Source organism: Tauraco erythrolophus, chromosome W (genome assembly GCF_009769465.1).
Source record: "Tauraco erythrolophus isolate bTauEry1 chromosome W, bTauEry1.pri, whole genome shotgun sequence".
Lineage (NCBI taxonomy): Eukaryota > Metazoa > Chordata > Aves > Musophagiformes > Musophagidae > Tauraco > Tauraco erythrolophus.
In genome coordinates this window covers 12,520,844-12,592,932 of record NC_141497.1, presented here as the reverse complement: position 1 = coordinate 12,592,932, position 72,089 = coordinate 12,520,844, and the positions used below count along the sequence as shown (strand labels likewise).

The following is a 72,089-nucleotide window of genomic DNA, read 5'->3' as shown; positions in this document are numbered from 1 at the left end:
ATCACTGACCAGTTGGTGGAGCTGTATCTTGCCCGAGTATTAGGTCACTTTGTTTTGTAAATACAAGCGTTTTACAGGAAGATGAAGGGAGAAAAAGAAAAGGGGAAAAAAAAAAAAGCAAAACTCAAACCCTGATTCCCACCTGATTGCGATAATGTACTTTCCCAAAAGATCGATAATTGAAGAAAAAAATGTTAGTGGTCTTGTTACTGATACCTAGAATTTTAGTAATTAGAATTTAATCAATAGTTTGTGATTAATATAGGTTGCAATTGATTTTAATAATATAAAGCTATAAGAAATATTTCAATGAAAAGTATGCTCGTACAGTAACCAGATGCTGCTATGAAAGCCTTTGTATAATCCTGTACCAAGACCAAAGGGATAAGTTAGAATCATGTAGAAAGTAGATAACGAGTACAAGTTGACCTACCAATTGATTTATGATACTTACATAGAACTAGAAGAATGCATGTAGCTATCAAGGTTTGGGTTAATGAGAATGAAGAAGGCCAGCCTTAACGAGTTATGGGTACTTGCCAAGAAACCATGAGGTAATTACCAGAAACTGTGAACTTAAGCAAAATGTAATTCCGGCAGGGGGAGATCGCGACCACCGACTCATAGACCACCTACCCATATTATACCCCAGACTCATTTCCAGATGATTCTAAATTTTATTGCGCAGAATCGGAAATAGGAGAAGAATATGCTAATGATTTTCGGGAAATACTTTGTTTATGCATGTGTAAGCTCTATATAAGAAGTTTAATTTTGGTGCAAGGCGCGCACGCTAGGAGGAGATATCCCCCGTGCACCCGGCGCCGCAATAAAGAAGTGTCTGCTTATCTACATCCCATTGGTGTTGATAAGTTTCTTATTCCGGATTTTCGGTAACAGTCTCAGCTTGTATTTTTTTACTAACAGTAAGCACTAACATGGGAAAAAGCCCATGCAGCCTTGCAGGCCTCGTTATGTTTGTTATAGACTAGGGCCTATAAAGGTCTGACATCTCTTTAGAATTTGAAATGTAATTAATCACTGGAATCCTGTCATCCACTCAGGTACACTTACAGGAACTGTTTTCAGCTATTTTATCGAATAGTTGCATTCTTACTATATATTCCCCATATATCCTGGAAATACTGGGAGACTATATCAGGCTTTTTGCTGGATCAAATAGTTGCAGATGGTCTCAGCTATCACTTGGTTCAAACACATCCTACTGAGCAGCATTAAACTCTGAACTGAACTTTTGTTTTTATTTACATGCTTAGTTTTGTATTTCTATGGCTTCTATCAATGGTTCTTGGTTCTGTCTTGTGTGGTTTCTTCAAGGACACCACTGGAGGTTTCTCATATGTGAATCTACTAACCGGCCTTCTACAGAAAACATTTTCAATTAAACAATATCTGGCCCTGATGCTTACTATTTTTCTGCTGTGGGATATGGTAGGCAGAGTGTTGGTGGATTAAAATATGCCACAAAGAAAGAAGTTGGTGAGTTTATGTTAGTCAATGTCAAATACCTTTTAATGTTAGCATTTTTAAAGCTAAGGCCTCATTTTATTTTAGAAATTAAATTTACGTGATTTAAAAGCCATGTTTGTGGAAGCTAATAGATCTGAACTTGTTCTATTTTTCCTTAAAAATAGGGAATGCTGTTTACATTTAAGCAGAACTGTAGGAAATCACATGGATACAGATAGGTACTGTTGTGATTTAACCCCAGACGGCAACTAAGCACCACACAGCCACTCGCTCACTCCTCCTTCGGTGGGATGGGGGAGAGAATCAGAAGGATAAAAGTGAGAAAACTTGTGAGTTGAGATAAAGACAGTTTAATAGGTAAAGCAAAAGCCACACACACAAGCAAAGCAAAACAAGGAATTCATTCACTACTTCCCATCGGCAGGCAGGTGTTCAGCCATCTCCAGGAAAGCAGAGCTCTATCACACATAGTGGTTACTTGGGAAGACAAATGCCATCACTCCAAATGTCCCCTCTTCCTCCTTCTTCCCCCAGCTTTATATTGCTGAGCATGATGTCATATGGTATGGAATATCCCTTTGGTCAGCTGGGGTCAGCTGTCCCAGCTGTGTCCCCTCCCAACTTCTTATGCACTCCCAGCCTACTCGCTGGTGGGGTGGTGTGAGAAGCAGAAAAGGCCTTGACTCTGTGTAAGCACTGCTCAGCAATAATGAAAACATCCCTGTATTATCAACACTGTTTCCAGCACAAATCCAAAACATAGCCCCATACTAGCTACTGTGAAGAAAATTAACTCTATCCCAGCCAAAACCACCACAGGTACAAAGTCTGATGCTTGCACATTTCCCCCCCATGCTCTTTCTTTACGTATGCCAAGGCTCTGTTAGGAACCAATGGGTCCAGCAGCAGAAGACAGGAAGTTCTGCTACAGAGCTCAAATCTAGATAAAGAGAATTTGCCAGATTTCTATACTCTTTATTCTTCTTCTCCAATTAAAAGAACAAAAAAATTGCATGATGACATGATTCTCAAGTCTATTGATGCTGAGCATCAGTTGTGATACAAATTAGAATTTCTGTGGGAATACTTCTCTTTAGATGATGTCCAGAAAGGGCGTAACTAACATATCTGAATTCAGAAGTAAGGAAGTGAAAAATCTGACACCTTTACACATTAATGCAGGCTTACTGAAGAACAATAGTATCTGCTTTTCCTGCACTAGATGCAATCTTTTAATATTAATTTATTATGTTTATATTGAAGCTTTATACTGGTCAATTAGTGCAGGCTGAAAGCTTCTCACATTTTCTGCTCAAAGATGATCCTCATGAAAATGTTTGAAATTAAAATTCTAAATTACTCAAATAAAAATAAAGTATTAGTTTTATTTTCCTTGTTTTTACTATTTTACCATTTACAATATTATTTTATTTCATGTCATGCAAATTTTAACAGGGTAGATATTATGAGTAGTCCCTACATTGCTTACCAGACTATGTTTTGGCACCAGCTGAACAAATTACTTGGTTTTATAAATGTTTTTTAAAAAAGAATTCTTTATATTTCCTATGAAATCTTTCAGATTTTTTCTTCTGTAGTAATGAACAGATGGGTTTTAATTTTTTATCCCATTAGATTAGAGGGATGTTTTAAAATATAAAGATTTTCCAGGGACCAGAATTTCTGTTTTCCAACTTTATGTTAAATTCATTATTGCAACATAAGTAATACTGAATGTTCTCTGAATCAGATTTAGGATCATTACTAGAAAAATAATGATTTTTAACTTCCTGATGTCTGCACATTTAAAAATCTTTATAGTGTTTCTGTAATGTATTTATCTTTCTGCAAACACATTCAGGGGCCGTGCTTACGATAGGCAAGAGAAAGCATTTTAGTTTATATCATTCGCTTAGTCTGGAGAACTAGGGAAAAGAGGGGAAGGGATGGGAGTTGCCAGTAACCTTCCTCTTGAGATGATGATCTCTCCATGCAAAAATATCCATCCAATTGTCACTCTTTCTCCAGTTTCATCTATTTCTTTGAAGGCAGAGTTGGAAAGTGATTAAAAAATAAACCAGTTATAGTCAACAATAAAATAATATGGCCTTTGGTATATAGAAAGCACACAATACATGAACGGAAGGAAGGATACTGCCCTAAATGCAATGTGAATGAATGAGTTGGCAAGACAAACTGTAGGACAGGTTATCTGGTCAAGGTAGTAGGAGTTAAGAGGGTCCTACTTCTCTTTGTATTCCCACAATAGGGTCTGGATTTGGATCTAGGTAGAGGAATGGAGAAGGGGGAGAAGAACTAACAGATTTAATTTACAAGGTTGATTGGAAATACAGAGACTTGACACATCTGTTTTTTGTGAGTGGCTATGTTTTCTGTCATAGGATCCCGATACTCATTTTTTAGTAGGACTGGTCTTCTGGCAGCTTATGCTCCTGAATTACCTTACTGAAGGATCAGACTGATGTTTGCTTATGTCAGAGCAAGGCAGGGAGGCAGAAACATGGCTTCACCAGCTTGCTTCATCTTAAACTGTCATAGACCTTTCTTCACCGCTGAGCATGGGTGTTTTGGAAATAGTATGCTCACTGTGCTTGGATGCCACTCCTCACGTGATGTGGCAAAATGGGTTTGCTGGCCATCGGTCCTCTCAGCATCGCTGGCAGAGCTGTTACTGATACTTAGAATTTTAGTAATTAGAATTTAATCAATAGTTTGTAATTAATATAGGTTGCAATTGATTTTAATAATATAAAGCTATAAGAAATATTTCAATGAAAAGTATGCTCGTACAGTAACCAGATGCTGCTATGAAAGTCTTTGTATAATCCTGTACCAAGACCAAAGGGATAAGTTAGAATCATGTAGAAATTAGATAACAAGTACAAGTTGACCTACCCATTGATTTATGATACTTACATAGAACTAGAAGAATGCATGTAGCTATCAAGGTTTGGGTTAATGAGAATGAAGAAGGCCAGCCTTAACGAGTTATGGGTACTTGCCAAGAAACCATGAGGTAATTACCAGAAACTGTGAACTTAAGCAAAATGTAATTCCGGCAGGGGGAGATCGCGACCACCGACTCATAGACCACCTACCCATATTATACCCCAGACTCATTTCCAGATGATTCTAAATTTTATTGCGCAGAATCGGAAATAGGGGAAAAATATGCTAATGATTTTCGGGAAATAATTTGTTTATGCATGTGTAAGCTCTATATAAGAAGTTTAATTTTGGTGCAAGGTGCGCACGCTAGGAGGAGATATCCCCCGTGCACCCGGTGCCGCAATAAAGAAGTGTCTGCTTATCTACATCCCATTGGTGTTGATAAGTTTCTTATTCCGGATTTTCGGTAACAGTTTTGGCAACCCAGATGGGACCTCACTGAAGGAGACCGGAGGAGTCGGGGACCTGATTGGTTCCAGCCGGCACCGAGGATTTCTCGGGGACACCCATCGATCCCCGATCTGTAAGGTTCTTCGTGACGTCCTCTGGATTTTGGGTAAGGCACTTCTTTTGTTTTAAACGAGTGGGTTCGAGTCCCACCGTTGTGAGTGGGTTCGAGTCCCCTCGCTGTTGCCTGCCTGTCAGTCGTGGCGAAAGCTGCGCAGGGTTGGGCAGAGGATCCTCGTGGAGTGGAAGCCTGGGCGTCTGCCCGTAAGCCATAAGCGAAAGCTATTGCAGGGTTGGACATAGCGGAGACTTGGAACCTATATGCTGGCTATAGTGTTCTATAAGTTGTGCCTCTAACGTAAGTTAGAAGTTTTCTTGTGTGCTATATTGTGGAATTGTTTGTCTTGACTGGGTACTGAGGCGCTGAGTTTTGTGTTTATTGTGTTACATACTTGTATTCAAAGTAATAATTGCAGAACTGTGCGAGTGTGACTGTGAGAGAGAGACGTGCAACTGAACACAAAGCGAGTGCAGAGTTCGGATCCGTGGTCCTGCTATTCCGCGAGGGGTGCAGTCGGAGAAAAACAAAGCGACAGATTTGAGTGATTGTATATTGTACTGTAAAACAGTTATATCATGGCATCTAAGTTAACTCGTTTGTTTAAAAGTAAAAGTGCGAGTAATTTGGCTACAAATGACAAAATCCCGAAAACTTCTCCGTTAGGATGTTTGTTAGCACATTGGGGAGATATAGGAGATGATTTGTGAAAGAACAAAATGATTCAATATTGTAATCATTGGTGGCCGTTATACACGTTAGAAGATCAAGAAGTATGGCCTGTGAATGGTACTTTGAATTATAACACTATTTTTCAGTTAATGCTGTTTTGTAGAAGGGAAGAGAAATGGGATGAAATACCTTATGTAGATTTGTTTTTCTATTTAAGGCAAAGAAAAGATTGGCAGAAGGAGTGTAGACTGATTGATGGAAATGGTCTGATATTGGCTGTTGCTACAGGGAATAAAAAGGAGAAAAAGTGTTGTACAACATGTGATATTGGAAAGGATTGTTTGAAAAAGAGGATTATTCCTGAAGCTGATGAGGGACCAGAATTAGATATATCTCCTCCTAGGAGAGAAAGAAATCGGGGTCGAGAATATCGGGAACAGATGCAAGAACCAGAAAGCAGTGGCATTGAGGATGCCGAGGAGGGTCCCTCTGAGGTTGTAATTCATACTCCTGTTTCTCGGAGAACTCGGCAGCAGACACACACAATAGCTCCCCTGCGGCAGGGAGTTGGCAGCAATGGGCCGGTGTATGTAAAGGTGCCTTTTTCAGTTACTGATTTGATGGCTTGGAAACAGGCAGCCGGGCTTTATAGAGAAGATCTGGAAAGAGTAGGAAGAGTGGTGGATACTATAATTAGGACGCAGGACCCAGACTGGAGTGATTTGCAGGTGGTTTTAGATAATTTATTGGATGATACAGAAAAGCAAATGGTGTTGGAAGCAGGTAGAGCACAGGCTGAAGCGGCAGTTCTGAATGAAAATATGACTGGAACTTTGGAACAGAATTTTCCATCTGGGGATCCGCAGTGGGATCCAAATAATGCGGAGCACAGACAGAGACTGAGTCGGTATCAGAAATGGATTTTATATGGAATTAAACATGCTATGCCTAAATCTTTGAATTGGTCTAAATTATATGAAGTAAGGCAGGATAAAAATGAATCTCCCTCAGTGTTTCTGGAGAGATTGAAGGAAGCTGCCAGGAAATATACTGATTTAAAGGTGGAAACTGAGGCAGCACAAATACAATTGGCTTTGATTTTTATGGGACAATCAGCACCAGACATAAGAAAGAAACTTCAGAAATTAGAGGGAGAAGACTCTAGGAGTTTGAATAAGATGATGGAAGCAGCCTGGAAGGTGTATAACAATAGAGAACAGGAGGAAAGAAAATCTCGGGAAAACAGGCTGCTAGCAGTCATGAAAGGAACAGTGAATAGAGGACAAGGCAGAGGAAGAGGTTCAGGATTCGGTGGAAGAGGAGGATTTGTGAACGGTGGTGGCAGGAATTTTAACACTCCCCTAGGAATGAATCAGTGTGCTTTGTGCAAGGAAGAGGGACATTGGAAAAGAGACTGCCCTAGAAAGGGAAATGCTCAGCAAGAAATGGCTAAAATCATGATGCTAGATGATTGAAGGGGACCGGAGGGGAACCCAGCTGAGCCTCTGGTTGTAATTAAGCTGGGAGAAAAAGAAGTTATATTTTTAGTGGATACTGGAGCAACATTTTCAGTATTAAACACCTGTAAAGGAAAAATTGGAACAAAACCAGCAAATATTATAGGGGCCACTGGGAAAGAGGAAAGCAGACCATTCCTCAAACCCCTGGATTTAAAATTTGGGAAAAAGATAATTACCCATGAATTTTTGTATGTACCTGAATGTCCAGTACCCTTATTAGGAAGAGATTTATTGTCTAAATTAAATGCTGAGATTAGTTTTGAAGAAGGAGAGATTCTCTTAAAAATACCGGAATCAAAAACAGGTGAAATTCTGATGATTCAGGAAACAACCGAAGGACAAGAAATTCCTTCGGATGTAGATTTTGCTATGATTCCCACAGTATGGGAAACAGATATCCCTGGCAAATCAAAACTGGCAGAGCCTGTTAAAGTAGAATTAAAAGAAGGGGCAAAACCAGTTAAATTGAAACAATATCCAATTAAACCAGAAATCAGACAAGAATTGAAGAAATTAATTGACAAGTTCTTGAAGTATAAGATTTTAGAGGAATGTGAATCTGAATACAATACTCCTATCTTACCAGTCAGAAAACCGTCCGGAGAATACCGGCTGGTACAGGATTTAAGAGCAGTGAATCAAATAGTCAAAGATATTTACCCAGTAGTAGCAAACCCATATACATTACTAACCTCGTTAAAAGAGACCTATCAGTGGTTTACAGTGCTTGATCTAAAAGATGCTTTCTTTTGTATACCCTTGGAAAAAGAAAATAGAAAACTGTTTGCTTTTGAGTGGGAGAATCCACAGACTGGACGAAAGATGCAGTTAACATGGACAAGGCTACCCCAAGGATTTAAAAACAGTCCGACAATCTTTGGGAATCAGCTGGCCAGAGAACTTGAGATATGGAAACAAGAGAAACCAAGGCCTGGACATCTACTGCTACAATATGTGGATGATATACTGATTGCTACAGAGGAGAAGTCAACTTGTATCCAGTTGTTTGTCCATGAAAGGCAACACCTTGCATTGGGAGTGTTGACCCAGAAGATGGGCAGTTGGAAACGACCTGTCGGATACTTCTCCGAACAACTGGACACAGTGAGTAAAGGATGGCCAAGTTGCCTGCGAGCGGTGGCAGCAACAGTGCTGCTGATGCAGGAAGCTCGCAAACTGACTTTGGGAAAGACAATAACGGTCTATGTCCCACACATGGTGATAACTGTTTTAGAACAAAAGGGGGGTCATTGGTTATCCCCAAGCCAGATGATAAAGTACCAAGTGGTACTAACCGAACAGGATGATGTAATTCTAAAAACAACTAACCTGGTAAATCCTGCAATGTTTTTAAGCTCCACACAGGAAGAAGGACAACTGGAACATGATTGTTTGGCTACTATCAAGTGTGTTTATTCCAGTCGTGAAGATTTGAAGGATGTACCACTGGAGCAACCAGACTCGGAATTGTATACAGACGGCAGCAGCTTTATGGAGCAAGGGGTCCGATACGCTGGATATGCGGTAACAACAGACACCACAGTTATAGAAGCCAGAGCATTGGCAAGCACCACATCTGCCCAAAAGCAGAACTTATTGCTTTGATTCGAGCCCTAGAATTAAGTGAAAGAAGAAAGTGAACATTTGGACCGACTCCAAGTATGCCTTTGGAGTAGTGCATGTCCATGGAGTTCTGTGGAAAGAAAGAGGATTATTGTCCTCTCAAGGATCAAACATTAAGCATCAGAATGAAATTTTACAATTACTGCAAGCAGTTCAGAAACCAGAACAAGTAGCAATCATGCACTGTAAAGCACACCAAATTGGAAACACAAAAGAAATTGTTGGAAATAATTTAGCTGACAGAACAGCAAAGAAAGCAGCAAAGAAACAAGCATTCCAAATGGCATTAATTCCCTCCAAAACAGTAGCCCTTCCTAGGGAAAAGCCAAAATATTCAGAGGAAGATGATAAGTTAGGCCAATTATTAAACGCTAAGAAAAACTTAGCTGGATGGTGGGTAACCCCTAGTCGACAAGTAGTAATTCCACCTATTTTGATGAGAGAAATAATTCAAACAAAGCATCAAGAATGTCACTGGGGAGTAGAAGCTTTGGTAACTTCTTTACAGAAACAGGTAGTATCAGTTAAAATGTTAGGATTAGCTAAAATGATAACTGCAAAATGTGAAATATGTTTGAAAAATAATCCAGTAATCAAGAAAAGAGCCCAAATGGGTAATTTATAATCTGGTACAGAACCTGGAGATTATTGGCAAGTAGATTTCTCAGAATTACCTAGACAGAATGGGTACCGGTACATCCTGGTGGGGGTTGATACTTTTACAGGATGGCCTGAAGCCCTTCCCTGTCGCACCACACAAGCAAAAGAAGTAGTAAAATGGTTACTACAATAAATAATTCCAAGATTTGGAGTTCCAATTGCAATTTCATCTGACAGAGGTCCACACTTTGTTGCTGAAGTAGTCCAAAGCGTTAGCAAAGTACTGGGCATTGCCTGGGACTTACATGCATCCTGGAGGCCACAATCCAGTGGAAAGGTAGAAAGAATGAATCAGACTCTAAAGAGACAAATAAGTAAAATTTGTCAAGAAACAAATTTAAAATGGCCTCAAGCATTACCTTTGGCATTACTTCGAATCAGAGTACAGCCAAAGAGTGGAACCTCTATCAGTCCTTATGAATTGTTGTATGGAAAACCTTATGAGTCCCCGGAACCAAATCCAAATATGCATGTAAAAGGAAAACAAGATGTATATAACTATTTGCTTTCTCTAGGGAAAACCTTGGCTGCAATTCGGAGTGCTGTGATTTGGAATCGACCTTTATCTTTAGACACTCCAGTGCATGATTTCCAACCAGGAGATTATGTCTACGTGAAAACGTGGACTTCTGAACCTCTGCAGGAGCGCTGGAAAGGACCTTTCCAAATACTGTTGACAACCTTCACAGCAGTCAAGATTACAGAATCTACAGCTTGGATACATTACACTCGAGTGAAGAAAGCACCAACACCCTGGAAAATTGTGAATCATGACCCAGAGACTTTGAAACTGACTTTGAAACATGTCTGATTTCTCATATCCGGTTTTGATTGTTCTTTGGATCTTATGCTGGAAGGTAGTACTGGTGAAACCGTGGGCTGACTTGGTGAGTAGGAACAAAAGACAATTAGAAACAGAACAAGTGATTGAAATTCCCAAACACACACCTGAGGAAAATTTGATATTAGGATTAATTAAAGGATTTGCTAGGAAAAATTCAAAAAGAAACAGAATCAATCCGAGAAGACATGTCGGAAGACTGGATAGGAAAAATTTTCAAAGGGCTGGGCTGGAATCTAAGCTCTTGGATCCAATCTTTGATTAAAACTCTGTTTCTGTTGCTAATTGTCTTCCTGATGATCATGCTGTTATATACTTGTTTGAAGAAACAGTTTGCTAATAGAATTGCAATCAGTCGCAGAATCATGAGAGAGTTACCTACTATTCCACCAGACTAAAGTTCACCACCAAATTATGCTGAAACGAATCTTAGCTTTGAAAATGATAATGAATAAGTGCTAAGCAGTAAAGATAAAAGTGGTGAAAGTATTGAAATAGTTTTCAACACTTTCAAAGGGGGGAAATGTTACTGATACTTAGAATTTTAGTAATTAGAATTTAATCAATAGTTTGTAATTAATTTAGGTTGCAATTGATTTTAATAATATAAAGCTATAAGAAATATTTCAATGAAAAGTATGCTCGTACAGTAACCAGATGCTGCTATGAAAGTCTTTGTATAATCTTGTATCAAGACCAAAGGGATAAGTTAGAATCATGTAGAAATTAGATAACAAGTACAAGTTGACCTACCCATTGATTTATGATACTTACATAGAACTAGAAGAATGCATGTAGCTATCAAGGTTTGGGTTAATGAGAATGAAGAAGGCCAGCCTTAACGAGTTATGGGTACTTGCCAAGAAACCATGAGGTAATTACCAGAAACCGTGAACTTAAGCAAAATGTAATTCCGGCAGGGGGAGATCGCGACCACCGACTCATAGACCACCTACCCATATTATACCCCAGACTCATTTCCAGATGATTCTAAATTTTATTGCGCAGAATCGGAAATAGGGGAAGAATATGCTAATGATTTTCGGGAAATAATTTGTTTATGCATATGTAAGCTCTATATAAGAAGTTTAATTTAGGTGCAAGGTGCGCACGCTAGGAGGAGATATCCCCCGTGCACCCGGTGCCGCAGTAAAGAAGTGTCTGCTTATCTACATCCCATTGGTGTTGATAAGTTTCTTATTCCGGATTTTCGGTAACAGAGCCAAGCGTATCAGCAACAACTGCATCTTGAATGGACCTTTTAACTGTCTTACACAACACATCGCATTATTAGCGCCACTGCATGTGGGCATTCAGCTGCTGCCCCAGCGAAAGCTGCTGCGTGCTCTCCACAGGCAGGCCTTGCAGCGTGCAGTGGCACATTGCATGGCACCCCGCGGCTGTGGCAATGCAGACAGCCTAGCGATTTTATTGCGCGTACTTTTGACAAATCTCCATGCTGTGGGGAGCGCTTAGCCCTAGCTTGTTGCTATCCGCAGGCACAGGCCTCGCGGGCAATGGCAGTGCTAGCCGGCAACACGGGGGAGCTTCAGCTTCGAGGCGGTGCCGCTTCTGACACCGGTGGGCCCAGGCCGGCCCCTCGCACCATGTCGGCGCTGAGGGGAACCATCGCCGCTGCCGAGAAGCGCCCTGCGCCCGCCTTCCCCCCCAGTCCCGAAATCCGGGTGGATCCCCAGTACTCCTCGGGGAAGGCGGTGGTGTAAAAACGCCCCAGCCCTCACTCTGCCCCACAGCCTTCGGAGGCTGTTTCTCCCATTCCACTGCCTCGCACCACCGGCACAGCTCGCCTGCAGGAGCCGCACTCCTCAGGGCACTGCTGAGCCGACCCAACTCTTCCCCCCTGAACAGCAATGGTTTGTCCCCAGGGAAGGCGGAAAGGAGATAAGTGCGGGGTTCACTTCCGGGTTTCGGTGTGAGTGAGCGTTGTGGTTGCTCTTCTGCTAGCTCTCTGGTGCGGCGTGGGCGCGTGTTATGCGCAGACTCGGCCCTTGGCTCAAGATGGCGGCGGTGGATAAACAGAAGCAAGAGCACGGAAGTGTGAAGATTGGGCATTATATCTTGGGTGACACACTCGGTGTTGGTACCTTCGGCAAAGTTAAGGGTGAGTGGCGGGAAGTCGGGCCGCCGTCTGTTCTGCGGAGCGGCACGGTCTAGTCAGGCTGCAGAGTGTAGCGCGCTGGGCGGGTGTGTCGGGCTGAGCAGCAGCGTCTCTGTTGCGGGCTGAGGGACGCGGCCGGTCCCCTGGGGCTGTGGCCAGGTGGCCGTCGAGGCCTGACTAGGGTTGGGGGTCGTATGGGGGTCGGGCCGTCGTCCTAGCCTGAGCTTAGCCCCGCTCTGTCTCCCACTCAGAGCGTTGGAGGGGTCTGAGTTTCACCGAGGGCGGCGCCTGGAAAACTGAGCTGCTGGGCGCTGCCCGGCCGTACCCGCCGGGTCGGGTGAGTCACCGGGCTGTGGCGGCGCTAGCACCGCGGGCGGACGGGGGCGATGGGAGAGGGGCTATGGGGAGTTGACTGTAGGATCGATGTGTCGTTGAGACAGTCACGAGAAGGCATTTCATGGGCCTTTAGCTGGAGCCTCGGCCCCAGCCGCGGTGGCTGCAGAGTAGGGGCCTGGAGCTACGGTCTGAATGCCGCCGACCGAGTGTAGTGTTGTGGAAATAGCGCCTGGTATGCTGTTGTCACCGAAAATCCGGACAGAAACTCTCTAACACAGTTTGCAGTGTTAAAAAGCGACATTATTTTATGGCAACGCCGGATGCACGGGGGGATATCTCCTCCTGACATGCACACCCGGCCCCTGGACAGAAACTTAGTTATACACTAATCATGCATATTCATAACATGTTTACGTATTTGTTGTTATTCTCTTAAACAATTGGTTCATTTTCTCTCGCTTTACATGTAAATTACTTTGCATGCTCAGTTCTCTTCCTCCGCCCCTTTCTTTTGGGTCTGGGGTATGTTTAGGGTAGGTGGTCCGTGAGTCGCTGGTCACGATCTCCCCCTGCCGGAATTACCTTTTCCCCAAGTCACTGCTGTGCATGTTCACAGTTCAGAAAAACATGAGAACAAAGTTTATACATTTTCTGGGATGTTCTCTTTTCAAGGATAGCCAACTCTGGATAAGTAGTTTCTCAACTAATCACTTCTGGCAGATTCAAGGATGGTCATCTTGTTCTGTCGTCTTTAGATATGTGCAAACAGCCTACTAAACCCTTCAAAAAAATCTTTCATAAAATTTAACCCCTTCATTGTTGGATAACAATTCCTCCTTTGAGACTTAATCAATTCCAATTTAGATGAGTTTCACCTTTTTACAGTTTTTGTACAATGTTTTCCACACAACCATTGTTATTGACCTATAACAGACAAAGCAGCAATTATCCTAGCTCATAAACTAACCAAAGTAAATCTTATTCATGTGTCTAATGTATCTTATTATTTCCATATGTTTTTTCAATTATCCTTCTTATACACCCGGTGCTAATTGCAATAATCATAATTATGACCAGTAGCAGTATTATTACTTTTAACAGTGGCCAGCCACCCTTTTAATGACCATCCCCCTATACCTTGTAAGAATTTGTTTAGCCAATTGCTTTAAACTGAGTCCCTAATACTTTTACTGTCCTCTGCTACTTGTTTCATCCTTTTAAGTTGTACTTGTAAACTGTCTGTCACGTTTGGGATATGTATACAACAGTGTTTATGATTTAACTTGAGGTAGCCACAGGGCCCTTGTTCTTTTGCTAGTAGTCCCTAATATCTTGCTTCAATTGGGCTTTTCTTCCATGTTGGGCAAAGGGTTAACAACTTCAGTGTAAACCCTTCTGAAGTTGCCCACACAGTGTATCCTGGGGAGAGTGTGACCTCTTTGCAATAATCTGGAGATGCAAGATCTTTACACAAACCAACAGTTATGGTATGGTTCGAAAAGGCTATTTGACTTTTAGTCAGGGAACTGTTACACTTCAAATCAGCCTTAATAATATTAGATATAGAGCTAGTTCCTCAGGTTATACACCAATCTAAATTTCCTGTGTATTTCTAAGACCCTTCTAAGGGCCGAATCCATGTTTTAGGTTTCTTTTTCAATGTTGCACATTCTGGGGTTGTGGATATATCTTTAGTATGATTCTGAAGGACACATAATTTCAACAGCCCCGCTGCCTGTCCTTCTGAAGCTGTTAGGGCAAATTTTAGAAAGTCCTGGTCTTAAGGTTTAGATCCTTCTGGATATTGATCATGTGTCCCTTTCTCAAACACAATTCTGTTATCACCTGGCCTCCAGGGCATTTTATCCGGGAGTACATCACTTCCTCATTGTTTGCATTTGGTGTTCTCATCAAGGTAATAGGATGCATTAGCTGCAATGAAAGCCTTAGAAATGTTATCATATCCCTCTATAACCAATAGGTCTACAGGAATTATTCCCCATGGCAAGGGCTGGCCAGCTGCTTGGAGGAGGGGTATGCAGGCTGTTACACTAGTAAGATTGTGCGTTTTTCCAAATCAAGGCCACAATTAAATTCTCCTTGTCCTCTGTCGCTGTCGTACCGAGGATGGAGAGAATGACACAGAATTCAGGTTCAGGAGAGAATGCCAATGCCAACCAACCTTTAATTAATTACAAATCCGTATATGTAACATGGTTCACAAGAATGGCCAAGGCTATTGGCCGCTTGACCATCCACCTCCCAGAGTGATTGGCTGAATGCTACAACACCCATTTCAAAACAACTTTCCCAGTGTGCCATAAACAAGACTGCATAACAAGCTACAGGTGCAAGATAAAGTCTTAGTTTATAAAAACCTCAAACTGTTTCTCAGCTAGCCTGCATGGGAAAAAGAACTTTCACAGGATGCTGCAGCAGCTGGAAAATTTCTGCTTCTAGCCTTTTTGTATCCACAATTCCCCCTTTTTGTTTAAGACTAATTTAAAGTGGGCAGAGAGATTCTCCAGCAATGCCATAGGAGATACACATCTAGCAAACCCAGTTATACGTCCAGTCATTAATTCTAAATAGCCTTAAGGGCTCTACATTCTGACTCCATAACATAAGAAACTTAAAGTTCAGTCTCTGCTTGTAGAAGGACGAGGCTGATGGTCGATGTCTTGGTCGTCATCAGGAGGATCATCAATCGAATGATCTGCATTCTGGTCGTCATTTGAAGGTTGCCTTGGAGGTTGCCTGTTCTGCTTCTGGTGCCGCAGGTCAGGGCGAACGCATCTTGCAGGTAGCCATCGTACCCCAGTATCTGTGGAAACGCAGGCATACCCACGACCCCAAGCAATAAGCTCACACGGGCCTTCCCACTTCTTAGTGAGTAGGTCCCGTACCCAGACTTTCGCTCGAGGCAGATGGGTCTTGCCTGAAGACTGCAACGAAAGAAAATGATTCAAAATAACAGGATTATTTGAATTTGGTGGCACTGTAAGATGATTAATTGTATATAATGCTTTTTCTAGATGACTCTGTGGGGTTTCTCCATACATTCCCCCTTTTTGTTTATTTAAAACACGCTTCAGAGTGCCATGAGCGCGTTCAACAATGGCTTGGCCAGTAGGAGAATGTGGAATACCCAAGGTATGATTTACACCCCATAGGTGTAAAAACTGCCGCGTCTTCTGTGAGACATAGGCCGGGCCATTATCGGTTTTCACAGAAAAAGGCACGCCCAAGACCACGAAGGCGAGTTTCCAATGGGCAATGACATCGCGACCTTTCTCCCCAGTATGAGCAGACGCCCACATAGCTGAGGAGAAAGTGTCAATAGACACGTGCACATACTTAAACCTGCCAAACTCAGGAATGTGCGTTACATCTGTCTGCCAAAGCTGCAGGGCCTTTAGGCCCTTGGGGTTTACCCCTGATGGCAGAGGTGCAGCAAGTCCGTGGCAGTCAGCGCAAGCGCTGACAATGTCCCGAGCCTCAGTGGGCGTTAAGTGGAACTGCTTCTGCAGGGTATGTGCACTTTGATGGAAAAAACTGTGATGCCTTGGCTTGTGCAATTTTGTCAGGCTGAGGCGCTACCCACGCAGGATTAGCTAGCATGTCAGCCCTGGCGTTGCCTTCTGTTATGAAACCTGGCAAATTGGTGTGACTATGAATATGCAAAATATAGTATGGATGAACTCGAGCTTGAATTGCACACCACAAAGTTTTCAATAGTGAAAACAGAGCCGCATTATTCACTTCCTTCAAAAGTGAACAATCTAAGCGTTGGGTTACATCTGCTACGTAAGCAGAATCAGTGACCAAATTCAAAGGTACCTGAGAGAACCACTGAAAAGCCATGGCAACAGCCCTCAGTTCAACCAACTGGACTGAGCCTGACTCATGGCCTTCCAGCACCTGCCACTCAGATTCCTCCTTCCAGGTAACAATAGCTTTCCCATTTTTTCCGGACCCATCCATGAAGACGGTGGGTCCTTGTACTGGCACCCGACTATTTTTTGACTGCAAGGTAAAGCTTGTCGATTTTGCCAATTGCAGTAATTTATGGCTGGGCAGATGATAAGCAATCTGTCCCAAAAAGTTTTGCAGCGCAGCACTGTTAGTAAGGCTCCACTCAAAGTGTTCCTGCTGTACTGGAAGAACAATTGTTGCAGGATCTGCTGCCATTAATTGCAAACACCGATGGCAGCATTTGATTATCAGACAAGCGATCAATTCAGACAACATGGGTGCTGTCTTTTTTGTCTGATGTGGCAAAAAGACCCATTCCAGAACATGCAAAGGGTCGGGCCACTGTTTATTCCACTGGCCAATGATACCTGTAGGATGAACATCTGGAGTGGTAATGAAAACAGTGATATCAATGGAGGGATCCACTTGATAAACCTGACGAGCAGAAACAGCCTGTTGAACCTCCTCCTGTGCTCGTCGCGCTTCAGGAGTCAGTTTCCAAGGTGAACTCAACTTGGGGTCCCCCTTTAAAATATTAAAAAGCGGGGAAAGTCATGCCATGGTTAGCCCTAGATAGGGACGTAACCAATTGATGATACCCAGCAATTTCTGAGCATCATTCAGGGTTTTAATAGAACCCGAGAATTGCACCTCTTGGTGTTGTATAGTTTGATCCAGAATTTTGACTCCTAAATATTTCCAAGGAGGATGCTTTTGAACTTTCTCCGGAGCCACCTGCAATCCATAAGAATGCAGAGCAGTGAGCAGCCGAGGCTGTATCCTCAGCAGCTTCTCCTGGGTGGATGCTGCCACCAGGATATCATCCGTGTAATGGTAGCAGTATGCCTGAGGAAACTGCTTGCAGACTCTGGACAAAGCTTGAGTGACATACCATTGGCAGATAGTTGGGCTGTTCTTCATGCCCTGAGGTAGAACCTTCCATTGATACCTCTTTGCAGGTTGGGCATTGTTAACTGCAGGCACAGTAAAGGCAAATTTTGGCTTGTCATCAGGATGTAAAGGAATAGTGAAAAAGCAATCCTTCAAATCAATGATCAGGATTTCCCACTGCTGGAATCATGGTGGGTGAGGGCATACCAGGCTGCAATGCCCCCATACTTTCCATCACTGCATTGATTTTTCAGAGATGCTGCAACAATCTATTTTCCTGATTTTTTTCTTAATTACAAAAACAGGAGTATTCCAGGGACTAGTGGAAGGCTCAAGGTGTCCCTGTTGTAATTGTTCCTGAACTGACCGATGAAGGGCGACTAGTTTCTCTTTTGGTAGGGGCCACCGGGGTTGCCAGATGGATTTGCTTACTAGCCACTGCAAAGGCAGCATAGGATACTCTGCGCCCTTCAGCACAGTGGCCCCCATCAAAAATTTGTCCCAATCTGTTACCCCCCAAGCCACTAATACATCCCGCTCCCAGAGGTTAAGCAGAGCTGCAGTGACATCAGGCCGAACTGTAGCTGTTTGCCCCTCTGCATTTTTCACCACCACAGGTTGTTCACTTAAATAGCTCTGTGTGGTTCCCCCTAACCCTGCAATGGCTGACCCCACAGGGGCTAAAGGCCACGTAGGAGGCCACACAGAGGAGATGATTGTCACGTCAGCACCCATATCAATCAAACCTCGGAGCTGAATCTTGGACGGCTGGGCATTTGGCAGCATTAGGGTACACGTCATCTGCAACTTTTGGCTAGAGATGTCTGCGGTCCAGAAGACCTGTGGAAGTCCCATAGATCCAAAGCCACCATCTCCGCAACTTCCTTGTTCTTTCTTGTGAACACACGACTTGAAAGGCACAAGTTGAGCAATTCGAGACTTTTCAGGAGTAGTGACGGGGCGGTGGGTGTGGAAACCATAGCACAAATCTGGCCTGTAAAGTCAGCATCAATAGCTCCTGGGTGTACAAAGATCCCTTGAGTGGTGACACTAGATCTTCCTGCCAGCAGTGTGCTTAGTCCCTGTCCTAGGGGCCCGAATGCATCCAAGGGAACCTTATAAACATGACAGGATTCTAAGATGACTGTTGCTGCGGTGTGCACATCCACTCCGTCTGATCCCTGGGTGCTGGCTCTAAGCTGGCTGAGTAGGCCTGTGTCGGTGCCATGCCCTGGGGAAGTATTTGTGTCTGAGCGCACATCCCCTTTGCGCTCCTGGTCAAGTTTCCCCAACGTGTCAAGGGTTGACCATTAGCATGGTACACAGATTCACAGTATTTTGCGAAATGACCTGGCCTATTGCGTCTCTCACAGCGAGCAGCTCCCCTGTTCTCTTTATTTTTCCTCTTTTGTCTGGTCTGTTTCTGCTTGCTCTCAACCTTAGGTTGCCTTTTCAGTCCATGATCAGAATTTAACTGAATAGGCTGCAGAACTGCAGCCAGAGCAGATTTATGATTCTCAGATCCCACCTTGGAACAGGCTTCAACCATCTCTGTTAGTGTGGGATCCCCTGGCAAAGCATCTATGATCTTTCTGCACTCATCATTGGCATTATCTCTTGCTAGTTGTCTGCACAACAGCTGCCTCAAGGTCTCATCTTCGACCTGCTTCTCGAGGGCTGCAGCAATCTTTTCCACAAAAGTTAAAAAGTGCTCTTTCTGCCCCTGAGTTATTTTCGCATATCGTGTTTTAGGAGCAGCCATGTCCATGCTTTTTAATAGGACTCCCATACCAATCTTCTGAGCCTGCTCAAGGACCTGAGGATGCCAGGTAGCTTGAAGATCAGGATCAGAAAAGGCATTAGCTCCCATAAGAGCATCTGCTGGAACTCCATATCTAGGATCAGTTGGAGGCAGTTGCATATTCCCAGACGCATCTTTTTCAGCCATCCTTTTCCAATTGGCCTCAAAAACTGTATATTGTACAGGTTGAAATAATACCTGACCTAAATGCTTAATATCAAATGGAGAGAGCAGCTCAGTCTTCAGCACTCTAATAATCCGCATGACTTGAGGAGAACCCAGCCCATATTGTGCCACTTTGAATTGTAGATCTTGGACCACTCTCCAAGCGATAACTTCATGTTTGTCAGACTGACCTGAGTTAGGAAGAGCTTTCTGCACAGGAAAGGCTTGGATGATACCCTCTGTGGGTTCACTACCACCTTGATCTACCTGCACAGCACTTTGAGGCACTATAACAACCTGCTCAGGTCCCTTTTCATCTTCAGGCATCCCGACTTTCTCTATTAAATCCCAGTCCCTGACCTTCAGAGCCCGCCTCTTGATCGCTTCCCAAAACTGTTTTGAGTTTTTCGGACGCACAGTCACCTTACATTCTGGAAGCGTCCAAGGACGGTTGTGGGCCAGCTGTGTTACTTGTTGCTGATTTCTGACCGCTGCCACAGTTTCCCCGCAGTGTAGTAAGCGAGTCCGCAGTAACACTGCTTGCATCGTCGGGCCTCACGGATGAGGAAGGCTGGCAGGGCACAGGCGCCGGGCCAGTGGGCGGTGTAGCGGCGGGGGCTGTGGACGGTTGCGGAGCTCCGCACGGCAATGCAGCTTGGGGGGCTGCGGCTTGCGGCGGCATCACTGTCCGTGCAGGCGCTGCTGCTGGTGCCGTGCTCGGTGCCTGTCGCACCGCCTCCCTCAGCATCACTAGTTGCTGTAATATTTCTCGCAAAAGCGCCGTACGCTGGTGTGCCGAGAAATCCGCCATCGGTGGCTGCGCCGGGAAATGCGCGGATGCTGGCGCGGGACACAAAGGCGCTGGAGCAGACGCCGCCGCAATACCTCCTGCCCCTCCCGGTTGCGGTAGAACCCCGACTGCCGTGCCTGGCTGCGGCAATGGCGGAGCCGTAGGAAGGACAGATTCCACTGCAGTAACTGAAGCAGCCGGCTGTACGGGCGGCCGCAGTGCAGAGGAGGAGGGGGGGACCGCTGGGGTGGAGGGTGGGGGACACTCCAACGCTTTGCTTTGACCGGTTAGTTTTGCTTAACTGCAGCGTGGGCAGCAGGTTGAGGGTGGTGATTCTGCCCCTCTACTCTGCTCTCCTGAGACCCCACCTGGAATACTGCATTCAGCTCTGGAGTCCCCAGCACAAGAAGGACATGGAGCTGCTGGAACGAGTCCAGAGGAGGGCCGCGAAGATGATCCGAGGGCTGGAGCACCTCTGCTATGAAGACAGGCTGAGAGTGTTGGGGCTGTTCAGCCTGGAGAAGAGAAGACTCCGGGGTGATCTTATAGCAGCTTTTCAGTACCTAAAGGGGGCCTACAGGAAAGCTGGAGAGGGACTTTTTACAAGGGCATGTAGTGACAGGACACGGGGCAATGGCTTTAAACTGAAAGAGGGCAGATTTAGATTAGATATAAGGAAGAAATTTTTCACTCAGAGGGTGGTGAGGTACTCGAACAGGCTGCCCCGAGAATCTGTGGCTGCCCCATCCCTGGAAGTGTTCAAGGCCAGATTGGATGAGGTTTTGAGCAACCTGGTGTAGTGGAGGGTGTCCCTGCCCATTGCAGGGGATTTGGAAGTAGATAATCTTTAAGGTCTTGACCAAAACCATTCTATGATTGAAGACAACTGGCATTATCAAAGAATAAAGAAATATCGGGAATTGTTAGGTCTGTAAAGGGAGCTTCTTTTTTCAGTGATTCTTTTGAAGCTCTGATAGCTCCTTGAGGCTTAGGGCAACTAAGATAAATATATTTTGATTGCTTCTTGTTTGTGAGCCTTCTCCTTCATAGGTAAAACTTCTGTCAAGAGGTAATACAAAGTAGCTTTTGTGAAGGTAACACTGACTTCTGTTTTGTATGATGTTATCATCTGAGGTCTTGCTTTCAGTTCTGTCTTTGTGCTGAATTCAGAAGTAGTCAGTGATCTGTTACCAGTTAGTGATTGCTGTTTTGTTGATACCGGATACCTTGAACTTCAGTAAGTTCTTATGGTATGTGAATAGATTTAAAACCATAGTAATAGTTCAGTATGTGTTCTTTTTGGAATTAACAGTTTAGTTCTAATGTCATAGTATGCAAATAGTAACAAAGCTGCAAAGCCATTTTACAGTAGAAAAAAAAGACAGCTCTGTTTATTTTGATTAAATGCATGTGGAAAAACTTGTATTTGCTATTACTTTATGCAGCGAAGTGAAGATTACTTTTTTCTAGGAAGACTGAAAGATTTCTGAGAAGAATACATAGTCTAAGACTTAAAGTGTATGAGTTGTGGTAGCTGAACAGTGCTAATGGATACTCAGTGGATCATATCAAAGATGACAGTTTTATTTCATGAAGTAAACAGTTAATGGAAGTTCATATCTTAAAAAGATAAGTTTGATATAATAAGTTTAATAAAAAGGAGGAGGCAAATTTTTTCATAGCTGATGTGATTTTTACAGTTCTAGGCACTTACCTATCACTGCTTTATGGTCTTTCTAGAACTTGTAATGAATGTCAGCTTTGTCCTGCATTCCTCAACAGTGTGAATGTGCACGTCCAGCACTTTGGTTGTTGTGGCTCTTTTTAAGTAATGGCTCTTCTGAATGAGGGAGTGTGTTCTTTCACCTTGCAGGTAGAGCCTCTCTGTATTCTCAGGTACAAGACATCTTGCCACTGCATCATGATGGTTCAGGGTCTTAGATGATCCACTACTTAGTTACTTTCCTACAGGAGTTTAGACAAACTGCTTTATTTTACCCAGTAGCCATCTCTTTGTTGTAAGAATAATCACTGAGAGATGCTTATAGTTATCTCTGCCTCTCTGCTAAGAATTTCTTTTCACTCACATTGTTTTTTAGCTCAATATAGAGGCAAAAGGTAGGAGGAAAATCTTGTGTTGGGAATGAGGTTTACAGATTGATAGATGTTTGCTAATTCTATCAAAGTTTTCTCTTAAATACAGAAAGATTTTTGTGGATCACTGCTGTTTATCACAGCTTCCCATAGATATATTTAAATAAAGCTTGAAGCTTGAGGCTTAGTTAAATTTTCAAGTGAGGCAAGACACTCAGATGAATGAGTACTATGAACAGCAGAGGTCTGTTACCAATGTCTAATCAAATGGACAAGGATGAACCATGTAGGTGTCCCTGGAACCTGGTTTGTCTTCAGAAGGTAGGATTCAGGGTGGTGGATGAAAGTGATGTAGTTATGATATTGGTAGTGTTAAGTCACTGCATGCAGAAACCAATGCAGATAGCGAAGCCTTGTAGTGGAAGAAATACTTAACTTCTGTGGCTTATCTGTGATCCAAGAAAAACATTCTTGGCAATTCTGTTGTGGTTACTTCCAATAGCACCTGCAAAATTAAAGAATTTAAGAGGGATAACTGTCTAGGAAATGTCTTATGCTTTCAAGTTCTCCTGTTGAAAGAAAAATGAAACTCTCCTAGAAGTAGGAAAGAAACAGGAATGTAAGAGGTTGCATGTTTGCGTTGCTTCTCATAGTTACTATTGGATTTTATTTAGTGCATTTCATGTAACTTTTGCCACTTGTATATAAAAACCACCAGGGCTTTACTGCACAGAATGTGGAGCTTATATAGGGTCAGACTGCTCCAAGGACAGATAAATAATTATTTTAAATAAACTGATCAAATAATCTTAGTAATCCAGAATAATTGCTTAAATGGGCTTCTTGAGTGAAGGATAGCAGTGATTTCTTTAGTGAGAGTGATCCTAAAGTAGGAGAGCTGAGTAGTTGAGCGAGCCAAAAGCTTGGAGTAACTTGTACAGGGAAAGAAAACGGTGTCCCTAATTAGAAAAGATGGCAGTATTTTGGGATGCAAAATGTTTTGTTTGTTTGCAATAGTGCAAAAACGTAGTCATGCTGCAAGACTTCTGAGGGTTAGGTTTAAGGTTTGTTCCTAAATATTCAGTTCATCTTCTAATGATACAATTGTGGGAGGAATTGGGGTAGGGCAGAAGAAATGACGTGCCATCTGGTTTTCAACCTCCCCAAAGATAATGAGGATATGTGGAATGCTAACATCTTAACCGGGGTGTTTCTTGGCTATAGTTGAAATGGTCCAATTAATGTCTTTACTGAGCAATTGAGAACTCTGACTAAATACTTCGTTGTTCCTTGCAGTTGGCAAACATGAATTAACTGGGCATAACGTTGCAGTGAAGATCCTAAATCGACAGAAGATACGCAGCCTTGATGTAGTAGGAAAAATCCGCAGGGAAATTCAGAACCTCAAACTCTTCAGACATCCTCATATAATTAAACTGTAAGTTTTGCTTGCTATAATCAAATCTATTTAAGCAGTAATCTCTTGCTCTCATGGATTTAAAACATGTTTAAAGGGCAATACTATTAGCAGTATATTAAGAAAGTAACTGGTTTCCAAGTATGCAACCATTTTCAGTGTACTCTAATGCATTTTCAGAAAACTGATCTCTGCAGAGCAGAGAGCTTTGATTAGATCTTTACTTACAAATTCTTTGAGCAGGTATATAAAAGGTAGCAGTATGACGGATACTGATAGTAACATCTATCTCTGGTTTTTAGCTGCTTCCATATTCTTTTTTTCTGGTTATATTTTTGTTTTTCCTGCTTAGAAACTGAGTTAAGAACAAGATTGTAAAGGGAATTTCTATAGTAAATTTGTAGAATCATAGAATGATTTGGATGGGAACCAGGACAGTATTCACCCCTTATTCCATACCATGCGCGTCATGTTCAAACCTCACATATATACATAGATACTATTCCCCTAGTCCATGGGTCATCCCTCCAATATACGTGTTGTTCATTTAGTCCGTAACTCCGGTCTTCATCTGTTGTAGCAGTCTCTCAGGGCAGGAAAGATGATGTGGAATTTGCTCAGTCGGTAGAACAGACAACGTAGTCTCTGTTGCATGTGACATCTGGAGCTCGTAGTTGGTGTATCCGGCAACAGTCCATGTCCACAGTCTGCAGGTTGAAGATGTCGATCTCGAGGAAGTTGCTGGGTGTCTGGAATCAGTTCTGTCGCAGTTCGTTCTTCATTAACCTGAATGATTCTTAATATAATGGCATTAGTACAATGTGACAACCATAGCAATGATGGTATGCAGGGACAGGGTTATTCAGCAATTAATATCACACAATTCAATTCATTTTATCGTCTATTTCCACCCAACATCAAATCCCCTTGAGGTACACATCGGACTTCCCCGTCCTTCTGCATCACCCACCAAGTGCCGCCCAGGTCCTTGAGCAAAAGCAATCCCACAAATGGGTTTACCTTTACTCGAGGCAGGAATAACCCAGACTGTCTTCCCGAGTATATTCCTCATGTGCACTACAGGGACTTTATCTCCTTCTACAGTATGTAGAAGTTCTGATTGGGCAGGACCAGCTCGATTGGCAGATCCTCTAGTGTTGACTGACCAGGTGGCTTTTGCTAAATGTGTATCCCAATGTTTGAAGGTTCCACCACCCATTGCTTTCAGTGTGGTTTTTAGCAATCCATTATATCGTTCAATCTTCCCAGAAGCTGGTGCATGATAGGGGATGTGATATACCCACTCGATGCCATGCTCTTTGGCCCAGGTGTCTATAAGATTGTTACGGAAATGAGTCCCGTTGTCTGACTCAATTCTTTCTGGGGTGCCATGCCGCCACAAGACTTGATTTTCAAGGCCCAAGATAGTGTTCCAGGCGGTGGCTTGGGGCACAGCATAGGTTTCCAACCATCCAGTGGTTGCTTCCACCATTGTGAGCACGTAACGCTTGCCACTGCGAGTTTGTGGAAGTGTGACATAGTCAATTTGCCAAGCCTCTCCATACTGATATTTGAACCAACGTCCTCCATACCAAAGAGGTTTTAACCGCTTGGCTTGCTTGATTGCAGCACGTTTCACATTCATGGATCACCTCTATAATAGTGTCCATAGTTAGGTCCACCCCTCGATCACGAGCCCATTTGTATGTGGCGTCCCTTCCTTGATGGCCTGAGGCATCATGGGCCCAACGAGCTAGAAATTTTTCACCTTTATGTTGCCAGTCCAGATCCACCTGAGCCACTTCAATCTTGGCGGACTGATCCACCTGTTGATTGTTTTGATGTTCTTCTGTGGCCCGACTCTTGGGTACATGGGCATCTACATGTCGTACTTTTACAACCAGCTTCTCTACTCGAGCAGCAATGTCTTTCCACAACGGGGCAGCCCAGATGGGTTTACCTCTGCGTTGCCAGTTGCTCTACTTCCATTGCCGTAGCCATCCCCACAGGGCATTTGCTACCATCCAAGAGTCGGTATAGAGATAGAGCATTGGCCACTTTTCTCGTTCAGCGATGTCTAAAGCCAGTTGGATGGCTTTCATCTCTGCAAACTGACTTGATTCGCCTTCTCCTTCAGTAGCTTCTGCGACCCGTCGAGTAGGGCTCCATACAGCAGCTTTCCATTTTCGATGTTTTCCTACAAGGCGACAGGATCCGTCAGTAAACAGAGCATATTTCTTCTCATTGTCTGATAGTTCATTATAAGGTGGAGCCTCCTCAGCACGTGTCACCTCCTCCTCCTCTGGTGACATTCCAAAGTCTTTACCTTCAGCCCAGTTAGTGATCACTTCCAAAATTCCTGGGCGATTGAGGTTTCCTATCCGAGCTCTTTGTGTGATCAGTGCAATCCACTTGCTCCATGTGGCATCAGTTGCATGGTGTGTAGACGGGACGCTCCCTTTGAACATCCAGCCGAGCACTGGCAATCGGGGTGCCAGGAGCAACTGTGCTTCCGTCCCAATCACTTCAGAAGCAGCTTGGACTCCTTCATATGCTGCCAGTATCTCTTTTTCAGTTGGAGTATATTTGGCTTCGGATCCTTTGTATCCTCAACTCCAAAACCCAAGAGGTCGACCTCGCGTCTCCCCTGGCGCTTTTTGCCAGAGAGTCCAGGTAGGACCATTCTCCCCGGCTGCAGTGTAGAGCACGTTTTTGACATCTTGTCCTGTCCAGACTGGTCCCAGGGCTACCGCATGGACTATTTCTTGTTTAATTTGTTCAAAGGCTTGTTTTTGCTCTGGGCCCCATTCAAAATTATTCTTCTTTCGGGTTATTTGATAGAGGGGTTTTACAATCTGGCTGTAATCTGGAATATGCATTCGCCAGAAACCCACAACGCCTAAGAAAGCTTGTGCTTCCTTTTTTTTGGTTGGTGGGGACATAGCTGTTATTTTATTCATCACATCCATTGAAATTTGACGATGCCCGTCTTGCCATTTTATTCCCAAAAACTGAATCTCCCATGTAGGTCCCTTGACCTTGCTTTGCTTTATGGCAAAACCAGGTTTCAAAGGGTTTTGGATTATTTTCTCACATTTCTCGAAAACTTCTATTGTGTTGCCCTGTATAATGATGTCATCAATGTATTGCAGGTCTTCTGGAGCTTCACTCTGTTCCAGTGTAGTCTGGATCAGTCCATGGCAAATAGTAGGGCTGTGTTTCCACCCCCGGGGCAGTCGATTCCAGGTATACTGGATGCCCCTCCAAGTGAAAGCAAACTGTGTCCTGCATTCTGCTGCCAAAGGATTTGAGAAAAATGCATTAGCGATATCATTTGTGACATACCACTTGGCTACCTTTGACTCCAGTCCATACTGAAGCTCCAGCTTATCTGGCACAGCAGCACTCAATGGTGGTGTAACTTCATTCAGGCCTCCATAGTCTACTGTCAGCCTCCACTCTCTATTGGACTTTCACACTGGCCATATGGGGCTGTTAAAAGGTGAGCGGGTCTTCGTGATGAGTTCTTGGCTCTCCAGCTGACGAATCAACTTATGGATAGGAATTAGAGAGTCTCGGTTGGTACGATATTGCCGTCGGTGCACTGTTGTAGTAGCAATTGGCACCTGTTGTTCTTCGACCCTCAGTAATCCCACAGCAGAAGGGTCCATTGAGAGACCAAGCAAAGTAGACAGCTGTCTGCCTTCTTCTGTCTCTAATGCAGCTATGCCAAAAGCCCACCGATACCCTTTTGGGTCCTTGTAATACCCTCTCTTAAGATGATCTATGCCCAGGATGCATGTAGCTTCTGGGCCAGTCACAATCCTAGAATCATAGAATGGTTAGGGCTGGAAGGGACCTTCAAAGGTCATCTTGTCCAACCCCCCTGCAAGGAACAGGGATATCTCCGACTAGATCAGGTTGCTCAGGGCCTCGTCCAACCTGGCCTTGAACATCTCCAGGGATGGAGCATCCACCACCTCTCTGGGCAACCTGTTCCAGTGTTCTACAACTCTCATGGTAAAAAATTTTTTCCTAATATCCAATCTGAATCTACCTCCCTCTATTTTAAAACCATTACCCCTTGTCCTATCACAACAGGCCCTCCTGAACAGCCTCTCCCCATCTTACTTGTAGGCCCCCTTGAGGTACTGGAAGACCGCTATAAGGTCACCCCGGAGCCTCCTCTTCTCCAGGCTGAAGAGCCCCAACTCTTTCAGCCTGTCCTCATAGGAAAGGTGCTCCAGCCCTCTTATCATCTTCGTGGCCCTCCTCTGGACCCTCTCCAACTGGTCCATGTCCTTCTTATGTTGGGGGCTCCAGAACTGGACGCAATACTCCAGGTGAGGTCTCACGAGGGCAGAGTAGAGGGGGAGAATCACCTCTCTCGACCTGCTGGCCACACTCCTCTTGATGCAGCCCAGGATGCAGTTGGCCTTCTGGGCCGCAAGAGCACATTGCCGGCTCATATTGAGCTTCTCGTCCACCAGTTCTCCCAAGTCCTTCTCCTCAGGGCTGCTCTCGATCCATTCACCACCCAGTCTGTATTTGTGCCTGGGATTGCCACGACCCAGATGTAGGACCTTGCATTTGGCCTGGTTGAACTTCATGAGGTTGACACGAGCCCACCTCTCCAGCCTGTCGAGGTCCCTCTGGATGGCATCCCTCCCTTCCAGCGTGTCGACGGCACCACACAGCTTGGTGTCATCGGCGAACTTGCTGAGGGTGCACTCCATGCCACTGTCCACGTCACCGACAAAGATGTTGAAGAGGGCCGGGCCCAACACGGATCCCTGAGGGACGCCACTTGTGACCGGTCTCCACTTGGACATCGAGCCGTTGACCACTACTCTCTGAGTGCGGCCATTGAGCCAATTCCTTATCCACTGAGTGGTCCATCCATCAAACCCATGCCTCTCTAGTTTAGAGAGAAGAATGTCATGCGGGACAGTGTCAAAAGCTTTGCAAAAGTCCAGGTAGATGATATCCGTTGGTTGACCCTTGTCCACCGATGCTGTCACCCCATCATAAAAGGCCACCAAGTTGGTCAGGCACGATCTGCCTTTGGTGAAGCCATGTTGGCTGTCACCCACCACCTCCTTGCTCTCCATGTGCCTTAGCATGGTTCCCAGGAGAATCTGCTCCATGACCTTGCCAGGCACAGAGGTGAGGCGTGACCGGCCTGTAGTTGCCCAGGTCCTCCTTGTTCCCCTTTTTAAATATGGGGGTTATGTTCCCTCTCTTCCAGTCATCGGGGACCTCGCCAGACCGCCACGACTTATCAAATACAATGGCCAGTGGCTTGGCAACTTCATCTGCCAGTTCCTTCAGGACCCGCGGATGGATCTCATCAGGTCCCATGGACTTGTGCACCTTCAAGTTCCTCAGATGTTCCCAAACCTGCTCTTCAAGTACAGTGGGCGGTGGTTCATCCTCACAGTCCCTGCTAGTTCTTTCCACAGCTTGGGTGGTAAGACAAGAGGCTTTATCAGTGAAGACTGAGGCAAAAAAGTCATTGAGTAACTCAGCCTTCTCTATGTCCCAGGTAACCAGAGCACCAGTATCCTTCCGGAGGGGGCCTACGTTCTCCTTGGACTTCCTTTTGTCCCCTACATACCTATAGAAGCTCTTCTTATTGCTTTTTATATCCCTTGCCAAATTCAATTCCTTCAGGGCTTTAGCTTTCCTCACCTGATCCCTGGTCACTCGTACAGCTTCTCTGTATTCCTCCCAGGCTATCTGTCTCCGCTTCCACCCTCTATAGGCACACAATAGAATCATAGAGTCATAGAATGGTTAGGGTTGGAAGGGACCTCAAAGATCATCTAGTTTCAACCCCCCTGCCATGGGCAGGGAAATCCTCCACTACACCAGGTTGCCCAAAGCCTCATCCAACCTGGCCTTGAACACCTCCAGGGATGGGGCATCCACAACTTCTCTGGGCAACCTGTTCCAGTACCTCACCACCCTCAATGTAAAGAATTTCTTTCTTATATCTGACGTAATTCTGCCCTCTTTCTGTTTAAATCCATTGCGCCTTGTTCTATCCCTTCACGCCCTTGTAAAAAGTCCCTCTCCAGCTTTCCTGTAGGCCCCCTTTAGGTACTGGAAAGCTCCTATAAGATCACCCCAGAGTCTTCTCCAGGCTGAACAGCCCCAACTCTCTCAGCCTGTCTTCACATAGGAGAGGTGCTCCAGCCCTCGGATCATCTTCGTGGCCCTCCTCTGGACTCGTTCCGGTAGCTCCATGTCCTTCTTGTGTTGGGGACTCCAGAGCTGAACACAGTATTCCAGGTGGGGTCTCACGAGAGCTGAGTAGAGGGGCAGAATCCCCTCCCTCGACCTGCTGGCCGCGCTCTTTTTGATGCAGCCCAGGGTATGGTTGGCTTTCTGGGCTGCCAGCGCACATTGCCAGCTCATGTTGAGCTTCTCATCCACCAGCACTCCCAAGTCCTTTTCCTCAGGGCTGCTCTCAATCCATTCTCCGCCCAGCCTGTACTTGTGCGTGGGATTGCCCCGACCCACGTGCAGGACCTTGCACTTAGCCTTGTTGGACTTCATTAGGTTCTCACAGGCCTGTCTCTCCAGCCTGTCAAGGTCCCTCTGGATGGCATCCCTTCCCTCCAGCGTGTCCACAACACCACACAACTCGGTGTCATCTGCAAACTTGCTGAGGGTGCACTCAATCCCACTGTCCATGTCTCCAACAAAGATGTTAAATAGCACTGGTCCCAGTACCGACCCCTGAGGAGCACCACTCGTCACTGGCCTCCATGTGGACATTGAACCATTGACCACAACTCTTTGAGTGCGACCATCCAGCCAATTCCTTATCCACCGAGTGGTCTGTCCATCAAAACCATGTCTTTCCAGTTTAGAGACAAGGATGTCGTGTGGGACAGTATCAAATGCTTTGGATAGGTCCAGGTAGACAATGTCAGTTGCTCTTCCCCTATCCATCAATGCTGTAACCTCATCATAGAAGGCCACCAAGTTAGTCAGGCAGGATTTGCCCTTAGTGAAGCCATGTTGACTGTCACCAATCACCTCCTTGTTTTCTATGTGCCTTAGCATAGTCGCCAGGAGGATCTGCTCCATGATCTTGCCAGGCACAGAGGTGAGACTGACTGGTCTGTAGTTCCCTGGGTCTTCTTTTTTCCCCTTTTTAAAGATGGGGGCTTTGTTTCCCCTTTTCCAGTCATTGGGAACTTCACCAGATTGCCACGACTTCTGAAACATGATGGATAGTGGCTTAGCAACTTCATCTGCCAGTTCCCTCAGGACCCGTGGATGCACTTCATCAGGTCCCATGGACTTGTCCACCTTCAGGTTCTTTAGATGGTCTCGAACTCGATCTTCTCCTTCAGTGGGTGGTTCTTCGTTCTCGCAGTCCCTGCCTTTGCCTTCCGTGACTTGGGCCATGCCGCTAGAGCTTTTGCCAGTGAAGACTGAGGCAAAGAAGTCGTTGAGAACCTCAGCCTTCTCCATATCCCGGGTGGCCAGGTCCCCTGTTCCCTTCCGGAAAGCGCCTACATTTTCCCTAGATCTCTTTTTATCACTGACATATCTATAGAAGCCTTTCTTGTTGCCCTTGATGTCCCTGGCCAGATTTAACTCTATCAGGGCTTTGGCTTTCCTAACCTGATCTCTGGTTACTCGGACAATTTCTCTGTATTCTTCCCAGGCTACCTGTCCTTGCTTCCACCCCTTATAGGCTTTCTTTTTGTGTCCGAGTTGGTCCAGGAGCTCCTTATTCATCCATGCGGGCCTCCTGGTGTTCCTACCTGACTTTCTCTTTGTTGGGATGCACCACTCCTGAGCTTGGAGGAGGCGATCCTTGAATATTGTCCAGCTTTCTTGGGCCCCTCTTCCCTCCAGGGCCTCATCCCATTGTACTCTAGCGAGGAGATCCTTGAAGAGGCCAAAGTCTGCTTTCCTGAAATCCAGCGTAGTTTTTGCCACTGCTTGCCAGTTAGGCTCACTTCAGCCTCTAACACCGTCGACTGTTGGGACCCCGTGTCATCTGGAAATGTAGATGGAACCCCTCTAAAGTTCGATGGCATCAGGGTGCATTGGGCACCAGTGTTCACTAAAGCCTTATACTTCTGGGAGTCTGATGTGCCAGACCACCGAATCCACACAGTCCAGTAAACTCGATTGTCCCTTTCCTCCACCTGGCTGGAGGCAGGGCCCCTCTAATACCTGTTATCATGTCAATAATTCACTCCTTGTGCAGGAGGATCAGCAGGCTTAGAATCAGGATTTTTAGGAGGATTAGTCCTCCCGTTTTGTCTAGGGAATTGCTCACTGTAGACTGGAGCAACACCTGTTTTGGAGGAATTGGAATAATTCCTATTTCTGTTGGTTCTTCCTTCCACCTGGCATAGCCTTGTCTCTAGGGCTGAGGTGGGTTTTCCATCTCACCTTCTCATGTCTTCTCCATGATCACGCAGATAAAACCACAACTCACCCCGTGATCTATACCATCTTTCTCGAGGAGGGTAACGCCTGGTTCTAACAGCTGAAATTCTGGAATGTGCAGGTGACAAGGAGTCTACTTTTTCTCTTAACTCTTGGACCTCTTCGGACAGCTTCTCCACATCCGCGACGCAGGTCCGTACAGAAGTATTATCATCATATCATCAGAGGTGAGTGACCAGAGTACCTACGGGTGGTGCATCATCGTCTCCGACGTCCATTATTGCCAGTGAGGTGGAATATGCTGATGGCGCGTTCCGTAGAATCTTCTGCCACATTGGTCGTGTGCACCAGACGTCATCTGAATCTTTGCATCTCTGTCCGCTTCTGGAGTCAAAATAAATCATCTCTTGCACGACTAGTTCCTTCAGATACTGAATAGCTCTCTCTGTGTTGGCCCACTTGCCCAAATGACATGGTACCTCTTCCTTGAGGAGATACCTTTCCTTTACAGCTGCCAGGTGCTGTCTCCAGAGGCTGTGAACTTGTGTGTGTCTTCCAGTTGCTTTATCAATGCCTCCATCCATAGCAAGGGCTCCCAGCTGCCTGGCTTCTCTACCATCTAACTCCAGACTACTGGCCCCCATGTCCCAGCATCTGAGCAACCAAGTGACAATGGGCTCACCTATATGACGGCTGTAATCTCTTCGAATGTCTCGCAGCTCACTCATGTTTAGAGATCGGGTGGTTATTGTCTCCTCCATGAGATTGTCATCTCTCCTCCGCCCACTTCTTTGGGGAGAAACAGAACGTTCTCACTTTGTCTCTGCCTTGGTTGCTCTTCATCATCCTCTCCTCTACGTTCTGGCTTTCGTACACATTTCTTCTTCCTTACAGGAGCAACTGGGTTTGTGTAAAGGGATTCCAGTGGTGGGTGAGGGGATTTGCTCCCTCTGACTTCCCTGGTTTCGGAACCGGGTCAGACCCAGTTCTGGCCACCAGATCGGACTCCCATCCCCCTTAGGGTTGAGCCAATTGGCGCCTCTGTGAATTGCCCTATTTAAGTCGAGACAAAGGAACCGGAAAAGGTGCTTCGCCCGGCAGTGAGGAGAGAAGGGAGGAAGGCACTGCCCCCGCTCCCCGGCTCCCGCTGAGGATGGTGGCGGCAGAGCTGCCTGGGGAACTCAGGGAGCGCACCGCTCCTGGGGTGCCCGCTGGGCCAAGTTCACCCAGAGAGGACTAAGGTCTGAGAGAAACGGCCACATAGACACTGGGTCAGTGAAGATGGACAGGACGAGGTGTGCTGGAGCTGAGTTTCTCCTGCAACCAGTGGCAAGACGGCAGTGGCCCCCCTGCAGCCAGGACAGACTCGGTGGAGCAGAGACCCACTCGCAGCCCGTGGAGAAGCCCACATTGGAGAAGAGATGCCTGAGCCTGAGAGAGGTCGTGGAGAATGGGCCGCATGACAAGGCAGAGACGCATCTAAAGTCCGTGGGAGGACCCACGCTGGAGCGAGTGGCAAGAACTCCCTAAGAATCTGAGACTGTGGTAAAGCCCGCACTGGAGCAATCCGATGGGGAAGGATTGTGTCCTGCGGGTAGGACTCATGCTGGAGAAGTCTGTGAATTTTCCTTGTGAGTAGGGGATCCACTGGAGCAAGGGAAAAGGGTGTAAGGACTCCTCCTCCTTTAAGAAAGGAGTGGCAGTAACAACATGGGATGAACTGACCTGCACTCCCCCATTCCCTGTCCCCCTGTGCCGCTGGGGGAGGGGAGAAAAGGAAAGGGGGGGAGGTGGTGTTTTTACGATCTGACTTTGTTTCTCTCTATCCTTTCGAGTAACTGTTCATAAATTGGATTGTTTTGTTCCCAAGCTGAGTCTGTTTTGCCCAGGACCATGGTTGGTGGGTGCTCCCTCTGTTCTTGTCTCAACCCTTAGTCCTTTTATTACCTTTTTCTCCTCTCCACTTCACTGAGGGGAGGAGTGAGAGAGCGGCTGTGTGGAGTTTAGCTGCCGGAGCGGCCTAAACCACAACAGCATTATATGTTTGTATATGTTATTGTCATTATGCATATATATTAATATATCATTATTAAATTGTTCTTATCTCAACCCATGGATCTCCTTCCCTTTTCCCCTTTAATTCTCTTCCCCATCCCCTGGGGGTGGGGGAGGGTGAGTGAGTGGCTGGTGTGGCCTTTAGTTGCCAGCTGGGCTGAACCAGGACAGAAGCATCAGTGTAACCAACTGAGATATGAGAGTGGAACAGGAATGTGTACTTGGTGCTGCTAAATTTTTAAGTCAGCTTAACATATTTCAAGTAACAACTTCTTTCTCAGGAAATTATGGGGAAATTTCTCCTGCATGTGGAGAGAAGGGACAAGATTTAGGAGATGATGGAAAAATTGATGGATCCCCATCTTTTCAGTTGGTCAGCCTGCATTTCCAAAGGAGAAGGGTTATTAGCCTGTGTGTAAATATCATTTGAGCTATAATTGATACTGTTGTGAAGGTAGACTTGCTGGTAACTTAGGATCTTACTGCTTGTGCTATTAACTGGATTGAGGATCTGCTAGACAGCAGCTCGAGATATTTGGGAGATAAACAGATTACTTCAGCTGAATATTAAAAATTAGACAATGTCTAATTTGTAACACTGCTGTGCTTTATTGAAAATTTCATACAATGCTTTAGCAGTATATATAGTTTCAAGCCTGCCTCAATAAGATTTTTTTTCAATACCATATTTTAAATAAATACCTTTTGGAGCATTTCCTTGTGGCTTTTGACCTCTAGCAATAGAATGCATCTAGTTTTCCTATATAAAATTGCCTCTTCGTGCATTCTGGTCATCTATGCTGTGTGGTTTGATAACCTTACTTATATTATAGGTATGTAAGTATTCCACAACCTCCTTTTCCGTAACTAGAAAAATGAACTGACCATGGAGAAGCATGACTGAGTCTTCTAAGAGGCTGAAAACATAAGGTGCAGAATGGCTTCTTCTTTTCAGTGATGCTGAGAGGTTTATTTCCCAGCATTGTTCACTATCCAGAGGATGGAAAAATCACTGTGAAGATGCAAGCTATAAACTGTTGCTCATGTTTGTCTGAGCATGGAGCTCATTGATTTCACAACTATGGGAAAGATTATTAACAGCAATGCTGTTAGAAATGAGATTGCACTGTAACTTTTGGATTAAAAGGTTTAAAATACTATTTCTGTAGAGTGTCTTAGTCATGGCTTCAGAATGTTCATATTTAAGTACATGACATACTTTCAACCAAGGTATTTGAGAGAAAATTAGTAAAGGTAAACATCTTGGACTATAAGATGTTAGGTAAAGTTGACGTTGAGGATTTCATGTTGATAACTGCCTCAGAATAGTATTCAGGTTATTGGAATGTTACACTATAATACTAAGCTGTTAAAATAGATACACACACGCATATATATGTGCATGCGTACATTCACCTGGATAGTCTGAACTCATTGCTGTCTACACAGTTCAAGAATAACTTGTCTGAGTAAGCTGAAGCATGTCTGGTTTTCCCCCTTGTCTTAGAATCAGCATTTTGAAGAATACTTCAGTTCTGTAGTGTATGTGTGAATTCAGTTATTTTTTTACAATTGGGATATTTGCATGCTTAAGTGTAATACCCTGAAACGTTTGTTTTCATTCAGTTGCTACCTCCTATCTTCTCAATAATATTATCTGAATTTTGACTGAAGGTTTATCAGTATGCATATTCTTGTTACATTAAAAATTCATCACTTATGACTGCTGTAAGGGGGGAGGGGAATTAAACAACTTTTAGGTAAGGATACGTAGAAAGCATCAATCTCTTAAGTGGAAAGTTTGACCATAAACTAGTTATTTCAAAGCTTTTTTCAAACTTAAAGTATAATGATAAAAATATAGTAACCATCGTGTCAATACTCTTAAATACTAATGACAAATTTTTTTTTTTTGTAAAAGAAAATTGCTCTCAATAATCATGAATATATTTTTCAAGTCTCAAAGTACACTTTCTTTTTATTTATGGCAAGGCAACTTTTGCCTAAGATTGAAAGGTGTATACTTTTGAGACACTAGCAAAGTCCTTTTGAATTCCTTCCTTGCTGCACTAAGATGTCTGTGAGGCAGCACTGTAAATGACTTCACAGAAATAATTTGGAATAGTCCTCTGAAAGTATGAAGACTGATCTTCCTGGTGGAAAAGAAAAATTCCTTGCTAGTCTTTGCAATGATGGCATCACATAGTGAAAGGAGAGGAAATAGCTTCTGAAAAATATTATCATTCCCGTAGCTGTAAATTGACTGTTAAAAGTATACTTTTAAAAAAAAAATGATTCTTTGCACAACTTTGGCTTTAACTAAACATAACTAGCTTCTTTTACTGAGTGCATAGACTAACAGATACCTTCTCTTATCAGGTACCAGGTCATCAGTACACCAACGGACATTTTCATGGTGATGGAATATGTTTCAGGAGGAGAACTGTTTGATTATATCTGTAAAAATGGAAGGGTAAGAAGTAGTCCAACTCTACAAATCAATGACTTGCATTCTATTATTGCTTTTGCAACATTCCTGTTAAATGAAGCTTTGTTTTTATGTATTCAGCATTAATTTTTGCAGTTAGCAATTAAAATACACTTTATGACTACATCTTGTTTTCAAACTAAAAATGGTTATATGTTAACACTTTTCAGATCTTTATGTATGACTTTGTAGCTTTTTTCCACTCGACTGAATAATAAATGATACCAATATGTTAATTTACAATTGCTGTGTACAAACTAGATGGACATGTATCCAGTTGGAGTAGCTGAAAACCATTTCTTCAATATTATTGGAAAGCTACTGTTGTGCCCTTATTAGCCTCTTCTACTAATAGAATGGTTTCTGTGAAAGTCCTAAAGTCACTTTTGTCGAACTATCTAGATAGCCAGGATAGTTGTTAAACTGAGCAAACTTTGACATGGATTAAGGTGTGGTTTATAGGAAATGCCCAGCTAAGTCTGCTGTTTGGGGCTAGCTGCTAATAGGAGCATAAGTAGCATTTAAAATTTATCACTTCTGTACTGTCATCAGCTTTGATATTACACTGCTTAAATATCAAAGTTAATTGATATTCTAATTAGAAATATTAGCACTCAAATGTTAACTTTGTCTAATTACTGAGTATATAACATCTGCCTAACCAATTTCAAAAGTGTAATTGAGAAATTTCAGTGACTCTTGAGTTGGTGGATATTGTTTTGGTTTAGTCATTTTAGAGCTGAGGTGCAAGTAAAATGATATAAACTATGAAGCTTTGTGCTACAAGTTCTGATCATCTGCTATATAAAGTATCAAAACTATGAATGGTAACTTCAGGTCATGGGAAAATTTCCTTTAACTTGGTTTTCTTCTATATGAATTATCTTCTACTGTCTCAGAATTGCTTAAAGCCTTTGTTTATCTTAGCTTGATGAGAAGGAAAGTAGGCGTCTGTTCCAGCAAATCCTTTCTGGTGTGGATTACTGTCACAGGCATATGGTGGTACATAGAGATCTGAAGCCTGAAAATGTGCTGCTTGATGCACACATGAATGCCAAGATAGCTGACTTTGGTAAGCATTGCTATTTTATATCTGATCACATTTCTGTTTTTATTTAGACCCTTTTAATTACTATGGGAAATACTTAATAAAATGTGTATACTTGAATATCCTGGTGGTGGAACATAATACAAGAAAACCTGAAGAGTATGAATGTAAAACAAAATTATGTTCTTGCACATGTGTAGAATTTGTTTTCCTCTAAAGCTTTCTCCTCAAGTCAGGTATTTTCTGTGACTAGGTGAAATTGTGAACTGCCTTGTTTGGTCTTGCTTGACAATATTTTTCTGAAATGCTAAATAGACTTAGTTCCCCACCTTGCCGCTTCAAAGACTCTCTTACTGCCTGTTTCTCCATCTGTAAAACATAGATGCTTAGCTCTCTTGGAAGTACAGTGCAAGGACAGTTCATCATATTTAAGAACCACATTGCTCTAGTAAAATACACTACTCCTACAAAACTACTCTAAAGTCACTTTAAAAACTCTAAAGATGTGATTGAAAAAATGTAATTAAAGCATAAAAGGTAAAATAAGAACAGTTAATTTTGCAAACTCCTGTTGCTGAGAAGACTGATAGCTAGTTCTTAGAACTATCTGAATCGGGAAACCTGACCATATAAGCATAGTAAGGTATCCATACTGCTACATCATCATGATATCTCTTGTAGGTGTAATAGATAATACCTGCCCTTGTAAAGCACTCGGAGGTCTCTGAAAGATGCTAGGTAATGCTGAGTATTCTAAGTATGTCTTAAAAGTATGGTATTCAAGTATGTGGGTGCTGGGATTCATAGTGATTTCTCTAGTGTAGAAATAGAAAATGCTTTGGGTGAAATGACTTACCTGGTGAAGAAATGAAGTACAGTAACTTATAAAATATCTTCCTGTAACTCAAGTATCGGCAAAGCTATAGCACTCAGTTAATTGTGACAAGCTTATTAAACAAGAACTTAATAAAAGCTTTTGTATATTGGAGTATGAAAGATTATGCAGCCTCCACTGAGGAAACTAGGAGATATTTTCCACAGCTATTCTAGCAATGGTAATTTTTTACTGATCATAGGGTATGCTGAGGGCTGGTGAATGAAGATGGTCTAGTTCTGAAGTACACTTTGATCACTAACAGTATCTAAATTTCAAGCTATACTAAACTGCAATGATTTAGGAACCAGTTGAAGCAGTGTAGGTGTCTAAATTGTGGTGAAGCTGTGTGCACTCCTCAGTTTCCTTATTCTATTGTCGTGGGTTAGGTTGAACCGCCCCCCCACACACAGCCGGTCACTCCCCCTCCCCCACCCCCAGGAATGAGGGAGAGAATTAAAGGAGAAACGGGAAACCCGTGGGTTGAGATAAGAATGATTTAATACAGATGATTTAATACAGTGTAGATGCTCACCACCCCCTCGTATGCGAAGCCCGTCTCGTCCCGAAGCTGCAATCCTGGACGAACGCGAGGCCCCGAAATAGAGCAGGGCAGAGAGAGAGAGAGAGAAAGAAAAACAGCAGAGCAACAGCGCAGCAAGCGCAAAAGAGCAAAAGTGAAAAAGAGCCAAAGCGCAAAAGCCCTTCTTCCCGGCTGACCCTCGCTTTTATACTGGGCATGACGCTGCATGATATGGAATACTAATTGGCCAGTTTGGCCCTCAGTCTTAAGTTCCACCACAAATCACAAGGGGAATCGTGTCCTCCTTGTCCCAGCTATACTCCCCCCTTATCCCGCCGTGTTTCTGCACTCTGGCACACTGAAAAGTCCTTGGAGTTTCACTTCCAACCACAAACATCAGCTTGCTATCAACATTCTTCTCAGAGTGAGCCTCTGAGTAAAACCAAAACAGGGAGCTCTTCTGGCTGTTAAAAAAAAAAACTCTGTCCCACCTAAAACTAGGACAGTATCCACCCCTTATTCCATACCATGCATGTCATGCTCAAACCTTACATATATACTATTCCCTTAGCCATGGGTCATCCCTCCAAAACGTGTCTTCATCTGTTACAGCAGTCTCTCAGGGCAGGAAAGATGACGTGGAATTCGCTCAGTCGGTAGAACGGATGACACGTAGTCTTTGTTGTGTGTGGCGCCTGGAGCTCGTAGTTGGTGTATCCAGCCGCCCTCTGCAGGTTGAAGATGTTGATCTCGAAGAAGTTGCTGGGTGTTTGGATTCTGACGAAATTCATTCTTCATTAACCTGGATGATTCTTAATATAATGGCATTAGTACAATGTGACAACCATAGCAATGATGGTATGCAGGGACAGGGTTATTCAGCAATTAATATCACGCAATTCAATTCATTTTATCATCTATTTTCACCCAACATCAAATCCCCTTGAGGTACACATCGGACTTCCCCGTCCTTCTGCATCACCCACCAAGTGCACCCAGGTCCCTGAGCAAAAGCAATCCCACAAATGGGTTTACCTTTACCCGAGGCAGGAATAACCCAGACTGTCTTCCCGAGTATATTCCTCATGTGCACTACAGGGACTTTATCTCCTTCTACAGTATGTAGAAGTTCTGATTGGGCAGGACCAGCTCGATTGGCAGATCCTCTAGTGTTGACTAACCAGGTGGCTTTTGCTAAATGCATATCCCAATGTTTGAAGGTTCCACCACCCATTGCTTTCAGTGTGGTTTTTAGCAATCCATTATATCGTTCAATCTTCCCAGAAGCTGGTGCATGATAGGGAATGTGATATAACCACTCGATGCCATGCTCTTTGGCCCAGGTGTCTATAAGATTGTTACGGAAATGAGTCCCGTTGTCTGACTCAATTCTTTCTGGGGTGCCATGCCGCCACAAGACTTGATTTTCAAGGCCCGAGATAGCGTTCCGGGCGGTGGCATGGGGCACAGCATAGGTTTCCAGCCATCCAGTGGTTGCTTCCACCATTGTGAGCACGTAACGCTTGCCACTGCGAGTTTGTGGAAGTGTGACATAATCAATTTGCCAAGCCTCTCCATACTTATATTTCAACCAACGCCCTCCATACCAAAGAGGTTTCAGCCGCTTGGCTTGCTTGATTGCAGCACACGTTTCACATTCATGGATCACCTCTGCAATGGTGTCCATAGTTAGGTCCACCCCTCGATCGCGAGCCCATTTGTATGTGGCGTCCCTTCCTTGATGGCCTGAGGCATCATGGGCCCAAAGAGCTAGAAATTTTTCACCTTTATGTTGCCAGTCCAGATCCACCTGAGCCACTTTAATCTTAGCGGCCTGATCCACCTGTTGATTGTTTTGATGTTGTTCTGTGGCCCAACTCTTGGGTACATGGGCATCTACATGTCGTACTTTTACAACCAGCTTCTCTACTCGAGCAGCAATGTCTTTCCACAATGGGGCAGCCCAGATGGGTTTACCTCTGCGTTGCCAGTTGCTCTGCTTCCATTGCCGTAGCCATCCCCACAGGGCATTTGCTACCATCCAAGAGTCGGTATAGAAATAGAGCACTGGCCACTTTTCTCGTTCAGCGATGTCTAAAGCCAGTTGGATGGCTTTCACCTCTGCAAACTGACTTGATTCGCCTTCTCCTTCGGTAGCTTCTGCGACCCGTCGAGTAGGACTCCATACAGCAGCTTTCCATTTTCGATGTTTTCCTACAAGGCGACAGGATCCGTCGGTAAACAGAGCATATTTCTTCTCATTGTCTGATAGTTCATTATAAGGTGGAGCCTCCTCAGCACGTGTCACCTCCTCCTCCTCTGGTGACATTCCAAAGTCTTTACCTTCAATCCAGTTAGTGATCACTTCCAAAATTCCTGGGCGATTGAGGTTTCCTATCCGAGCTCTTTGTGTGATCAGCGCGATCCACTTGCTCCGTGTGGCATCAGTTGCGTGGTGTGTAGACGGGACGCTCCCTTTGAACATCCAGCCGAGCACTGGCAATCGGGGTGCCAGGAGCAACTGTGCTTCCATACCAATCACTTCAGAAGCAGCTCGGACTCCTTCATATGCTGCCAGTATCTCTTTTTCAGTTGGAGTATAGTTGGCTTCGGATCCTTTGTATCCTCGACTCCAAAACCCAAGAGGTCGACCTCGCGTCTCCCCTGGCGCTTTTTGCCAGAGAGTCCAGGTAGGACCATTCTCCCCGGCTGCAGTGTAGAGCACATTTTTGACATCTTGTCCTGTCCAGACTGGTCCCAGGGCTACCGCATGGACTATTTCTTGTTTAATTTGTTCAAAGGCTTGTTTTTGCTCTGGGCCCCATTCAAAATTATTCTTCTTTTGGGTTATTTGATAGAGGGGTTTTACAATCTGGCTGTAGTCGGGAATATGCATTCGCCAGAAACCCACAATGCCTAAGAAAGCTTGTGCTTCCTTTTTGTTGGTTGGTGGGGACATAGCTGTTATTTTATTAATCACGTCCATCGGAATCTGACGACGCCCATCTTGCCATTTTATTCCCAAAAACTGAATCTCCTGGGCAGGTCCCTTGACCTTACTCTGTTTTATGGCAAAGCCTGCTTTCAGAAGGATCTGGATTATCTTTTCACCTTTCTCAAAAACTTCTTCTGCTGTGTTGCCCCAAGCAATGATGTCATCAATGTATTGCAGATGTTCTGGGGCTTCACCCTGTTCCAGTGTGGTCTGGATCAGTCCATGGCAAATAGTGGGGCTGTGTTTCCACCCCTGGGGCAGTCGATTCCAGGTATACTGGATGCCCCTCCAAGTGAAAGCAAACTGTGGCCTGCATTCCGGTGCCAAAGGAATTGAGAAAAACACATTGGCGATATCAATTGTAGCGTACCACCTGGCTGCCTTTGACTCCAGTTCATACTGAAGTTCCAGCATATCTGGCACGGCAGCACTCAATGGTGGTGTAACTTCATTCAAGCCACGATAGTCTACTGTCAGCCTCCACTCGCCATTGGACTTACGCACAGGCCATATGGGGCTGTTAATAGGTGAGCGGGTCTTCGTCATGACTCCTTGACTCTCCAGTTGACGAATCAACTTATGGATAGGAATTAGAGAGTCTCGGTTGGTACGATATTGCCGTCGGTGCACTGTTGTAGTAGCAATTGGCACCTGTTGTTCTTCGACCCTCAGTAACCCCACAGCAGAAGGGTCCGTTGAGAGACCAGGCAAAGTAGACAGCTGTCTGCCTTCTTCTGTCTCTACTGCAGCTATGTCAAAAGCCCACCAATACCCTTTTGGGTCTTTGAAATACCCTCTCTTAAGATAATCTATGCCAAGGATGCACGGTGCTTCTGGGCCAGTTACAATACGGTATTTTTGCCACTGCTCTCCAGTTAGGCTCACTTCAGCCTCTAACACAGTCAGTTGTTGAGACCTCCCTGTCACTCCAGAAATACAGATGGATTCTGCCCCTCTGAAGTTCGATGGTATCAAGGTGCATTGGGCACCAGTGTCCACTAGAGCCTTATACTGTTTGGGGTATGATGTGCCAGGCCACCAAATCCACACAGTCCAGTAAACTTCATTATACCTCTCCTCCACCTGGCTGGAGGCAGGGCCCCTCTAATGCCTGTTATCATATTCATCAGAGGAATCAGCAGGATTGGAGTCAGGGTGGCTAGGAGGATCAGCCCTATCATTTTGACTAGTGGACTGCTCACTGTAGACTGGGACAACAGCTGTCCTGGAGGAATTGGAGAATCTAAATTCTATTTCTGTTGGTTCTTCCTCCCAACTGGCGTACCCTTGCCTCTAAAGCGGAGGTGGGTTTTCCATCCCACCTTCTCATGTCTTCTCCATGATCACGGAGGTAGAACCACAGCTCACCCCGTGATCTGTACCGTCTCTCCTGTCTCTCTCGAGGAGGGTAACGCCTAGTTCTGACAGCTGAAATTCTAGAACGTTCAGGTGGTGGGAAATCTACTTTTTCTCTTAATTCTCAGACCTCTTCAGACAGCTTTTCCACAGCCGCAACACAGGTTCGTATAGAAGTATTATCATCATATCGTCGGAGGTAGGTGACCAGATTACCTACGGATAGTGGTGCTTCATCGTCCCCGAAGTCCATTATTGCCAATGAGGTGGAATATGCTGCTGGCGCACTCCGTATAATCTTCTGCCACATTGGTCGTGTGTTGCAGCTAAAGTGTTAACAGTAAGGAATGTGTATCAGCGAATATAAAAAGAACACTGTCCTTGAGATAAGAAGGTAGGTTGAAGCTATGAAAAACACACTGTCCCTGGGAAAAACAAGAAGGATGAAACTATGAAAAACAAGATTCTGAGCAAAACATACTAACTGCAAAAATATTAAAATATTGTAACAAACGTAGAAATCTCTATCCAATCACAGTGTGTATCATACTCGTGCTTGTCGCGTGAACAGTAGTACTAGACCAATTAACTTGCTAAGTACAGCGCATGAAGGCATGTACAGAACCGAGCTATGCTATAAAAAGAGCAGTGTCACAGAATAAAGCTGAAGCCTTTTTACTCATCATATTGATGCGTCTTGCTTCCCCGTCTTCGGCCGCAACATCTGGTGACCCCGACGTGATCAAGAGGGTTTTCAACGACCACAACGCGGACGAGAGAGAGGACGGCCATCCCGGCGCCCGAGAGAGGCGGATAGCCCGAGAGAGGCGGATAGCCCGAGAGAGGCGGATAGCCCGAGAGGCGGATCGTCCGAGAGAGGCGGAATCGTACCGCTACGGACTGACCGGTGAGTCAGGCAGACCGAGGTCTGGTTCGGGATGGGAATGCTGCAATGACAGCCTGGGAACGAGATGATGGAACGGGACGTTGCATTGTCGTTGTTGAAAAGCTTCTTAGAGGAGCGTGGACTAAAACTTGGAAAAAGATATTGGCCCCTGATTGCAGGGGGGTATGCAAAAGATATTATCAGAAACACGAAGAATTAGGAACCAAAGGAAAGAAGAAGTAAGCGACTGAAAAAAAAAAAAAAAAACAAAACAAAAAAAAACAAAACAAAAAAAAAAAAAACAAAAAAGCGACAACTGCCTCAACAGGAGGAGGTAAGCGACTGAGACAAAGTGCTAGAGAAACCAGCACTACTAACAGTTCTAACTTGATAAAACTCCCAGTACTCCTGGTTTGGGTATCAGCCCATGTACCGGAGGCCTGACAAGGACTTGGGACACTATAGACGTTAAACTTTGGCGTGCAGCCACCTGTGGGGATGCTGCTGGCCTGGAAAAGTCATCATCGAATCTTTTAATCCAGGGCCCCGAACGAAAGACAGACTTATTGCTTTCCCCCTCTTCCAACGAAGTCGGTACACCGGCACCCCCGCGCCGCGCCGCCCACCGCGCCCGGCGGCGCCCCGGGAACGCCGCTGCTGCTGCCGGCCGGGGCCGCGGGCGGCGTTTGCCTCGGCGCTGCCGCTCGTGTGCGGGAACGAACCGCGGCTGGAAAGGACGGAGACGCGCTGCGGGCCCCGCTGCGCCGGTTCGTTCGCGGCTGATGGTCCCCTCGGCGGGAGGGGGCGGCGGCGGTTACGGAGCGCGAGCGGCCGGAGCTGCGGCAACAACAACAAGAGCAACAACAACAAGGGGGGGGGCGGCACAGGGCTGCTGGGTCGTCATCGCCACCCCGCCCGGCTGAGGCGAGGGAGGGCTGACACCCCCCGAGAGAGAGCGCAGAGCACATCGTAACTTGGATCGTCTCGATCGGCATCGCGGGAAATAACTAATCCTCTTTTGTTCCAGCAATTTCAACAGTTAATATCAGTGTTGCAAAACCGTAAACATGCACATTCCATTGTACATCTGCGAGCGCACACCGCGCTGCCAGGGCCTATAGCAGAAGGGAACAGGCGAGCTGAGCCTCTCACGAGTGCAGCTCTTGTACCAAACTCGTTAATACAGGCAAAATCTTGCAGGACTTCTACCATCAGAATGCTAATGCTATTAGGTGACAACTGGTATAACAAGAGAGCAAGCCCGCTCAATTGTACAATTGTGTAGTACCTGTCAAAATACGATCGTGCCACCAGTGAATGGTGTTAATCCTCGTGGTTTACGCTCGCAGGAACTTTGGCATACACTTCTTATCAGCCATATGTATTTTTGTCATCATGAGGTATTGAGCATGTTGCTGGTATTTTTTACAATCCTACTGGGCAACCAATCATAGAATACGCACATGATACTTTGGAGAATATGCTTTTGAAACAAGAAAGGGGAATGATGGGGAAATCTCCCAATGAAACAATAGCTAAAGTGTTATAGGTGTTAAATCTCTTAAATCGAGAGCTAAACATTTTGGGATGAATAAAATGTCACTCATGTCAAAATTAGGCACAGGCAGGGTTACAGCAAGTGGCTTTCCAACAGCTGACTGAATTGGCTACGAGAGCATTAAGACGTGTCCCTGATTTTTGGGACAGGGGAGGCTTCCTTTGCTTCCATTCGGCAGGGAGCACAGGAACCTTATGAGCATTTCTTTGATCAGCTACAAATGGCAGTTCAGAGATAAACAGAAAATCCGGCTACTGCAGATGTGTTGGTATTCCAGTTGGCCATTGAAAATGCTAACACAGACTGCCAACAAGCTCTTGATCTTATCAGAAATCGGGCAAAAACGATTGCAGATTTAGTAAAGGTGTGTCACAATGTAGGCTCGAAACACTACAAAGCAAAATTTTGGGAACCAGCTAAAATCATTGCAGCTTCAATATTTACACCAGGAGTTGGAGTGGCACAGGTGTTAACTACACTGAATAAGTTGGGTTGTTAGCTTGCAAAACAAACTAATGCTACAGCTTCTGCTTTATCAATGCTCTTAATTGACAGGATGGTTAAAATCTTTAATAAAGCAGACATTATATTGCTAGTAGTTCTTTCATGCATAGCAATAATCACCCCCTGCCTATTGTCACGCTCCCAGCAGACGGTACAGAGTACGGTTAATCAAGTAATGATCACAGAAAAACAAAAAAGGGGGGAGTTGTTGTGGCATCATACACACAGCTACAGTTGAGGTTTGACCTTGATGATTTAAGCCTGTGCTCTTTTCTGAAGTTGGGAAACACCGATAAAGAGGATGAGAAAGAAAAGGGAGTGTGAACAGCTGGTGCAGGGAGTGTGAGAAGTTGACATGAGGAGTTTGGGAAGTTGATATAGAGTGTGTGAGAAAATGATGTTTAGTTTAGCAAGTAAAAAATAGCTCCTTTTTAGGCATAGCCAATAGTAAAATTAAAATAGGTGCGTGCACTATTGTTTGTAATCAATCACAGTTGGGTGAGGGCCGCATGGACACATCATGGCCAGAGTAATAATCTATAAAAGCTGCCTGTATAACAACAATAAAGGTCACTCTGCTATCACAAAAGAATTTTGGACACAGACAGTCACAGCTGCACAGCCTCCTTTAACAGTAATCATTAATGGGAAGGCTTTTCTGGCCTAGTTGACACAGGGGCTGATGTATCTATAATGAAAAATCCTGACTGGCCGCCCTCTCGGCCTCTGATACAGCCCTGGCAGCTGTGATCGGAGTAGGTGGAACACAGATCCCACAGCAGAGTGCACAGATCTTGTTAGTAGTAGGCCCAGGTAACAAACAAGCTGTTTTGAAACCATATGTTTTTGATGTCCCATGTACATTATGAGGTCGGGATTTGTAGAATCAGTGGAATGTGAGGCTAACCTCAAATTTTTAGCACGTCACTGATGTCCAGCCCTGACTCAAGCTGGCAAGCTGGTCTGGGTCGATCAGTGGCCACTAAAAGGTGAGCGACTGAACTGAACTCAAAAATTAGTCAATGAACAGCTCAAATTAGGACATATAATTCCCTCCAATATTTGTTACCCCAAAGAAATCAGGAAAATGGAGATTTATGTTAGAAGATTTAAGAGCTGTTAATACAATCATTTCACCAATGGGTGCATTACAACCGGGTGTACCAAATCCTACTATGATTCCAGAATGTTAGCATTTGATGGCGATTGATTTAAAAGATTGGGTTATTTCACCTTTTTACTTTTTTATTTATTTGCACCCTAACGATTGTCCTAGATTTGCCTTTTCAGTTCCAGTGCTTAACAATGAACGACCCACGCAACAATATCATTGGATTGTACTGCTTCAAGGAATGATGAATAGGCCTACAGTTTGTCAATTGGTAGTAGATGATGCTCTCTGTCAGGTCAGACAGTAAATCAAGCTTAGCAAATTGTACGTGCCTACCCTGACCGTCAATGTATTGTGCCTTCAAATACTCCAGCAGGAGTAAATCCAACAGGTTTATGTGCCAATGAATTATGGCAAACTGATATTACTTATATTCAATTGTCTAATTGATCTAAATATGTGCATGTAACTGTTGATATGTTTTCTGCCCTTGTTGTTGCTACTGCTCACACTGAAGAAAACCATGGGAGTACCAAAGAAAATTGGGACAAACAGTGATCCAGTATGGTGCCTTTTTACAGGATTGGAGAGTGACTCACACTACCAGCATCCCTCATTCACCTATGGGACAAGCTGTTATTGAACAAACTCATTTACCGTTAAAACAAATGTTTGATAAACAAAAAGGGGCAGTCTTCCGTATATTTCCCCGCAAGAATCCTTGGACAAAGCCACATATGTTTTAAATTTTCTTAATTTGTCTGCTTCTAGGCAACATACTATGGCTGTGGATCACAATTTTAAACCCAGTGCCATTTTTGCAGAAAAATCAACAGCATGTTATAAGAAGCTGGACTCAACTCATGGGATGGCCCTGCGCCTCTGCTTACATGGGGAAGAGGGTATGTTTGTGTTCTTCCCACAGGTCCATACTGGTTACCAGCAAGAAACGTAAAGCCAACCAGGACTTTTGAAACTACAAATAGAGAAGGGGAGATCCAAGAATTAGCAGAGCAAGCAGAGATCACAGAAACACCGAATGAAGAGAATGGTTCAAATGGACAGACTTGTAATAGAAGATTTCATGTTAATATATCAACTGTTCTTATGTTTCTCATTGTTAGGTATAGTATGTGTGTGAAAGTTGTTTGTATATATGCTTTGTGTCTTTTCTCCGATCGGAAAGTGTATGGATTCCACCCGTAGCTACTGGAAGGAAAAGAATTAACTGGTACCAAATTAATGACAAAGAATTACTAACTGGACTTAGTTGTAAGCACGTAACTTTGAAAAGAGAAGCTAGGAGGATTGTTATTGAACAACATGTTGCGATTCGCAAAAACCGCTGTTAGCCGGCAGAGCACATACTGGGCAGCCTTGTTGCACGCACTGGCCACGCGTGCGGCAACGCCGTGTCAGTACCTTTGTCGTAGACTCTGCTAAGGGTGAAAAGAGATGGCTCAGAGCGGAGCTGAGGGAGGCTGCAGAGCACACTGTGTAGATAAACAGGGGACGCCCTGAAGGTGCCGTGCCTGCCTCCCTTCTCCACAACGACCCTGCCGATTGACACCCTCCTGCTCAGCGAAATCTTGGGTATAGTGGAAATAGTAAGGCCCTCGGAAAGGGAAGTAGTATACTAGAAACTGCTTTTGCAAGGCTGTACCAAAACAATATGCTAGTAACTGAAATTGCCAGTCTCCTACACAGAGTTTTATTCGTGCAAGAAAAAAAAAAAAGGGGCAACGCTGTCACTGATCGATCACACAAATTTTTTCACCAATCTGCTCGACCTCTTCAGAAAGAGTTTGCACTGTCGCGAGCACAAGCCCGTGCCATCGTCGCTGCAAGGCACCAACCCTCGAGGATTGCAACCAAGAGGAGTGTGGCAAACTGATGTAACTGAGTTTCCCACCTTTGGTCCACTGCGCCATATCCACGTCACCGTGGACACTTGCAGCAGAGCTGTATGGGCAACACCAGCGCCTTCTACCGCCTTCCGATGTGTAAAACAACATTGGCTTTCAGCATTTGCTGCCCTTGGCTTACCACAAGTCATCAAAACAGACAATGCTCCTGCATACGCAGGAACAGCATGTGCTGCATTTTTAGCAGATTGGGGAATTGAACATAGAAAAGGTGTTCCGTACAACAGTACGGGTCAGGCTATTGTTGAACAGTGCCATCAAGATGTAAAGCGACTCGCTGCCATTTTGAAAAAAGAGGGGGAGATGTCCCCCAACACGCGAACTGAAAGGCGAAGGCAATCCAGGAGTTCCCAAAGACTCGGACCTCTCTGCAGAAGAATAGAAGAACTGTTAAATCTTCCAAAGAACATATTAGATGACTCTGATCCAGACGAGATAGATTTTGCCTTTATCCGTAGTTTGATACGTACACGCAAAGCTGCAAAATTATACCCGCTAACACACTGCAGGTGTAGATGTAGGAATTTAGAAATTATAACTATAGAGTGCGGAGGTTGTAGTCGCATATGTCATGAATCGCAACGTGACGCAGTGCAAGGCTGTGCAGATTGTAGACGCGCTTTAGATATTAACCCATACCAGGCGCTTGCTGCTTGGCTTAGAATAGAGAACGCTTCACGACAAAGGTTAACTGCGTTGTTTGAAAGTGCAGAAGAAGCTATATTAGCACACGCAGCCTTTAGGTTACAAAAACTACTGACTGTTGTAGAAGTAGCACAAAAGACACAAGTCTTGGGTACCAGATATCAGAAGCAGTGTAGACGTCATGATAAGAATGGAGGAGTTTATTGGTAAGACAATACCTATAGTAACAGGAATCTTAGTGTGGTGCCAAATGACCTACGGAATCAACTCCATCAGCCCGAGAGACAACATATGGGTAACCATTGCTAACAAAACAAACCAGTCATCAATCTGCCTAGCCCTGGGTGGTATTGGAAACCCATTCCGTACCTGTCTCATAGGAGTACCAACATGGAAAGTGGCAGCCTTTAGAGGGCTAGTAAACACCACTAACCTAACATATAGCAACTTCAATACCACAACAATCTATAGAGCGACCCCTCAACAGTATGACGGAGCAGTACAATGCCGGCTTATTCATGCACTTAATGCTTCCCTCCAGTCTGATCCAAAAGAACTAGACCTGCTTAGTAGCATGCATGCAAACACTACCGCTGGGAAAATAGGAGGATGGTTTTCATTTTTGCCATTAGACCCAAACAACTTGAATAAAAACAGGAAACTATGGGCAACCTTAGATTCTAATCTTGACAGCGCATCGGTATTTCGCTTTCTATACTCGAGCTGCAATGGCAGCAACATTACTGAACCTCGAAGGTTGCCCGAAGGAATTTTCTTAATTTGTAGAGACAGGGCATGGAATGGCATTCCAAAACAACCAGAAGGAAGTCCTTGTTATTTAGGCCAACTAGCCTTATTCCATCCTAATATATCCCTATTAAGAAAATGGAGTGAAAATCACACCAGGAGAAAAAGAAGCCTACATGATCTAGACTGTAGCAGTGTAGGCAATCCCACATTTTGGAGTGAATTTGGACGAGTAGCTGCCTCCACACTTTTCCCAGGGTTAGCAGCAGCAAAAGCGCTCACCTTAGCAAAACAACTAGGTTGCTGGGCTCGTGACGAGATAAACTTAACATCCAGCATTCTAGATGAATTAACGAAAGATGTAGAAAGTGTCAATCATGCAGTATTGCAAAACAGAGCAGCGATTGACTATTTGCTTTTAGCCCATGGGCATGGTTGCGAAGAGATCGAAGGAATGTGTTGTATGAATTTAACAGGTCCAGGAAAGTCAGTGCATAAAAAACTTAAACAACTAAAGGACAAACTACATGCCTTGAAAGAGGTAGATGGCATCGATGGATGGTTGACTTCCTGAGGAATAGATGGTTGGGTGAGACATCTCATCAAAACGTGCTTGGGGCCTCTTTTGTTGTTAGGCTTTCTCTTGCTTTTTGGACCATGCTTAATGCAATGTGTGACCCAACGCTTGTCAGCTATAGCGCACGCCGTTTTTGAAAAAAGAGGGGGAGATGTTGCAGCTAAAGTGTTAACAGTAAGGAATGTGTATCAGCGAATATAAAAAGAGCACTGTCCTTGAGATAAGAAGGTAGGTTGAAGCTATGAAAAACACACTGTCCCTGGGAAAAACAAGAAGGATGAAACTATGAAAAACAAGATTCTGAGCAAAACATACTAACTGCAAAAATATTAAAATATTGTAACAAACGTAGAAATCTCTATCCAATCACAGTGTGTATCATACTCGTGCTTGTCGCGTGAACAGTAGTACTAGACCAATTAACTTGCTAAGTACAGCGCATGAAGGCATGTACAGAACCGAGCTATGCTATAAAAAGAGCAGTGTCACAGAATAAAGCTGAAGCCTTTTTACTCATCATATTGATGCGTCTTGCTTCCCCGTCTTCGGCCGCAACAGTCGTGTGCACCGGACGTCATCTGGATCTTCGAGTCTTGGTCCACTTCTCGAGTCAAGATAAATCAACTCTCGCACAGCCAGTTCTCTCAGATAATGAATAGGAACTTGAAGGTGCACAAGTCCATGGGACCTGATGAGATCCATCCGCGGGTCCTGAAGGAACTGGCGGATGAAGTTGCCAAGCCACTGGCCATTGTATTTGAGAAGTCGTGGCGGTCTGGCAAGGTCCCCGATGACTGGAAGAGAGGGAACATAACCCCCATATTTAAAAAGGGGAACAAGGAAGACCCGGGCAACTACAGGCCGGTCAGCCTCACCTCTGTGCCTGGCAAGGTCATGGAGCAGATTCTCCTGGGAACCATGCTAAGGCACATGGAGAGCAAGGAGGTGGTGGGTGACAGCCAACATGGCTTCACCAAAGGCAGATTGTGCCTGACCAACTTGGTGGCCTTTTACGATGGGGTGACAGCATCGGTGGACAAGGGTCGACCAACGGATATCATCTACCTGGACTTGTGCAAAGCTTTTGACACTGTCCCGCATGACATTCTTCTCTCTAAACTAGAGAGGCATGGGTTTGATGGATGGACCACTCGGTGGATAAGGAATTGGCTCAATGGCCGCACTCAGAGAGTAGTGGTCAACGGCTCGATGTCCAAGTGGAGACCGGTCACGAGTGGCGTCCCTCAGGGGTCCGTGTTGGGCCCGGCCCTCTTCAACATCTTTGTCGGTGACGTGGACAGTGGCATGGAGTGCACCCTCAGCAAGTTCGCCGATGACACCAAGCTGTGTGGTGCCGTCGACACGCTGGAAGGGAGGGATGCCATCCAGAGGGACCTCGACAGGCTGGAGAGGTGGGCCCGTGCCAACCTCATGAAGTTCAACCAGGCCAAGTGCAAGGTCCTACATCTGGGTCATGGCAATCCCAGGCACAAATACAGACTAGGTGGTGAATGGATCGAGAGCAGCCCTGAGGAGAAGGACTTGGGAGAACTGGTGGACGAGAAGCTCAATATGAGCCGGCAATGTGCTCTTGCGGCCCAGAAGGCCAACCGTGTCCTGGGCTGCATCAAAAGGAGCGTGGCCAGCAGGTCGAGGGAGGTGATTCTCCCCCTCTATGTGGGAGAATGGCTAACTGAGAAAGGCCACGTAGACATAAGCCAGCTAGCTGAACAAAATCTTGCGAAACAAAGCACTCAGCTAGTTTAACTGCTGAGGTGGCAAGAACGTCCTGTCTGTAACTTGAGTATTACAAGACAACAGGATGCTTTTGGCCAGACAGGCATAAGAAAAGGGGAAGAGAGTAAACACAGATGGGGAGCCAGGGGCGGGATTAGCTTCTAAATATGTTAACCAATCATGAGCTTTCTTTTTGCAATATGCATGAACTAATTAAAATGATTATAAAAGTGTTATCGCCTGGCAATAAAGACGAAGCCTGCTGATCACTCATATTGAGCGTCCTGGTCTTCCCTCCGTCGCTACACCTCTACTCTGCCCTCGTGAGACCTCACCAGGAGTACTGCATCCAGTTCTGGAGCCCCCAACATAAGAAGGACGTGGACCAGTTGGAGAGGGTCCAGAGGAGGGCCATGAAGATGATAAGAGGGCTGGAGCACCTTTCCTATGAGGACAGGCTGAAAGAGTTGGGGCTGTTCAGCCTGGAGAAGAGGAGGCTCCGGGGTGACCTTATAGCGGTCTTCCAGTACCTCAAGGGGGCCTACAAGAAAGTTGGGGAGAGGCTGTTCAGGAGGGCCTGTTGTGATAGGACAAGGGGTAATGGTTTTAAAATAGAGGGAGGTAGATTCAGGTTGGATATTAGGAAAAAATTTTTTACCATGAGAGTTGTAGAACACTGGAACAGGTTGCCCAGAGAGGTGGTGGATGCTCCATCCCTGGAGACGTTCAAGGCCAGGTTGGACGAGGCCCTGAGCAACCTGATCTAGTTGGAGATATCCCTGTTCCTTGCAGGGGGGTTGGACTAGATGACCTTTGAAGATCCCTTCCAGCCCTAACCATTCTATGATTCTATAGCTTTTTCTATGTTGGTCCGCTTGCTAACATTACATGGCACCTCGTCCTTGTAGGGATACCTTTCCTTTATAGCTGCCAGGAGCCGTCTCCAGAGGCTGCAGACTTGTGTCTGCCTTCAAATAGCTTTATCAATGCCTCCATCCATGGCAAGGGCTCCCAGCTGCCTGGCTTCGTTACCATCTAACTCCAGACTATTGGCTCCCATGTCCCAGCATCTGAGCAACCAAGAGACAATGGGCTCACCTTTAAGACGGCCATAGTCTTTTCGAATATCTCGCAGCTCGCTCATTTTTAGAGATCTGGTGGTTATCGTCTCATCTATGATGTCACTTCTTCTCCATTGAGATTTTCTCTGGGGCGAAACAGAACGCTCCTGCTTCATTTCTCGTGATGGCCCTGGTCGCTCTTCATCATCATCATCCTCTCCTCTGCGTTCTGACTTTCGCACACATTTCCTCGGTTGCTCTTCCTCCAATCATTGTGATGGCCCTGGTTGCTCTTCTTTGTCTGGTTGCTCTGATGGCCCTGGTTGCTCTTCTTCATTTGGTTGTTGTGATGGCCCTGATTGCTCTTCTTCATCTTCTAACTTTTGTATACATTTTCTTTTCCTTACGGGGGCAACTGATACCGTTGTAGTCTGAGTAGCTATAGTGCTTGTCATGGGAGTCGAGATGGCAAGCACAATAACCCGAGAAATAAATTGATATACACTCCTAAATGGCCGATTGATTTTGAATATATAGATAATTAAACATATATTCAGGAGACCTTGCAGGACAATCAAACCGGTTAAATTATTCCAATGATGTTCGGCATTATCAAAATCAACGTAAGCTTTTGTGAATGAAAAGTCACCGGTATAATTGGTGATGATATGCGCCAGGTGACGCTCAAAATTGATAAACGAGCTCCACATCACCATCCCCCTCTGCACCGCCGAATACAAAGACTGAGCCGGTCCCAGCTAAAACTAGGACAGCATATAACCTCTTACAGAATTTAGACAATTCCATGGTAGCATCTTCCACTCTGGCATTTAGAAGCAAATGTGTTTTTTAAGACACTTTCTTGTTAATGACCAAAATCCTATCTTGCTATGCTGCGCTGCTCTCCCTTAGAGCAACTTGGTTCTCTGTCATGCCTATGTAATCCAAAATGGATTGGTTTTTGTCTTGGATTGATGTTACTCAAATTTCTGGTAAACTAAATGCAGGATCATGTGGCGCACTCATAAAAATTTCAATAATTCCAAACAATGTTGCTTCCTTACTGAGATAAATTAGCTTCTAATTTGAATTACTAGTGATTTGTTCTAGGTAGTATATGTAGTGTGAAGTCTTTTTGCTCTCCGAATCTTTAGTATTTACTCTTATACACTTTCAGGTCTATCAAATATGATGTCAGATGGAGAATTTTTAAGAACGAGCTGTGGTTCCCCTAACTATGCTGCGCCAGAAGTAATTTCAGGAAGGTAGTTTATTTTCTATTGGATGCATGTGTGCATGTACTTTGGTCATTTTGCTTCTTAATTTTAAAGGCTGTAAAGTTAGTGCAATTGACGAGCTTGATGCTGAGAAACTGTGGACTGAACTCTTCATTGCCTTGATAATTTTTCATGAGTATTTAAGGCTTCGATGAACCTAGCTTTGAATAGTTCCTATAAGGTGGAGATGATGTCTAATGTCCTGAATCCAGTGTGTCTGAATTGGTTTAAAAATCTCACAGCTCACATCTTGGAAGTAGAGGTACAGATAGAAATACAGGCAAAGTCTGCTGTGAAATTGAGTAGTAGTGAAATATCTGCTGCAGAATAGATATTCAGTCTGAAGGTAACTTTTTTTTTTACTTGATGATTGCCACATCTGCTGCTTTCACTCTAATATCTCTTTCTGAGTTCAAGGGAGGCATAGCACTGAAATGGTATAGTAATTGCAGATTAGTTGTCCCAAGTTCACACACTCTTAATGCAATACAATGTAAGATAGTGTGGGGGAGGGAAATCTACTTAAATTTACTGAGCACAAATTGCTAATAGTTAACTTTTTCCCAGATTATATGCAGGTCCAGAAGTAGATATTTGGAGCAGTGGGGTTATTCTCTATGCTTTGTTATGTGGAACACTTCCATTTGATGATGATCATGTGCCAACCCTTTTTAAGAAGATATGTGATGGTATCTTTTATACTCCTCAGTACCTGAATCCATCTGTAATTAGTCTTCTGAAACACATGCTGCAAGTAGATCCAATGAAGAGAGCAACAATCAGAACCATTAGGTAAAACGTTAACCGATGTCCGATCACAGGATGCTGGAATGGTAATCTCAGTGAAAATATGCAGAACAAAGAAATCATTCATATAGCTTGTCCCTATTTTATAGTCCGAGATGAAAAATTCAACTTCTGGTGGTTTGGCTTTAGCTCTGATCTCCAGTGACCAATGAAGTATCTATTGGAGGTCACAGTAAAACAAATATATGTTACATTTAGAAACTCTGAGAGACACTAGATTTAAGACTGCTAAAGCAAACCTGTTTACCTGCAGAATGGTTTGCAGAAACTGCACTGTATCGACTTTTCTGGGAAAAAAAAAAATCTTTGCTGTTAAGAACCACTATTCTGTACTGTAAATGTTTGAGGGGAAGTTATGACTCTTTAACCTGAAAACTACTGCTTATATTCATATTTCTGCAGACTCTGAAAAATCATCTGTTAAGACTGAATATTCCATGTGCAAGATGGCACTTTCTATTCTAGCCTCAAAACCCTGGCATGAACCTGTAAGAAGCTCTAAGGAGAGAGCTCTGAAATACTACCTTAGTGAAATTGCTTCCTCTTTTAGGGTTGAAAGTTAGGAAGTTGGTGAAGTTCATGTTCTTTCAGTAGAACAAAAAATGTGGTGTGCATATCCCTTGCTACTTTATTACAATGGGTAGTACTTTCTTGCAGAAATCAAAACGCTGAGAGAACTAAGCATTGTAAAACTTAAACTAAGTTCCTATCCATTCGTCTAAGTCATGTTAAATAAGTCTGAAGGAGAAGTGATGTGAAAAAGATGTTGAAAAATGTTGACTACAGAGCATGGATGGATTTTGAATCCTAAACAACTTTGTCCTGTTACCCATGAGACATGTAATCTCACAGTTTAAAGGACAAACTCTTGAGTTTAATTGAATACCTTAATTTTCCTAGGAGAGCGTGTATGTGTGTAAAAGGGATGAGGTCCACTGCAATGACTAGTAACAAAATACTCCTCTTAACTTGGTTATTCAGCTAGGACTGTGCTTTGTAGTCATATAGGAAAAGCTTTTTCTACTTCCGAATTAACTGCTTCCTTGTGATGAAAGTGCATTTTGCTCAATGCATTTGTGCTGAGGCATGTTCTCAGGCTCATACTGACTAGAGCTTGATCCATATAACTGCTCTTAAATCTGTAGCAAGTCTTTATGCTATAGACTAAGATACTTTTTAAAATTAGTGTCATGCCATATGATGAGTTAAGCAGTTTGCTCTAGGCACACAAAACAAATTTTTTTTTCTGTATGATTGGGCAACTTAAGTATTTGGTTCCTTCTATATGTTTCCTTTTCCCTCTTATGAATGCTAGCCCATGGATACAGTAGTAAAGAGGTACAGGTTGACTCTTCCATAGCCTTCCCTCAACTCTGTTTTGAAGAGAGACAGCAGGGGGTTTTCTGAATGAAAAAAAATATAGGCAGGTTGTTGGGGGTGAGGAGCATGTGACCCTAATGTTCAAAATCTTTGTCCAAACATCTACCAAAGAAACTATTGAGTATCAAGATTTCTTCATTTTGTTATGTATGTACTTGGGGAGGGACAACTTGAGTGGGTAGCATACAAATTTCAGTTGAAAATATCTCAAAACTAAGATAGTGGAAGTAAAAAACCAAACCAACAAAAAAAAACCCACAAAAACAAACCACCTAAACAAAACAAAAAAAAACCACCACATCACACACCCAACCATTTATATAAAAAGCTGGTTGATGAGTTATACAAAGATATATGATCAGGTAGTTGAAACCCTTACAGGAAAGAGGATATTTTTCAGTCTCCTGCAAAATGTCTAGCAAAATCTTGTAACAGAGATGATTACTTTCCATTACGTTGTGCTGCACAGAAGGGGACTTGGACTTAAAACTGTGGTGTGTTTTTTTTTTTGTACAGACTAAGAATAACTTTTAAAATAATTTTATTTTAAAAATAATTTAATACTAAAAAGGCTTGCTTTAAGTATATATATTCAGACTTTATTTTTAAATCTAGGGAACATGAATGGTTTAAGCAGGACCTTCCCAAATATTTGTTTCCTGAAGACCCATCATATAGTTCTACCATGATTGATGATGATGCCTTAAAAGAGGTGTGTGACAAGTTTGAATGCACTGAAGAGGAAGTGCTAAGTTGTCTATACAGCCAAAATCATCAGGACCCTTTAGTGGTTGCTTATCACCTCATTATAGACAATAGAAGAATAATGAATGAGGCCAAAGACTTCTACTTGGCTACAAACCCACTGGATTCTTTTCTTGATGATCATAATCTGTCTCGCCCTCATCCTGAAAGAGTGCCATTCTTAGTAGCTGAAGCACCACGTCCCCGCCATACTCTTGATGAGCTGAATCCACAGAAGTCAAAACACCAAGGTGTAAGAAGAGCTAAGTGGCACTTGGGAATACGGAGTCAAAGTCGACCTAATGATATCATGGCTGAAGTTTGTCGAGCAATTAAACAACTGGATTATGAATGGAAGGTAAAAGAATAAAGGGTCTTTACAGCAGATAATAGTAATTTTTTTTTTGAGCTGTGTTATTACATAGCCTAGAAGTCTGAAACTACTTTCTCCTGTGCTGGAAAATAATCTTATGTGCTTGTGCTTGTTCCAAAAGTCAGAGTTCTTTCACCTGATGTGCAAAAAGCTGATCCGCACACAGGATCAAGATATTGGTTTTATTCCATTTCAGTGCAGAGATGGGTGCTAGATGGTAACTCCACAAAGCTAGCACACCTTTGTAACAATACAGAGAATGTTTATACTCTTGAAGTTGTGCAATTAATATATTATTCATACTTAAGTCTATGTCCTTGATACTGATTGGCCTACTAATTCTATGCTTCAATTTAAAGGGATAGTACACAAATATTCTACCCCACGTCCTCAGAGAGGGATGGTCCCATTTGGGTAGGGGGCTTTTTCTCCCTTAGAGGTGTGGTTTTACCATGCTAATGAGTAAAAGTTCAGTGTAATTTCAGTCTTGACTAATTTATCTTTAGTATTTATTTGTTTGACAGATTTATGGTGCCATCCTGTCCCCCTCCTCAGGGTTATCTTAGATTTTGGGTAATCCCTTCTGGTTTATCTCCTTTATTCCTCTAACATGCTGACTGCTTGTGCTTGCTGTGCAGGAAGGGTTTTGGGAGAGGCTATTTATGCCAAGAGGAAAAAATCTTGCTAAGGTGTTTAACCTTTCTACTGGGGCTGTGGGAATGTGTTGAGTGGGTTGGTTTGGTTTGTTTTTTTGGTGGTGGGTTTCTTGGGGTTTTTTTTGGGAGGGGATAAAAAAAAGCTCTGATAGGTAAGCCTGAAATCACTTGATAATACCAGTGACTTGAAATGAGAAAAACAATATGCAGTGTTTCTCAAGCAGTTCTAGTTACAAACTCAAATCTCTTTTGTACTAGGTTGTAAATCCATACTACCTGCGTGTTCGAAAGAAGAATCCAGTGACAAGTGCATATTCCAAAATGAGTCTACAGTTGTATCAGGTGGACAGCAGGACATACTTACTGGACTTCCGTAGCATTGATGGTATGTGAAGACTTACATAAGTTAATGGAGTTGTAACGGAAATAATTCTATATGCAAACATGTCTTCACTTCTAAACAAGTAAATTAAGTGTTGCCCTCTAGTTAAACTTAAAGCCAAGCTAGATCTGAATTAGCGTTTCTTTATTTCTTCCTGGTCTAATGTTCCTGTGACCAGATGGTTAGCTGCTTCATTCCTTAAATAATTGTTTTTTAGCTATATCAACTCCTGAACTGCTCCATTTTGCATCTGCACCAGTACTAATACCACTGGTGCAAAAGGGAAAGGATTGTGGGAGGTGAGATTTGGATCAACCTAAACTGCCTTTGAGGCCTTGCCCCCGAATTTAAACATTAATTTTAAACATTAATTTAGATCTTATGATAAATGAGTGAGTCCCAAACAGAACTCCAATTAAAGTTTACAATTTATTAGGCGAATAAAAGCAAGCAAACTCCCTGGGTGCGCCGGGAGTCTCTGCTCCACCAAGACACACACCCGCCGTAGCAGTTTTTCTTGTATTTATACAGACATACTCATAACCCCCCCCAAAGGTCAGTCTCTCCCAGGAAATCATTTCCATAGTCCCCACCTCAGGATCCGCCTCAGGCTCTTCCTTGATCCGCCTTCTGGTGGTCGTGGGCAGGGGTCTTCAGGATGAAGGCCGGAGGTCTTCCTCACTGTGTACTTTTCACCTCTTCCCTAAAATTCCCGATTTGGCTGAGCTTGCAGAGCCAAACTGGTTCCAGCCTGGCCTGTCCTTGAGTGGACATCTGGTTGTCTCCTACCTATCATTGTCTGAAGACAAATGTTAGTTCTTGTTAGTCCTTATCTTTCCCACATAGGCTAGTTTTTGTCTCCCTTCCTTCCTACAGATGTGTGGGTCATGAGTTACAACCTTGCTGGCATTTGTTTTATCTTTCTCACCAGCCTCCTCCTTGGGTAGTTAGTATTTTAAAACTTCTAACATTTCACAGCAACAGTTAATGTAGCAGTTAGTATTTAATATCTAAACAATAACTAATATATAGTCTTATGTGATTTTATGGAGGGAATATAGGAATAGACATTAGTTCTCTCTTTTTATTAAATCAAGTAAATTCTTTTTCTTGCGTAAGTTTCCTGATTGATTATAACATTTTGTGCACTGAAGATACCCTCTTAAACATGCGCCAAACCCATATGTACAGCAGTGTTAGTGACACTATTAAAGCAGCTGTAGCTATTAACAGTGTTATAACAGGATGTTTTAAATGACTGAAAAATCCTGAAGTGGAAGGTGACCATCTAAAGAGTGCTTCCCAGCATCTATGCTCTCCATCCTTTTCTACTCTTTTTACAATTCCCTTTTATTTCGTTTTGCATCATGATGAACTGTCACCAGAGTTCTCTGCTCTGTAGTGACAGAGCATTCTGTGTATCACTCTGGTGGCTAGCAGCATCATGAGGCATTTCGCAGGTTTACGTTTTTGCATTTCACAGAGATCTTAAACTAAGACAATCACTTATCTTGAATAAGCACACCCTACTCCTCGCCGCCTATTTGCACATCCATCCATTGTCCCATATTGACACGAATCAAATGAATACTTTTTACAATCTGAAGTAAGTATGTGAACATATTTTCCTAATGAAGGTAAAGCTTGGCATCTAGGCATGTGAATTTCACTTGGGCTGTACACTGCTGTATTGGGTCTGGCTGATATGGAGTTCATTTTCCTCATAGCCTGTATGGTGCTGTGTTTTGGATCTGTGACTAAACCAGCATTGATCACACACTAGTGTTCTGGTTATTGCTGAGCTGTACTTGCATAGTATCTAGTCTTTCTCTTTTCCCACTATACTGCACCCAATGAGTAGGCTGGGGGTGAACAAAAAGCTGGGAGGGGACACAACCTGAACAGCTGACCCAGATTGACCAAAGGGATATTTCATGCTATATGATGTCATGCTTAGCAAAAAGCTGAGGGGCTGGGGGAGGTTTGGGGAAGGTAGCCATTGCTCAGAGACTGACTGGGCATTAGTCTGCTTGTAGGAGGTGGTGAGTGGTTGCCTTTGCATCATTTTTTCTTTTCTTTTTTTTCCCCCCTCCTTCCTCTTATTAATCTGTTTATCTCGATCTATGAGTTTTCTTGCTTTTGTCCTTCCAATTCTCGTCCTTCCAATTCTCTTCCTCCATTGCACTGAGGTAGGGCGGAGTGAATGAGGAGCTAGCTGGGGGCATAGCTACCAGCCAGGTCCAAACCACCAATGCTAGTAGTAGACAAAATTTGAGATGGGAATTGTATGCTTGTAGTAAGTGAAGTCTTGAAAGCAGTTGGACTAACCTGTAGAAAGGAGATTTCGATTAGATATAGAATCATAGAATCATAGAATGGTTAGGGTTGGAAGAGACCTCAAAGATCATCCAGTTCCAACCCCCCTGCCATGGGCAGGGAATCCTCCACTACACCAGGTTGCCCAAAGCCTCATCCAACCTGGCCTTGAATACCTCCAGGGATGGGGCATCCACAACTTCTCTGGGCAACCTGTTCCAGTACCTCACCACCCTAAATGTAAAGAATTTCTTATATCTAACCTAAATCTGCCCTCTTTCAGTTTAAATCCATTGCCCCTTGTCCTATCACTACACACCCTTGTAAAAAGTCCCTCTCCAGCTTTCCTGTAGGCCCCCTTTAAGTACTGAAAGGCTGCAATAAGATCACCCCGGAGCCTTCTCTTCTCCAGGCTGAACAGCCCCAACTCTCTCAGCCTGTCTTCATAGCAGAGGTGCTCCAGCCCTCGGATCATCTTCGTGGCCCTCCTCTGGACTCACTCCAACAGCTCCATGTCCTTCTTGTGTTGGGGACTCCAGAGCTGAACACAGTATTCCAGGTGGGGTCTCACGAGAGCAGAGGAGAGGGGCAGAATCACTTCCCTCGACCTGCTGGCCAGCGCCTTTTGATACGGCCCAGGATACGGTTGGCTTTCTGGGCTGCCGGCGCACATTGCCGGCTCATGTTGAGCTTCTCATCCACCAGCGCTCCCAAGTCCTTTTCCTCAGGGCTGCTCTCAATCCATTCTCCGCCCAGCCTGTATTTGTGCATGGGATTGCCCCGACCCACGTGCAGGACCTTGCACTTGGCCTTGTTGAACTTCATTAGGTTCTCACAGGCCTATCTCTCCAGCCTGTCAAGGTCCCTCTGGATGGCATCCCTTCCCTCCAGCGTGTCCAAAACACCACACAACTCGGTGTCATCTGCAAACTTGCTGAGGGTGCACTCAATCCCACTGTCCATGTCTACAACAAAGATGTTAAATAGCACTGGCCCCAGTACCGACCCCTGAGGAACACCAGTCGTCACTGGCCTCCACGTGGACATTGAACCGTTGACCACAACTCTTTGAGAGTGACCATCCAGCCAATTCCTTATCCACCGAGTGGTCTGTCCATCAAAACTATGTCTTTCCAGTTTAGAGACAAGGATGTCGTGTGGGACAGTATCAAATGCTTTGGATAGGTCCAGGTAGACGGTGTCAGTTGCTCTTCCCCTATCCGTCAATGCTGTAACCTCATCATAGAGGGCCACCAAATTAGTCAGGCAGGATTTGCCCTTAGTGAAGCCATGTTGGCTGTCACCAATCACCTCCTTGTTTTCTATGTGCCTTAGCATAGTCGAAGAAGGAAGAAATTTTTTACAGTAAGGGTGGTGAGGCACTGGAACAGGTTGCCCAGAGAAGTCGTGGATGCCCCATCCCTGGAAGTGTTCAAGGCCAGGTTGGATGAGGCTTTGGGCAACCTGGTGTAGTGGAGGGTGTCCCTGTCCATGGCAGTGGGGTTGGAACTAGATGATCTTTAAGGTCCCTTCCAACTCTAACTATTCTGTTCTATTCTATTCTATTCTATTCTATTCTATTCTATTCTATTCTGTTCTGTTCTAACCCCAGCTAGCAACTAAGCACCACACAGCTGCTCACTCCCTCCCTCCTTGGTGGGATGGGGGAGAGAATCAGAAAGGTAAAAGTGACAACTCATGGGTTGAGATAAAAACAGTTCAATAGGGCAAGCAAAGCAAAACAAGGAATTTGTTCACTACTTCCCATTGGCAGGTAGATGTTCAGTCGTCTCCAGGAAAGCAGAGCTCTGTCACACATAACAGTTGCTTGGGGAAGACAAATGCCATCACTCTGAATGTCCCCTCTTCCTTCTTCTTCCCCCAGCTTTATATTGCTGAGCATGATGTCATATGGTATGGAATATCCCTTTGGTCAGCTGAGGTCAGCTGTCCCAGCTGTGTCCCCTCCCAACTTCTTGTGCACTCCCAGCCTACTCGCTGGTGGGGCGATGTGAGAAGCAGAAAAGGCCTTGACTCTGTGTAAGCACTGCTCAGCAATAATGAAAACATCTCTGTATTATCAACACTGTTTCCAGCACAAATCCAAAACATAGCCCCATACTGGCTACTGTGAAGAAAATTAACTCTATCCCAGCCAAAACCAGTGCAAACTCCAAGTTGGATACCTTCCTGAAAATGGAGGAGCTAATATAGACTGGCCATAATGCTTGTTTAAGGGCATAGTAGACTAAAGCAGAATTACTTGCAGCCAATGGTGTACATGACATGCCTAGGAAAACATGTGGCATGGAAAAAGGATTTACTGGAATATGGCTGGATTACAGTATGGGATGGCTAAGGCTATGTCTCATGACAGTTTAACCTAATCTAACTTGGCACTGCAGTTCTTGCCTCATCCCTTCTGACAATACAAGTGCTTACTTAGATCCAGTGGTATTTGATACAGGGGATGACTCACTTTCCTGTACTGACCTACTGCAGTATAGGACAAATGCCATCCCTGTTGGAGGGGAGATGACTGTTTAGAGCCATGCAGCTGGAGGAGGGCAGCCTGCTGCAGTCCTGGCCTCAACTCTTGAGGAAATAAAACCCAAGGGCATGGACTTGGCGTCTCTCTTCCGATAGTGAAGCTGATCTGACTTTCCTTTCCTTCCGCCACAGCTAACTCTTCTCTATTCCTCTTACCAAACTGTAGCTTAAAGTAGCTTTGATGTGAAAAGACAATCTCTATGTTCACTAATTTCTCCTGGAAATAACTTTTTATGGTGCTAGGTGTGAGTCAAACAAATGTTGAGTATTTAAAGTAAGAATAGAGATACTTGAGCAGAACATTACCTTCAGTATGAGGAGGAAATACTTTGATCTTAGAAGTAAACTTAAACTGCTGCAGCCCCAAAATGAAGGATAAATTAATGTAGATGCTAGCAATTAATGCATCAATGAATTATAATAAAAATACAAATAACAGTGTAAATAACCAAATAGAAAGAAAACAAATATAATAAAGTAGATACTAGCAAAAAGCATCTACAAAATGTTCGAACTATTATTTGACTTAACCTTATGATGCTCTCCTGTTTCTGTTTTAAGCTTAAGTAAACTAAATCAATTGAACTACTAGCTGCTGAAACTAGTTCATGAAAAAAAAATCACGAGTGCTGGTCTAAACTAGATCAAATAGTCCCGGAGCGAAGTTCAGAACACAATAATAATTTGCATAAGGACATTTACTTCTGTGTTGCTATATGTATAAGCTTTTATTTTGTATCAGCTATATACAGTTTGCAAAAACTGTTTATGTATTAGTCAAGATTTAAAAAACAAGATGAGAAGTGTGAGAAGGGGAACAAGTTTGCTCTTCCTATATCTGATTTGATACTGATAACGAATTTTCCTCCTCTCTCTGCTTGCCCCCTAGATGAAACTACTGAAGCAAAATCTGGGACTGCAACTCCACAGAGATCAGGTTCTGTGAGCAGCTGTAGATCCTGTCAAAAAGATTCAGATGCTGATGCACAAGGAAAATCTGCAGATATATCCCTTACCCCATCAGTGACCTCTTTGCTTGACTCTTCGAAACCTGACTTAACTCCAAGACCAGGGAGTCATACAATAGAATTCTTTGAGATGTGTGCAAATCTTATTAAAATACTTGCACAATAATTTTGAAGATGGGCTTATTTCCTTTACAGCAATAAGTATGCCTAAGTCATAGTCAGATGCTTCCGATTATAATCAAGTTAAATTAACTAAGGTGCTGAAAAAGCTAGCCACAGAATGCAATTGGCAGAGGAATTGGAATGATTATGGACAGTTATATATATTATTTTGAAGCTGAAGTGAATTCTGATTGTCTGTTGTCCAATAGTAAAATACAGATACAGGAAGTCACATGCCTTTGGGGCAGTGTTCATAACACTTCACATTGATTGCACATTAGACTTCATATAATATTTTAAGTTAAATGGACCTTCTTGTTTTTTTTCACTAGTAACACATACATCTGATGCACTGTAAGTAAATGTACACTTACGAGTTCAATGACCTAAGTATGACTTGTTGGTCACCATCTATAATTGTGCCTCAGTTGATCGGAATTGTCAACATCTAACAGTAATGTGTTTAAACTGCTGTTTTTTCTCCCCCTTATTTGACAGTAAACGATAAAGAATAGTTTAATGCATTATAACATACTGCTTTTAATAACAGATAAATTTGATTAAATGCACACAAATCCAACCAGGTGGAAATGCATGCAGATACTCTGTAATGCACTAATGGTGAAATTCTGAGGGCTGTAAGTAGAACAATTGAGGCCACAACAGTGGTGAGAGACTTAATGCTGAGAAGACTTGGCAACCTGTGGACCGAAACAAAATGTTGCTCTGTGAAGGAGAACAACTGTCAGCAGGTTCCTGATGTATGCAGATTAGCTAGCTCATACCTTAGTGTTGTAGCAGCACAGCAGCTCCTCACTGCTACTGCAGGCTGAGAATCCTGTTCCTTATAAACGTGTGCATGTAGTTAAGAGCACAGCCCTAAGGGCTCTTGCATGCTATTCCAGAATATAAAATTTACAGTTTTCTAAATATATCTTAATACTTTGATACAGCTGTTTATATCATATGCTAACTTAGCATGTATTATATAGAATTCACTTTGCAGTTGAAACTACATGTATAGGTTTTGGTTTTCCCAAGCCACCTTTTAGTGAACTCTGACATTTAAATCATGACATTAATAGTCCAATTTTTCAGTTGAACATTTAAAACTGATCATGACAACTTGACTGCTAATATTAAAAATGTTTTCAATGGTAGATTGCCATTACCAATGACACAAATCCTTCTGCATTTATGGTTTTTGCAATGTTTTAGGAAGAAAATTGAACCTTAAATGTTAAAATCACAGCCAGTACTTGCATAAAAACACTTAATCTCTTGTAAACTGGATGTAATTATCCACAGTTCCATTTTCACTAGCACTAGTAGATGTAAACATTAAACAAACCGTATGTCATAAAGCATTTAGTTTTGCATTCAAGAATGAACATTCTCTTCAAAATAAACTTCATGACCTACTCAGTTTCAAAGATTGTTCTCCCACTTAGAGACTGAAAATCAAGGCATTACTGTGAACAATGAAACCTGGACTCTTAAAATAAATGGGGGTTCTTGCCAATGACTAGCTGAAAACTGCTTAGCTACAGCTATAAGAACAGTAATCCAGGCCAACTGGCTTTAGTTCAGAAATTCATGTATGCACAGAATTTGAAGAAACTTAAAGCTGTTGTAACTGCGTTCTGAACTGGGCAATGGTGTGGTCTATCTAGTATGTAGGTACAAGTTACAACTTCAGTTCTTTATCCTCAAGTGTCACACACAGTCCCTGTAATGCAAGGTTGTATTACTGTATCTCAAAGTGCATGATTTCTCTTAGATAAAGCTTTGGGTTTAAACTCCTGAGGTTGAGATGTCAACATGAGGGACCAGCTGCAAATCCTATTTAAGCCTGTCTTTTTTTTTTTTTGTTAGCTTTGTAAGAATTGGTTCTGATGTACTGAATAAATCAGTGTACTCATTTTTGTTACTCTTATTTTGAAATTGCTAAATATTGCACTTGTACAAGACAACAAATGCACAGATATTTTTTTTATTGCAGTAATTCCTCATCTGAAACTGGTTTGGGATCACTGTAAGGGTCTCTTGCATATGTTAAACTAAGTATTTGCAAATGCTATCTGCTCCTGGTTTGCAAGTTTAATGCTGACCACATGCAAGGTGTCAAGGTGCGCAAATAGTTTTTAATTTTTATATACTTTTTTGACCCTCTTGTTCATTAAAGCAACCATGGTTTTTACTTTGTCTTGGTATCTGGAAGTTAGTTTCTAGCAGGAGTGTACTGTATGCATAGTTTTAAATAAAGGAGGGAATGGGAGGGGGGAGGGGGAGGGAGGAGAAAGGGGGACTGATAAGCTCTTTGAATCCAGAAAAGTTGTCTGTGCAACTTTGCTATGCTTTGTAGATCTTCTAGTTGAAACTGCTTTCTTCAGATGTTCCTACTGATCTTCCAGACCTTTTTTTAGCATCGCACTAGCATTTGCCAATAGGCTGTGAAACAAAACTTCACTGAGAAATCTGCCAGGGTTGTAAGGAGGCAGCTTATGCAAATATACAAATTGGTCAAGTATGTTACTCTATATTCCTAAGCTTATTCCAGTTAGAGTATGTTGAATTCTCTTGCCTTTGTATTGTAATTTTTTCAAAAACATGGATAAACCTGATTGTCCATGTGCAATATAACTCACTAGATAATGGATAAAAATTTCATTTTGGTGGTGCAACATTTCAAAAAAACTTTCATGGTTGTTTTGATATCAGTGTTTAATACAGACTTGGAAAAAATTATCAATTGATTACTATTATAAGATGAAGTCTTGTTCTTCAACAAAGACGTGCCTACTTCCTGAGTTGTAGGGTATGTTTCTGTTTTTTTGGTGTTTGATTTTTTTGTTTGTTTTCTTTTGTTGTTTGTTTTGGGTTTTTTTACAGAGCTGGATGGCTCAAATGCTTGTTTATAACTGTAACTTTTTAAATGGTTAAAAATAAGTAAACATAAAATACTAAAATATCTTGTTTCAAACTACGTGCATGCTGTCTTCTAGTGTTACATATGTTATTAATAGACTAATTTACACTTGTTTTAAAAACAGCAGTAATTGTCATGTTGCTGCTTATTCTGAGATGGCAACTAAAATTATGGTAGAATCATAGAATGGTTAGGGTTGGAAGAAACCTTAAAGATCATCTAGTTCCAACCCCCCTGCCATGGGCAGGGAAATCCTCCACTACACCAGGTTGCCCAAAGCCTCATCCAACCTGGCCTTGAACACCTCCAGGGATGGGGCATCCACAACTTCTCTGGGCAACCTGTTCCAGTGCTTCACCACCTGCAGAGTGAAGAATTTATTTCTTGTATCTAATTGAAATCCACCCTCTTTCAGTTTAAGTTCATTGCTCCTTGTCCTGTCACTAACTTGTAAAAAATCCCTTTCCAGCTTTCCTGTAGTCCCCTTCAGGTACTGGAAGGCTGCTAGAAGGTCTCCCCGGAGCCTTCTCTTCACCCAGCTGAACAGCCCCAACTCTCTCAGCCTGCCTCCATAGGAGAGGTGCTCCAGCCCTCTGATCATCTTCGTGGCCTCCTCTGGACTCACTCCAACAGCTCCATGTCCTTCTTGTGTTGGGGACTCCAGAGCTGAACACAGTATTCCAGGTGGGGTCTCACGAGAGCAGAGGAGAGGGGCAGAATCACTTCCCTCGACCTGCTGGCCACACTTTGGATGCAGCCCAGGATGCAGTTGGCTTTCTGGGCTGCCAGCGCACATTGCCGGCTCATGTTGAGCTTCTCATCCACCAGCACTCCCAAGTCCTTTTCCTCAGGGCTGCTCTCAATCCATTCTCCGCCCAGCCTGTACTTGTGCATGGGATTGCCCCGACCCACGTGCAGGACCTTGCCCTTGGCCTTGTTGAACTTCATGAGGTTCTTACAGGCCCATCTCCAGCCCGTCAAGGTCCCTCTGGATGGCATCCCTTCCCTCCAGCGTGTCCACAAAACCACACAGCCAACAAATTAGTCAGGCATGATTTGTCCTTACTAAAGCCTTGTTGGCTGTCATCATTCACCTTCTTTCCCATGTGCCTTAGTATAGTCACCAGGAGGATCTGCTCCATGATCTTGCTGGGCACAGAGGTGAGACTGACTGGCCTGTAGTTCCCTGGGTCTTCTTTTTTTCCTCTTTTTAAAAATGGGAGCTACGTTTCCCCTTGTCCAGTCAGTGGGAACTTCACCAGACTGCCATGACTGCTCAAATATGATGGATAGAGGCTTAGCAACTTCATCTGCCAGTTCCCTCAGGACCCATGGATGCACCTCATTGTTACCGAAAATCCGGAATAAGAAACTTATCAACACCAATGGGATGTAGATAAGCAGACACTTCTTTATTGCGGCGCCAGGTGCACGGGGGATATCTCCTCCTAGCGTGCGCACCTTGCACCGAAATCAAGCTTCTTATATAGAGCTGACATATGCAAATCCATTAGGAAATCATACATAAACATATAAATTCCCGAAAATCATTAGCATATTCTCCTCCCATTTCCGATTCTGCGCAATAAAAGTTAGAATCATTGAGAAATGAGTCTGGGGTGTAATATGGGTAGGTGGTCTGTGAGTCGGTGGTCACGATCTCCCCCTGCCGGAATTAACTTTTGCTTAAGTTCACGGTTTCTGGCAGGTACCCATAGACCATTACGAAACTATTTCGGTTGGTTTTCTTCATCTCCATTAATCTAAACCTTGATAGCTACATGCATTCTTCTAGTTCTATGTAGGTATCATAAATCAGTTTACAAATCAACTTGTGCTTTGTACTACACGTTTCTACTAAATGATTTCTGACCTATCTCTTTGGTCCTGGTACAGTGCTATACAGGAATTCCGTAGCAACACTTTTCATTAAAATATTTCTTAAAACTCTATATTATTAAAATCAACTACTAACTACTAATTACAAACTATTGATTAAATTTTAATTACCAAAAAATTCTAAGTATCAGTAACATTTCCCCCCTTTGAAAGTGTTGAAATTGCTATTTCAATACTTTCATCACTTTCACTTTTATTGTTTGATACTCACTTATCATCATGTTCAAAGCTAAGATTCGTTTCAGCATACCTTGGTGATAAACCGTGGTCTGGTGGAATAGTAGGTAACTCTCTCATGATTCTGCGATTGATTGCAAGTCTATTAGCAAACTGTTTCTTTAAACAATTGTATATTAGCATGATCATGAGGAAGACAATTAGCAACAGAAACAGAGTTTTAATCAAAGATTGGATCCAAGAGCTTAGATTCCAGCCCAGTTCTTTGAAAATTTTCCCTATCCAATCTTCTGACATGTCCTCTCGGATTGATTCTGTTTCTTTCTCAACTTTTTCTAGCAAATCCAAATCATGCTCCACATCCTGTGTAACGTTTGGAATGCGTATACAGCAGTGGTCTAATTTATCCTTGAGATATCCACATACTCCATGTTCTTTGAGTAAAAGCATGTCTAAAGCCATTCTATTTTGAAGTGCCATTCTAGATGTTGCCTGCAACTGAATGTTCAATTCTTTGAATCCTTTCTTTGTAACATTTGCTAACTTTTCTACTTGACTTGTTAAATGATACAGCCATTCTCTGTTTCTATATGAGGCTATAGGATTTAAAAGAGACTCAAGAGCCCAGCTGATTTTCAGTCCTGTCGATGGTTCGTTCCAAATATCATCTGTTTCAGACCTTTTAGTTCGTTTTAAATTTAGACTTTCTAGGGGTCCTTTAAATGGTGACTTTTTCCAAATTGGACACAATGTTGGCATGCCTAAGGTAATTTGTTTAACTTTACCATCTAATGGTAAGTGTGTTGTCCAGGTTCCATCATTTAGTGCCCAGACCAGGTGTCCAGGACTCTGGATTGTACTTTTCTTACAGCTTATAAATGTTCCCCTTTTAATTTGATAATCTGCAGTCACTTGAAGATCGTTTTTGAGTCCTCGACAGAAACACCCATATCTCACTGCAGCTGCTAAAGGGGGAATTTCTTGTATTGTTTTACTTACTGTACTACAATTGTAAACTTTGTCACATTTCCACCAAGATACTGAACTTTCCTCTTCTAGTGACGTAGTTCCTCTATCTGTTATTGTTG

At 43.6% G+C, this 72,089-nt stretch overlaps 1 protein-coding gene across 5 annotated transcripts; it reads left to right on the top strand.

Annotated features, from left to right (window-relative positions):
• The first annotated feature begins 12,225 nt into the window (after positions 1-12,225).
• LOC147526213 (5'-AMP-activated protein kinase catalytic subunit alpha-1-like) lies at positions 12,226-67,428 on the top strand. 5 transcript variants are annotated; one of them, XM_086630135.1, is made up of 9 exons: positions 12,226-12,404; positions 23,750-23,891; positions 36,726-36,819; positions 37,762-37,906; positions 55,559-55,646; positions 56,226-56,450; positions 58,461-58,947; positions 59,877-60,003; positions 65,756-67,428. In XM_086630135.1, exons 1-9 carry the CDS (start codon positions 12,275-12,277, stop codon positions 65,998-66,000), a joined length of 1,683 nt encoding a protein of 560 aa, XP_086486261.1. In that variant the 5' UTR covers positions 12,226-12,274; the 3' UTR covers positions 66,001-67,428. The 5 variants fall into 5 exon arrangements, with proteins under 5 accessions (XP_086486261.1, XP_086486262.1, XP_086486263.1 ...); XM_086630138.1 differs by lacking the exon at positions 12,226-12,404 and adding an exon at positions 12,709-12,738; XM_086630136.1 differs by lacking the exon at positions 56,226-56,450.
• Positions 67,429-72,089: the final 4,661 nt, after the last annotated feature.

Excerpts from the sequence above, each read along its gene's own strand:
- LOC147526213 (XM_086630135.1), top strand. The coding sequence starts at position 12,275 with ATGCGCAGACTCGGCCCTTGGCTCAAGATGGCGGCGGTGGATAAACAG. Across the intron at positions 12,405-23,749 it reads TACCTTCGGCAAAGTTAAGG|TTGGCAAACATGAATTAACT; the intron begins GTGAGTGGCGGG and ends TGTTCCTTGCAG. Across the intron at positions 23,892-36,725 it reads CATCCTCATATAATTAAACT|GTACCAGGTCATCAGTACAC; the intron begins GTAAGTTTTGCT and ends TTCTCTTATCAG.